The sequence below is a fragment of the Parambassis ranga genome, chromosome 14 (assembly GCF_900634625.1).
Source record: "Parambassis ranga chromosome 14, fParRan2.1, whole genome shotgun sequence".
NCBI classification, from domain to species: domain Eukaryota; kingdom Metazoa; phylum Chordata; class Actinopteri; family Ambassidae; genus Parambassis; species Parambassis ranga.
Window position 1 is genome coordinate 15,230,798 of NC_041034.1, and position 69,852 is coordinate 15,300,649.

The window sequence follows — 69,852 nt, forward strand, 5'->3', positions numbered from 1 at the left end:
CAGTCCGACGGTCACTGAGCGGCTCCACTGGAGCAGTCTGCTTCCTTCATAGCTAGATGTTGAGGGAGTAGATGGCATTATTCATTTATTTTCCAGATACCATCTTGTCAAAGCTACAAGTTCCAGCTGCTGTGTTTTTCATTTAAGAACCAAAGCACAAAAAAGCACAGAAAGTCATCTGAATGGTACCAAACTAAGAGAAACATTCAGTCCCTTTACATAAGGACCATGCAGCATCAGTCATGGAGACCTTAAAGTAAAATAATATAGCAGATGTAGACTGGCAGCACACCGTGTTTCCATTTAGGGCATGCATGAGTCATATATTTATTCCTGCCTCTGTCTCTGAGGTTAGAGGTCATGTGACTGTCAGACCTGCAGACAGGGGGACATCACACCGTCCAGCGTTGACTCTGCAGCGGATATCCCGCGTCCAAGGACAGGAAGGCTGCTCTTCCTCTACCAGCCCTATCAGACACTGACATACACACACAACAGCACACACTGTGGCATTGTTTATGCCAAAACCACACCCAGTCTGTCTTTTTATATACCTATATATATATATTTATATTATTTTCGCCCACAGTCCTAATGCCAGGGGCTCTTTGATCCTTTCTCCTTGTGCCAACTTAAAATGCTTCTAATTCTCCATGGACAGCACAAAATAAACACTGATGCCCGGAGTGAGATGAAAAAATGAGACTTCATATCAAAATACCAATTTCACTCTTTGAACTGAGCCCCTCTGGCTCCTCTTATCAGTCCCATGATAGTCTCTTTCCTCCACCAAATTAGTCAGCGTTCTCCACCGTCCTCATTTCCTTATGTTTTCTGAAAGCTCAGATCTGTTTTTCATCACGAGGTCAAGGGCCAAACTTCTGTCAGTCCTGCTGCTGAAACAAATAGAAAGTGACTCCGGCTTTATTCTTTACCTATATTTCAACACTGTGGTGTATAGTATAATGGAGGGTACAGCACGGCCCGCATCTTATGTAACAGTTTGAAAAAAAAAAAAGTCCTTTTCTTTTCTTTTTTGAAATCCAATTTAAAATTGTTTTGAGTTTTGAAACCCACCTTATCAGGACTTGACAGTGGAGTAGAGAAAGTGAGGGTGTAAAGAGGTGTAGCCTGGGCAGCATATACCCTAACTCCTCTAATCTATCCAAATAAACACTCTTCCTCCCTCCCCCCTGCTTTCCAGGGGTTATCGCAGAAACCCCTCCACCTCCACTGCTCCCCCTCTCCCAGACTCCAGCAGCAGCCTTTAACACAGCACAGCACTGCTCTCTCTGTGCATTCACAGTCCAGGCTGCACAGGATACAGACTCACACACTCAATCATATCTCAAACTGGAGTCAGAGTGAGGAAACAGAATGTCAGGGAAGGAAGCGCTGAAGCTGGTGGGAAAGCACAATTTGCCACAAGTCTGCAGAGCTTATTTTCTGACCCAGGTCTGACTAGCAAATACACATTTGTTCTAGAGAAACAGGCCAGAACACAAGAGAGAGAGAGAGAAGAAAAAGAAGAAAGAAACATTTAAGGAGTAAAAAGTTGAACCTTCAAGATCTGGACTTACATCAGGAGGAAATTCTTGAAATTCTGCTGCCACCAGTGAACTGCAGGAGGGCTGATCATCAGGCTGAGCACACGGTGAGACGACATCATCTGATCAATGTAAAAATACTGAGTAACCAGAGACATCAGCAAAAGTTTAGTTCATGCTATGGACACTGATATGTAAAAGTATTAGTGTGGATCTGGAGACTTGCTGTCATCTGTATTGATGATGTCATCAAAAGTGTTTAACAACATATGGTCTCCTGATGGATTTTATACAGATTTGTTTTTTCACTGTGAAAAATGAATATTTTTTCATGGATCATCTTTACAAAAGCAGCTGGATGGAAATGAATTCTGCCAAAGATTTCACACTCAAAAGCAGAAAAAATGGTGGCACTGTCCTTTAACAAAAATCAAGTGTGCTAATGTGTCATTTGTTAAATGTCTGCAAAGGCATTTTTTAACATTTTAAAATTAAGTTCACCACATAATTGTTCTATCATCACTTAAATCACAGCAGTGCTCTGACTCTTCAGTGACAGTGGGATTTTTCCAGCTGGCTCCTTGCTCTGGGTGGAGCTGCTGCTGCCAGTGTTTGGAGTTTGGAGGTGGAGTCGGAGTGGAGCTCATTTCCTTGCACTTAAGGCCGCGCAGTTATCTGTGTTGACTTTCCACACCTTTCAGCCAATTATTAAAGGAGCCCATTACCTAATGCTGCATCATTTCATGTGTTCAGTGGACAGACTTAGGAGCATGAAGCAAAGACTTTAGTGCAGCGTAATGTTTTACTTTTAAACACTTAAAATTCTTGGGTGTGCTTTCATAAATAATTATAGCATTGCTTATCTTTTTGCAGGATAGAGACAATGAGTCTGTCACGGAACGGGACGCTGGAGAAGACGGTGGCTGAGCAGGCCTGCTCTGAAGCCCCCTCCGCCTCCAGAACGGGGTCAGGGGTTGTGGTGCCGCCTCCATACTCCCTGGGCAGTAGTGAAGGTGCTGAAGCCCCTCTGGAGTTAAGGGGTTCTCTGGACTGCTGGGCATGCTCAGTCCTGGTCACGGCACAGAATCTGATCATTGCACTGATCAACGCCGGGCTGGCCAGCATCATTTTCTGCACCATCCTCACCCCAGCTCTGACCATGATCATATTTGGCTTCCTCTGCCACTCCACGGTGAGGTGTTGGATATTTCAGATCAGTGTGCCGCATTGAGTCAATGAACAGGAAACAATGTGGCCTGTCAATCAAATGATGGACACAGGAAGGAGAATGTTTTTCCAGAGATTTGACCTTGTTTTCTCAGACCTTGCTGACATTGTGGAGCTCAGTTTAAACTCTTTGCAGCTGTGACTGGAATTATTTTATGTGCAATGTGTAGAAAGTGGGGGTGCAGTATAAAGTAACATCGTCCTTCTCCTCCTCCTCTTCTCTAGGTGCAGCCACATGGAACTTCCCCGTTCTGCTCAGACCTGCTGGATGACGGTGGCTGCGTGGCTCTGCTGGTGGTAGGCTTTCTGCTGCTCACCCCTCTGCTGGTCCTGGCTCTCGCCGCTTACTGCCGCCTGGCCCGACACCTGCAGCTTGGGATGTGCTTCATCCCGTACAGCCGGGCCGTCTACAAGAATCTACCAGCCTCACGCCACCGCAGCTCAGGAGGCTGCTGCGGCCAGCGGGGCGCCACGGAGAGGGAGAGGAAGGGCAGTGTGTGGGTGTAGGAATGGAGGAGGGTTGTACATGGTTGTAATTTGTAGTCTGGCTCTTTATTTTTTTAGGCAAATTGTAATTGTAGTGTTTTTAAATCTATTGTAAAAATCCATCATATTTTATCATTTATATAGAACATTTGAAGTCAGTGTAGCTTTTTGTACGCAATGCCTATGTACTGAATGTATTTTATACCTTTTTACAATAAAGTGCCATCGATCCTGAGCTTTGTGTACTTTGTGTTATAGAATATATAAGATATTTTATTAAAGATAATTAAAAATAAAAGAAGAATATCTGACTCCAGTTCAGTTATTTATTCATATGTGGAAGGTGTTCTTTCTGTTTGTATTGTGCAGTATAGATTAATACTGCACAATATACTGAATATACTGAATCTTCATGTCCACCAGGAGGAGCCAGAGACACCTCTCTGATACTAAAGTCTGTCTATGAATACTAAAAGTGCAGCCAGACAGTTTGAAAGAGATATAAAAGCTTTATTCGTACATAAATTACAAACATAAGGTTTTGAAGGTGTTTTGGATAAAACAATGTGGTAACATTTTAAAGGAGTGTATAAAACTGAGGTTATGTCTTACAGTTGCATTGTGCTTTAATAGGTCTGTGTTTCACATTTAAATGTCTTTGTGTGTTGGATATGTTTTCCTGGGCTGTACTGCTGTGTGAGGTTAACAGGGCTGGTTGTTGATGTTCATTAATAGGTTGTGGTGTGGAGCTTTGTACGGTGCTGTAAATGCACCAGGTTCCAGGGTACCGTGTCCCTCTTCATCCACCTGACCCATGATAATGTAGTTGCCACCTAATAAAGAGAGACAGAGAATGACCATGTTCAGAAATATTACCCAGGGTTATGTGTTGAGTGTAATCTGCAGTGCATACCTCTGCGGAGTAACGGGCACTTCTTGCACTGTGACACCAGCTTCACCGACATGGTCTCTCCAACTTGTGTAATGGTCAGACGACCTGCCTTGTAGGCCCTGATGAGGGAGACCTTTATGTTCAGAGTGCCTTTGGGCCCTGGGGTCAGCGAGGTCACCTTCCCAGTCAGCACTGGAAACAAAAGGAGATTCAGTCAGAACATAATATCTGTTTGATGGTAACATAAGTGTAACAAACAGAAAACTCACCGAATTCACTGGAACAGAAACTGGTCTTGATGGTTCCATTTCTTTTGCAGGCTTTGGCACACAGTGGATTTTGAGGGACTACAGAAGACACAAACAATGTGTTAGACTCACTTTAACTCACACATATAATATGCTGTACTTTCACCCACCTGGTCTTTTTCCAGTCACCCGTGTGTTGCCCTGTCCGCGGCCTCTTGTTGGCTTGACCAGTCTGACTCTCTCTGTGGGCTGAGGTGGAGGCGGTGGCACGTATTTGGTGGTGGTGACAGGTGGCTTTGCAGTGGTGGCGGGATGCTCGGGTGCAGCGGGTTTGCCCGCAGGTATTGATGGGATGGACCTTGTACCAGCTCCCTGGTCAACTGTTGGCATTTGAGAACCACGTGGGATGCTGGTGTAGTAGGCGAAGAACCCATCAGAGGTCACGCTGAGGTCAGACACAAACTGGACTAGGAGCACATTGCCGGTGCTGATGATGGGTCTAGACAGGAAATGATTAAAATGTTGAAAATCCAGATTATTTTATTTGACATTATTTTTAAAAAACGCCACTGACTGTGGGGCCTGATCGCCACAGTATCTTCCGATCAGACGTGAATCATCTTTCTCTCCACCATTAAAGAATGCCACGTAGTCAAACCGACAGTAGGTGTCAGCCTCCAGAACAAACTTGTCAAACTTCACCTGGATTACCTGGTGGCCAAACAGAAGCAGAAGCAAGCCTTTAAATATGACAGTGGAAAGCAAGATGCATGCATGCTGGGAGAGAGAGAGAGAGAGAGAGAGAGAGAGAGAGAGAGAGAGAGTGCCACCAACCATGTCCGGCTCCACGGTGATAAGCCAGGAGCAGCTGGTTCCTGGTGGGTACTTCTTGTCAGGCCAGTTGGGCGTCTTGATCTCTCCCTGGGCTTTTGTTATCTTCCCTCCACAGAACTGTTGGTCTGAAACAAGTCAGATGCACTCTATGAAAATGATTAATGACTCAACCTTGTTCACTAACTTAACCAGCTCTCTGTGATTGACTCACACTTTTGGAAGATAAAAGTCGTAGTTGCAAAATGAAGAGTGGACATTTCTAATCTACTCTGTTTCCACATGTTTGAACCCTGTGAGGCCCCCATCCTTATACTCCTATCACATCAGTTCTCATGAATGTAAAAATAACTCCTCTTCCCCTCTTAGCAGAGAAAAGAGCGATGACAGGAAAAGTCTGCAGAGAGATGTTAAAGGTCTTCATTTAAAACAGTCCAAACAAATCCACAAATCCAGGTGTATCAAATGCATTAAATTGCATCTTTGTGAGTATATTTTTTTTTTTATCTCACTCTCTTATTTATTTATTTGAGTGTGTTTTTCACTGAAAATATTAGCGCTGCCTTCAGGGCCCAGCTCTAATTTTGTGGTGTGCTGTATGTTATTGGTTATGCACGTTGAGTATTGTAGACATGGCACAGCAATGTGACCACATTACCATCTACATAGGGTCTGGTTCCGCTGAAATAGGCCACAAAACCTCGACTCTGCGTCTCTGAATCCGTCGCCATCTCCAGCATCATGGTGTTTGTGGTAGAAATAAGAGTGCCCGGCCGGAAAGTTCCACAAAAGCGACCCAGTTTTTGCACCAAGTTGGAATGGCCGTTGTAAACATCCAGATAGTCATAGCGACATTGTGAGTCAGCCTCCAGGTCAAAAATGCGGAAGGAGAGCATGACCACATTCCCCTCTGGGACCTGGAGAGCAGAGAGATCATATGTGTGTATGTGTGTGGAAAACTGAGTCCGTGCTTAGACATGCAGGAGGGATTTGTGACTCACAGTGATGCGCCAGGTGCATTTGCTGTTAGGTTTGTAGAAGCTCGGGAAGCCCTCACTGCCAACGAAGCCTGAGTCTGTCACCAGGTCCCCTCCACAGTGGAACACAGGCCTGTGGATGCAGTGGGGAGAGCAGTGAAAATACCATGGATTATATAAGGGTGTGTAGTCCAGTGAGGCTCCCACATCATTGACTGACTGCCTTTAGCTGCTTTCTCACAGGCTGATCTGTTTTATAGGAAAATAATTAGCACAAGATGATTTATTGTGACAGGCTCATCCAGCTCAGTCATCTTGTTTACACAGTCAAACAGATCTGATGTCACAACTTATTAGACAAATCAAGTGTCCATGCAGAAGTCTGTGTATGAAGCCCCAAAGACTTCAGTGTTTAATGCTGCCTATATAAACAGAAATGAGATGATTGCTGTGTCATGGATAAGATTTGAAGTGAGTGAGCTTCTGCTTTAGAGACACAAAAATGAGGGAAGAAACAAACCAAAGTTTTTACTGAAAAAGCTGACAGGCACATTCTACCAACCTCACACTTATTGAGTCACTAACGTCTGATTCCACCAGGGATACCTACAGTATGACCCATTCGGAAACCTCTGAGCCAAGACGAATTTTAATGAAGTCGTCAATTTACAGTCTGTTAGCGGTATGCAGTTTTTCTTTCCTGTGAAAATGATGTTTAGATTGTCAGACAGCATTTGTCTGTCATCCCTGTCTCTGTAAACAACTTGTTGGAAAAAGAAAACACTAATCCACATGACCAAAATGAGACGTTATGGAAAAATAGTTCCTCCCAACTGCAGACTGCAAAGTCAGTCAGTCTGCTGATTAGAGCCAAAATGTCCAGAGCCAAGTTTGTCTGACTCGACCCCACAGGCAGACCAGAAAGTATTAACATGTGTGGCGGCTCAAGCAGACACAGCCTGCCTCACATCACAAGCCAAAAAACCAAAAAGGACAACTCTGTGCCCGACCAGACAGTGGACTGGAAGGAATGTTCTTACAGAGGCAAGAAGGAATTAGAAAGTGCTAAGAGCTATTTAGCCTGTATGAGCCTTGTTAAAACTGAGAATAGTTTCTTCATCTCAAATATCTACACATGATAATGTATTTTTAGAAACACAACGTAAACTGAAACCTTACCTGCTGTGGTTTGTCTGCTGAGCTCCCGTCCATCCTAAACTCAGAGACAACAACAAGGAGATGCCCCAGATACAGCCCACGTGCATCATGATGCAACATGCAGAAAGCAATGCAGAAAAGAGGGATGGCAACAAGGAGGCAAGAGGTGAAAGACAGAGGGGAGGAGGAGAAGGAGGCCGTACGGTCGGTATGGGCGGAGAGAAGGCCTGTGTGGGGAGGATTTGGTGGTGAGAATGGATAAAGAGACAGACAGAGATGCTGAGAAGACAACAGTGGTGAGAAAGAGTCATGGGGGGGGGGGGGGGGGTGTGAGGAAGGAGGAGAAGTCTTTAATTAGAGCCAGATGTCTCCTCTGGTATGACCCTGCTTTAAATGTAATGGAGGAGAGGCAGAGGGATCTATATCACAAATTCAGAGAGAAGTGCACCTTTTTACAGCAGATGTGTGAATGTTGTGTTTTGGTTTGGATGGCCGTTAATGTGCTGATCTGTGTACAGGCACACAGGTGGAGGCAGAGCCTGAGGCTGCAGCTCTGAACTCCAACAGCCATAAAAGCCACATTCCACGGCCAGCCAGACATGAAACCTTTCATTTACTAAACACAATGTTTTACTTAATAAAATCATTAAGCTCAGCCACAGACACACACAGGAGGGTCCAACAGATCCAATGAGATCTAATATAAAAGCAATGATCTCCAGCACCCAACCGCTGGAGCTCCTCTGGCTCTATGACAGCTGAGTCAGAGGGTGACTGTGTGCCCCAACAATCCACCAAGTCAAGAATAACACTCAAGAGGGGGGGAGTATTTTTTCTCTGTTAAGATTTGGTGATGAGCCAACCCTCTGGCCTACATTACTGAGGCCTGTGGAGGGGGATGCTGTTCCAACGATGCCATTAAATCTGCCACTTTTACAGACTATAAAAGGAAACTCCTTGATCAAAGTGTTCGAGGCTAGCAGGATGGAGAGGTCATAAAAGCACAAAGCCATTTCCAAATGTTTTTTTATTATTCTCATTCAGGCTTTCCTGTTGGCTTGAAATAGTAAGTGAAAGATTTCGGAACTAGGAGTAGAATAGATGAGTGTTCCCTGGTCCTGCTGTGTTGTGTTAACCTGCTGATGATTGATAAGAATCAGCGGGAGCAGGAATGCAATGACGCTCAGTCAGGAGTCTGCAGGGGGGGTTGGGGGTTGGTGTGGGGGTGGTGGCTGAACCATGTCTGACTGTGCAGCCGCTGCAATTATGTGTGGGAGTGAAATGACCTTTACACTTCACAGTAATCCCAGCCCAGAGTTTAGGTTTCTGCAATAACTCCTGACGGATCCTTCCAGCCGGACCTGCATTCCATCAGAAGAGTCAAAGGGAACAGCAGGGTGGGGGAGTGTTGTGTGAGGCGTTCGGGTAAGTCAGAAAAATGGAAACAAACTTAAAAAGATCTGACAGAAAGACAGCTTAACAAAGTGAGAAACTGTTTTTTGAATACTCCCTGGTGTTAGGTCATGTTCATGCCTCTCTGAGCCAACACTCACACACACACACACACACACACACACGTCTTTCTCCACACTCTCCTCTTTCATCCAAGCTTATATCTGTTTGATTTATTATTTAATGTGACACCAAACTGATGATTTCATAACAATCACCAAAGCATCAATCCTCTGTGATTGTAGCTCCTCTCCTCTCTGTCTGGATCAGACTTTCAATTATGCAGTCGGCCAAATAAACAGAAACATGTGCACTGAGGTGAAGATGTGAGTGAAAAAGATGGTATCCTGCTCGGCCTCGCTCAGATTTAAAGAGGGAAGTCTATGATGATGCTAATGGTTTCTTCCTGGATACAACTCCAGGAGTGCAATATGTCAAAAAGCTCAGAGCACCCGATCTGGTTTTAAACTACACTGCAGTCGAATCTTATAATGAGGAGTCTAACGATGGCAGCAAACACAGCATCACACCTCATGCCTTGTCTCGTTACGTGCCACTTCATGGCAGCTGTTCAGGAGACACCTCATCATATTTGCCAGTAAGTCTAAGGCAAGATAATGACGAAATCATAGCTAAAAAAATCATCTGTTTTTAACAGAAACACATCACACAGCACGGGACGTTTTTGAATGTATTTTTAAGAAATGAAAACTTGTATCATTTACACAAAGCTATTCTATTTATCAGTTTGGATGGACGGGAAATTGAATCTGTAGTCACGGCGACATCTGGTGGACAAAAATGTAAACTACACCTTAAGCTTCATTGCTTCGTGACTTTGGTTTGTTGTCCTTTCACTGTTAAAACCAGCTCAGAAATCCTATAATATCAATGTGATGTGTGACATGTCACCAGTTACAATAGCTAATGGCTAACTTTGAAGCTAATACTGTCATTCATTCATTCATTTGTTCGTTCACTCAATCATCTGAGCCATTTACGCTGATCAAGCTGCCGGCTGTCAGCCAAACACGAAGGCTGGCTGCTAATGTGCAAAATTCAATTTTACTTATCGTGCTAATTAGCACAGTGTGGCTAACACGGCTTTGTATGTCAGTTAATATTGTATATACGGAGATAAAATATGAATGAAATATATGCGATAGGACGCAAAAACAACGCGGAACAAGTGCAGGAAATGGGGCCGCCTTCAAAATAAAAGTCACCGGAAGTAAAGACAATATTTCACATCATTTGACTGTGGGGGCATTTTATGAAGTCAACTTTCTTCACAAAATCTGAATGTTTTAACAGCAAATGTGACATATGTGAATGTGTGTGTGTGAGTTAGCGGGGTAATGTGCACAAGTTACTTACAAACAAGACTCTGGACAAATGCTTAAACATGCACTTTTATGGCTCCAGGTCTTCCTGTATTTTTGGCACACTTATGGAGATGTCATAGGGACCACTTAAGGAAAGAGTTTTATCTTTGTATTGGTGATCAATGTGTGTTTTTTTCATACAGCTCGGATTAAGTCCAAGAATTGCAATCAAAAATTGCATCTTCCCATTGCTGCACACCCACAAAACACATGAAGCACACACAGAAGTACAAGTTGTCATAGACACTGTTTTTCCAATATACATATATTTCATGATGTTCATCAATATAATAAGACATTGATAGATTTACACTACAATTATTTTATGTACTTTAGTTTTTCATTCAGTCTCCTCTCCGTTCCGTTGAGTCAACCTTGTTTAGATTCTAATCCCATACCAAATGACAGCACAATAAATCTATCAAAAAATAAAATAAATAAAATTAACACACACACAAAAAAGAAATAAAATAAAACTGAGCACATTGCCCATGATCCTCCAGTCCTGTCCCTCCAGTAAGGCCAGATGAACAGGGGCAATATGGAGCTTCATCCCAGAAACCCCCGCTCCCAAAAAAAAAAAATGAAAATCTTTCCTCAAAAATAAACTGATCTGAACAAAAAATAGATGTTGTAGATACAAACGGCAATCTGATGTAAACTGTAGAATCATTCTAAGCATTCTGGACAATTGAAGGTAAAAATACTTTCTTTTAATCCCCTTTAATTTCCCATTTTCATTACCTTTACCCATCAGTGCTGACACACAAACAATTCAGTGACATCTGGAGTTATTACTAAAAACGGATTCAAAATAAAAACACAATATTTGGTTCAAAAATAAAACATGTGTCAAGTAGAATATTGTAGATTTATATCCACCTAAAGAACATTCAGAGACTCAAAAGGTTCCCTCCTGTTGCTGCGTTCATCCCTTTCGGGGGTGAAAAATGTTTGCACAAAAATTGTTTGAAAAGTTTGGTTTCTGTCGGCCTCTACCTTCCTCTTGATTTCCAATCAAGTTTGCATCTAGAGCTTTTTTTTGTTTTGTTATGATGACCCCTAAATGACCCGAACGCAGTGTTGAGTTCTCTGAACCATTCTGGAGGTTGACCTAAGACAATATTCTCCATCCAATCCCATCCCACCGAAAATGAATGAATCACAACAGAAAGAGTGCCACGCTGTTAAAACATATGCACACCTCTTTTTCATACAGACAATAAAGCAACAGAAAAAAAGAGAGCACTCACTTCATTTTCACTATTGTGACCAAACTGGTTGAGCACTCACAGGACAACAGTTGGATTTTATGATTAGCACAGAAGTCCTACCCCAATCAGTAGTGTTGTTTTGTTTTCCACTTCAGTCCACTGTGTGGTTAACTCCTGCAAGATGGCTGAAAGGCCCACATTTTTAACCCTATTATGATTTTCTATTGCCAAAAAATCAAATTTTACAGTTTGCTGACATAGTTTTTGTCCTCATATATATTTTGGTAAATTGCTAATGCCTTAAACCTGAGGATATAGGACCCCCTACCCCCCAAAACACCCCCATATTACAACACCAAACAATGTAGATTTTTATAACATTTTTTCTCGGTTATATCTAACAGCTATAGTTAGTTTATATGTCTTTTCATTTTAAAAGTTGGCAGCACTATGGAGAAAGAAAAAAAGAAGACTTGTGCTATAATTCGTTATAGAATCATGTGTCTTAAAACTTGTTACAGATTTAAAGAAGCTCCTCAGATGTGGATGCACATAATGACAGGGGAGACTGGATCTGAAGCTCATGTTTTGGTTTAACTTGCATATGTCAGAATGGCACACTCATAAGCCAAAACTAACACACCACATAAAGAGTGTGTCATACTTAAAAGGTCCTATAGAGAGGGTCAGGGGGTAAGCGTTTTAAAACAGACTAGTATAGGTCAGATAACCTGTTTCTCTCCTCTTGTTTTTGATGGCAATTGGCAGCGTAAGCATGGAAATCTGGTCTTTGGTAATTTTCTGTAAGTTTATTTTTTCTCTGAAACACGTAAGGGGAAGCAAGAAGGAGTGGGCTTGTTAAGGTCGTTCCTGGTTATAGGACTGGCCGACAGATCTGTAACCTCTCTGCTTGTGTGGTCAAGGAAACAACGTGCCCTCACTCTGAGATTTAAGCGGCCTAATCTGTCAGGATAAACTGGGGATATTCCCAAGACAGAGCTATTCTAACACACACACACACTGAAGCACCTGCGCACTCACAAACACACACAGACACACTCACACTGTAGGAATCTGAATCAGTGAGTTGAGCAAAAAGGGGGGCAGGCCGGTCTACTCAGCTGGTAGGGAAGTAAAAAAGTCATGTTAAAGGCTACTGAGGCTTTACACACACTTGATTTGACATATTAGTCCTTACTGCCAGATCCAAAAGCCAAATTTATCTTTGTTGTGTGTTAACAATGCAATAGAGGCAGTAAGCTGCATAAGCTAATTAGCTTTCTGTTCAGCAAAGAGATTTGACTGAATAAGGGAATTCAGAGTTTCACCACAACCACATGAAAATCTCCATGAATTCCTCCTGTGGTTGGAAGAAAGTGCATATTGCCTGCTGATGAAGTAGCCAAAAGGGTAGTATACAACAGGACGTAGGTACCAAAAATAACAGGTCAGAGAATAGTTCAGACCAAACCAGTGAGGGCACCACTGAAATAAAAAAACAATAGAAGCCTCTCCCTTTATGCTTGGCAGTGTATAACGCACAGAGCTGAATTACAAAAAACACAGCGGACAGAGGTAAACAGGAGCTGTACTGGTTGCACACTTCCTCTTTACCTGTCCATTTCACACAAAAATATACTATAATAAAAAATAGAATCTATTATATTTAAAAAAAGAAAAAAAAGGCCTTAACTATAGGGAGAAACACTGAGACAGACCCACTGCGCTAGCAAAACACTCTTCTTAGGAATGCTACCATTTTTTTATTAAGAGTTGCTTCTTGTCACTTACTTTTGACTGTACATTTCTGAGCCTACCCCTTAAAGTCGACTATGAATTTAACCATTCACCTCATCAGCCTATGTCTCTGTTCATGAACCTGCAAAGGCTCAGTTGTCCCCTTTTTTAAGTGTGCTCTTTATGTGGAGAGGTTTTGCTGCACCAGGATCTCCTTTGGCCAGGCTTCGGAACGGCCAGACAGCGCCATCAAAAACAAGTTTGTTTGTGCATTTTAAACAGATTCCTTCTTTCCCCTCCTCACAGTTTGCCACTCCCTCTACACAAACAGGAATGTGTTGAGGGTGTGTTTGACTGCAAGTAACCTACAGTAACTAAAAAAGTGACTAAGGCTTTTTAGTGTCCACAGAGGGAATGGGCCAGAGTGAGTCATGGATTACAATTAATGCAATGTAAAGTATCTGGCATTAAAATTGTTTTATCAAGCCCATTTCCACAGTTCAACATGAACACATCTCCACAGTAGATTGTGTGTAAGATAACATCATTAATATCACAAAAAGAAAAGAATTTAGACAGTCTACTCCTCTCTATCCTTACAGCTAATAACTATTTTCCTAAGGGTTGCATGACCGACGTTCCACACAAGTTTCATTGCATGTATTATTGTTTTTTACTTATACTTACACTTATGTGCTACAGTAAGAGCATTTGCACTAGACTGCAATGAAGGAATGTTTTCGAAATAAGACACTACTGTAATATTAAAATTAAAAAAGAACATCTACAGACATTGGTCCAACTGTACTATGGCAGTTTTGAAATTATCAAAAGAAATTGGGGTGTCCAAGCATGCCAGAGGAGGAGTGGGGCGTTAGAGACACTACAGATGAATGTTATTAAAAAGAGAAATGATAAGTGATAGGATCAGGTGGAAAGGGCTGGAAAGGACGATTACAACTAGAGACTCATTTCACAATTCATGCAATTGTTTGTATGTTTGAGATCCGTGAGCATACGCTCTGTGAAAAAGCCGCATAGAAGCTAAACGTTTTAGTTCTCTGGCTTATTTTGGGACAGTCTTGGTGGATGAGGTTAACACAGATAGATGATAATCAACCGGTATGCCAATAGTTAAATGGAGGGCTTCCTCCACTGTGCAAAAATACACCGAAAATAGAGAATAAGCAGGGGTCAGACAGATGATGAGAACATGCAAGATACACACTTCGATTAATAGGCAGTAGTTAACGCTGAAGCATACGTCAAATCAATACAAAAAATAAAAAGTACAAAATGCACACACACACGCGCACACACCTACAAAACAGTATATATCAGAATAAAACTCTACAAAGAACTATATATATATATATCAGTTATGTAACAATTATCGCCAATCGTTGTTTCCTTTTCTGTTGTTGCATCGTCACAAGTGTTTGGTTCTCAGTATGGCAAGTTAGAAAAGCCAAGAGTACCCAGAAAGGAGACAGGGCCACACACTCACAGGACAAATATTGACAGGGGTCCAGAGGCAAGGTGGTGGAAGTGGGGGAGCCATGGGGCCCTGAAGGGTTTAGGGGTGTTATATCGAGGCTAACCAGGGAGATACATATAGAATAAATTAATTATCTGTGGTTAAATTTGTCATCAATTTGAGGGTTGTTTTCTGTAGCAAGGAAGTTGGGTTTAGACTGGGGTAGGAGCAACTCTTCTTAAGTGCTGAAGTACACTGTAAAAAAAGAAAATTATATTCAGAGTTAATATATAAATATGAATCAAATACCAACATATAAGCTATATATTACAAATGAGTAGCTCTACTGAGGAAACAGTGTCAATTCTATTGGCACAAAGGAGTTCAAATGGTTCTTACCAATAATGACGATGAGGACAATCACGCATATCACACCCAGGATAATCATCATCTGTAGTCAGCCATCATTTCCAGAGAAAAAGAGTCATTAGAGAAGCAGTCATTCAAACATTCATAGTGAACAGAGGAGACGTTGATGTAGGCCAAACACATTATTAAATTTTTACCTAATCCTGTCTGAATGTTTGTCACATTTTGCTGAATGCCATTAAGCAGCATAGCCTGACAGATCCTAATGTGGCAACATGCTGCCTGTGTACAGAGCCTATAGCATACATGTACATTGGCCATGCATTCCTGGAGGCTTGCTTTTCTTCTCGTGTTTGTCTGGAGAGTCTAAAGCTGTCTACTTGAGCCTGTCTGCATGTCCTCACCTTGGCATTCTTCCACCAGTATTTATTCTTCAGTTTTGCAGCACTGGTCTCAAACTGAGAGGCTCCAGCCTGCAGGGCGTCAGCCCTATCGTCCAGTTCTGACAGCTTCTGATCACGCTCCAGAACCTTATCCACATTTACACGCATAATATCCACCACCTGGAGGAAAAAACACATGAGGCATAATCAGCTATCAGGACAGGATGATGGCCTTTGTGTGTGAGAGCTCGTCAGGTATGGATTAGGGTTGAGGTTAAAACTGTAAATTGATTGATGGTTTTAAGAACTAATGATTTATGTTTTAGTGTGCAGTCTGTACGGAAACAGAAAACACCAGTGAGAGACCAAGGTGTGACTTTGTGTTTGCAGTATACTCACCTCATCCACCTGTGCCTGCGTCTGCTGCAGACGGCGGTTGCTGGTGAGATTGGGGGGCTGATTCCCTCCCTCTGGTGCGGGGGCTCCAGCAGCTGGGGCAGACCTGAGGACAAACGAAAATATGAAAGTTAGTGGTATATATAAAGCACATCCACCAAGAGGAAACCACAATGCTGGTATTACTGCATATCAGTAAATGAAATATCTGATACATGTATTGTATGTAAAAATTATTCAATCACAGCATATTCTGAATGTGGTTAATCCCATGTTGATTGACATATTTTCAATGTAAAATTATACGTTTGATTTGAATATTTCAACACATTGACAACATCTGTAAAGGATAAATTACATGTGGGATTAAATACTTCAGATGTCGCTCTCTCTTGCTTTGCAAAACATTATATAAATGTTACCAAGAAAACATAAAATGTAATTAAACTGACATTTAGAAGCCATATTATGCATAATCAGTGGTCTGGTATAGAAAAGCCTTGTAAATTCATAAATCAACACAAATAACTAAACTCATTATTTATATATTATTTATATACAGGCTGCATGTGGAGGCATCCTTCTAATAGGAGTCTTTTCAAATAGTGTGAACTATCCACTGCACCTGGATTCTTCAGTTAGCGTGCACAAGTGTGCACAAATATATTATCAATCTCCAACAGATGGACAATAGTTGACTGGAACATTGTCGTCACATAACTCAACTCTAGTACAGTATGCATTAGAAAGATGTAAAGTGGCAACAACTATATATTATCAACAAGATTAAGGACTGAATTAGGTCTAATTTTGAATATTTTTATTTATTTAGTTTAAAATAACATACAACAACACCTACATTTGTTAGCATTAACAGAGTTAGCTTTGGGTTAGCAAATTATTTGTCATATTGTGTTGTATTATGGCCTGCAATGACCCGGATGCACTGTGTGCAGACAACAACTGCAGGGGGAGACAAAGTGACAGTGTCATTTACCACGGAAAAGTAAAAAACTGGTTCACTTTCCTGTTCCTGTTACAAGTACCCTCTGCCTTTTGCGGTTGGGCGTGTTTATCTGGGTTTCATGCTAATTCTACTGCATCTACTGTTGATTGTGCACATCATATGTCAATAGAAAGGGTCCACAATGAAAGCTGCAACATCATTCTCCAGGTTTTACTTGACAATCCTATTTTTTTAAGCACTAGAAATTGGTTTAAATAAAATTTTAAAAAGTTGCAAAGAGGTTTGGACGAGCATCACAGCGTGGGTATCAATAAAAATCTATTCATAAATGTACTATGACTATTTCCAACACAAGCCATGTTTGACTAATATATAATCTTATTCTTGCCTCTGTGAGGACAGGAACCTTTATAATCTCCATTTTTAAATTGTGTTTTCTAAGTTGTGTTTTCTGCACATTTCTTCTAATTTAAGCTTTTTGCATTTGTGGAAAAATGAGTAGAAACTAAATTGGCTAATTTAAAGATAAAGGCTCCTCTAAAGTGAAAACGTTTCATTTGGCAGGAGCTGATGAAGAATGGCCTGCAGGCACAAATACAATCAACAAAGAGAGCACAAAAACAACAACCAATAATCTGAATGTGAAACTGTAGCAACTGTAATCTTTAATATGAGGCCATTTAAAACAGGTATACTTTGTAACTAAGCTACTCTATTAGTGTGAGGCAAAACTCTGTATAAAGGTCACCTCTGCACACTCACACATTACTAATCCACTAACAACAACAAATCCTTTAGAATAGTTGGCCTGGTGGTGCTGGTGGTCCCTGTGAGCAGCCAATCAACCATTAATAATGTTCAGATGTCATGTTTTTGCCACTTACACGGAGAAAAAAATACAGCCACATCCATATTTAACTACATAATACCTATTTAATTATCATGGGTATCTTTTCACTTGCCAGCAAGTATCACCACATATGCATGTATAATGTGTGCTGAGGTTCACACTGCCATCACCTCTGAACTGACACCAGGAAGACTTGCTACTGCACAGACAAGGTTTCTCACCAGCCTTCACATCCTGTGAAAAACCACCCACTGTGTTCGATATAGCCAAGTGGAGCAACGGTTTCTGATCCGTGTCACTTTGTTACACCACCTTGTCTTTTAATTGAAGATGGTACACTGCATATGTCTTTGCATGTTTTACTCATTATAGCACAAGGGATAGTAATATATCCTCCTGCTAAATTGTATTGATTTAACTGATGCAATCAATATCAGAAATTATAAATATAAAATAAGAAATAAAATGTGGTTACCCCTTTACATGCTTTGCCTGCTGATGAATGTCTGTGCCACTATTCCAGTTCCATCCCATTTTACAGCTCCCCATCAAAGAAAACACCACAACAAAAATGCTAACAGCGGCTGGGCTAACATGGTGGGCTGCTGATTTCCCTTATGTTCTTATACAGTCCATAGCTTATGTCAGACTTGCTATGAAACCTAAATATATTTAACCTGCTTTTAAAAATAGTCTTTCTCTGTGGTTTTCCATGGAGGTCTGCTGCAACATTGACGGGTCTATTTAAAGGGTATCAGGGGCACCTGCTGAGATGAGGAAGAGTCTGACTTCAACAATTAAACTTACAGATATATTATATAGTCTAACAGATGTCTGTTTTGGTGATCACTGTTGTGATAAAGGGGCATGCTGTCTGATTTTCAGCACCGGACAGGGACGCTTCAGCACTGGACAGCGCCACAGCAGCTGAGAGCAGAAAGGGATCCCAGCATCCCTGCCTCATTCTGTTTGATGCTCCTAAGCCACATGACTTTCACTTCTGACCACACACTCAGACACACCGGGTTTGCACTGTGTCCTGTGAAACGTCCTGGTTCATGACGGACAGCATGGCAGGCCTGTAAATACACATATAGCGCCTACCACACCGAGGGAAGGGAGGTTCTTTCCTTTCCTTATAGGGGCTGGATTTCAAGCACTCGGATGTACAAATACACCCAAATTTGGCCACAAATGTAACTTATGGTGCACAAAGGAAATGCTAACAGGCACGATGCTGGTCGTGTGTTGGCATCAGCCTATTTAAACAATCTATGTGAAGACAGACAGGCGAGGCAGTCACGGCTACCTTTCCTTAGCCTTATACCCTTTAAATATCTGCCTCATGTGCAGCCAACAACAAAAACACGGACAAAGTACAAAAGAGAAGACATTTTCTCTTCGTGTCTTTAGCCCTGAAGACGCAAATAATCTAAAATATGGTGTGATATATTGCTGTCCGCCCTCGCACGACAATCGACGACATACAGTAGGAGGCCAGGCTACCCCCACCCCCGCTGTAGGTGGCAAATATCACGTAAACTAGGCCCAAGCCTTAATACAGAGCTTAAATATAACGGTGAGAGAACATATCTAAGTGATATTCGTCGAATATTGTCGAAGCTTTAAGTGTTCAACAGGCTAACCGCTCACACAGCCTAGTATGGCTTCATCCACATTATGTCCTTGCTCTTTCTAGAATTAGCTTAATCGTCACCTGCGGTTCAGCGACGCTAAATGTAAGCCCTGCAAATGTTCAGTAAAGGTGTTTTTCACACGACGTTTCATTGACGTGCTGTTAATTAGCCTGTGGCTAATCACACGGACGGTGTCCTTTTCAAATCAAACCAGTCCGAACTGGAAAAATAAAATGCGTGCGTGCGTGCTGCTTTAGTGAAAAGACACCGGACGACAAAATAATAAAAGCGAGCACGGCCGATAAACACGGAGCTCTGTTTACCGTGTAAACGCCGTGAACACGGCTAATAATGTCTTTAATAACGGATAAACCCCGTCCCTCCGTCTGCTCCAAGGTTAGGCCGACGCGTTAGCCTCACGTTTGGGTCACATTATAAGACAGGAATCACTGTGGGGACTTAACACCGATTCATCTTTTTTATCTTTTCTTTTGTTTTCTTTTAACATGACACGGAGAAAATACACATGCTACACGGCTAAAGAACACTACACCGTATTCAGACACCATAAATCCCAAATAGCTGCCAACACCAGTCGTGAAAAGGAAATTGTAATTCATGAATAAATCAGGATTGAAATACAAAACAGTGTTAAAGGCTACTTACATGTTCCTGGTAGTATTAGCTGGACAGCTGTGCTGAAATCCGGACTGGAAATGTTAGAGCGTCCTAAGTGGCTGGCAGATGGATGTGGATTGCCTTCTGCGCTCCTCTCTACCCTCTGGCAGCCTTTGGTTGGTTTATTGTGGCGTTTCCCTGCCTATATAGCCTAGGAGGAGCGCTGGTTTGTGTCTGCCACTGAGCTCTGTCTCCTCGCAGCTGAATATTTTTTTAAACTCTGCCTTTTTCTCAAGCGATGCGGCACCTGCAGGCTATTAAGTGGGAGCCTGGCGCTGTCCGGGCGGTAATGAAGGTGTAATAAACAGCCGCCTGGATTAGCTGGACAAAGATGGCTCGGTGACGTCAATCGCGGCGAGTTTCATGTTGAAATGGGTGGCCGAGGCTTCAAACACGGCGCTTTATCACCAGGGACAGGGCTGTTTTTATCTGCATGTGCTGTTAGTGGGTGTCTGCGCGTGTGTTCTTCACAGACATTACACGCCACGGTCACGCTTGGTGTTAATCTGCTCGAAAACGAGTTTATTTTGGTTCCAAGTCTGTATGTCAACAAAATGGCGTTCCTGGAAAGGGGGTGTGGCGAGCTTCGCAGTTATAGTAAATATGGATGTGGATGTAGTGGGGAGCAAACCCACCTGAAAACCAATGAACAGCCTTCGTAAAGGGGGACAAGGCTTCACCGATTGATCTGGATTACATTAGGTGTGGCACTGTGTAAAGTGAGGAAGGCTGTTTTGGGGCAGATGTTGCTGAGTTTGGCCCCTGGAGAGCCTCTGTGCTACCTGAGGGGGGTCCAGGAGATCCCCAGTCAAAGTCAAACTAAAACCATCTTACTATGAATCACTAAAGCTTTGGCCACAAAGGTGGCTTTATAAATACATACAAGGAGAATTAAACAGCTACTTTACATATTATAATTATTGCTTTGATATTAAAAATAGTGTGTCCCACCAGAACCGGAAGTCTTGGCATCCAAGCTCAAGTCTCTGAGGATGTTGGCATGGCCGGCCTATGACAAAGCCAATAAAGAAATCAATACAAATATTTTTTAATGTTTATTTCCACTTTAAGAGCTGATGGCAGCTGCCCTGAATTTATTATCCTCAGAGATGTTTCCAAAAAAATGAGTAAAATTTAATAAAAAGCTGAATTAATTCACCACAAACCCAAAAGGGTGGGTGCAACTGTCACCAAATGCAGCAGATTATCAGCTATCTGACAATCAATAGGCCTCAGCATTTTATCTTCGGCCATTATAATCATGATTGTGAGCAGAGAAGTAAATACATAAAAATAAACATACTGAACCCTAAGATATAACTTCATTCTTTTTGACACATCTGCTGATTGCTTTCATACTTTGTGCAGACATGAACGTATGTGGAAAGCACAGCTGATGCACAGCTCATTAGTGGTTTCCTCATAAAAATAAATTTCAAGCTGGTTTATGTGGTCAAAACAAAATCATAATAAAACACTTGTGTATGCATTCCATACAGAAACATACACCTCAGTCAAGCCATCTTGTATATTTTCTTTGCCATCATTAGTGGGATAGGTGGTATAAAATCACACACACACCAAAAAGCAGCACTATGTGACCTCTACTGTCTCTATGTGACAGAGTATTAGCATTGTAGCATCAGTTTGTTTTATTCACATTAACTTTATTTGAGTTTACATCTGACAGACAATAACTTACACTGCACATGCTGGAAAAGGTTAATGTTACAGCTGTGCTTGTCAAGACTCAGCCACATGGTGGCAGCAAAGTACCACATGTTAATGTGGGTGCTGCTTTGGTAATGGTCCCTCACTGTGGTGGCTGCTGTTATGATGTGATGTGCATGCAGCTGACACATAACACATAACACCCATTTTAGTGTGCCTATACTATAACACAAGTGGTTGTTATTACATGAATTTGCTTAGTATGAATTTGGTTATGTTTGGACCTGAGAGTATTGAAAATATATTCATATATTCACCCACCATGTTTTGTTTGTTTACAAAAAATCCACTACTTTCAATGGTTAATTGCCTTTAGGATAGTATTGATTATGAAATTAGTGTTACTATCTATATACTTAAAATTCCTAGCCCTAGAGGTCCATCCTCCTGTAGAGTTAATGAAAATGCAGGCCAGATAATTTGTATTCAAACTAATTAACTGAGCTCATTTGTTCATATTGTATATATATATATATACAGATAGATAGATAGATAGATAGATAGATAGATAGATAGATAGATAGATAGATAGATAGATAGATAGATAGATAGATAGATAGATAGATAGATATAGATAGATAGATATATTGATATATAGATATGTGTGTATGTATGTATGTTTATATATCCAGGACACAAAACAAAGCTCTGTTGGACTACATCCATTGTCATGTATGAGCTGTAAGTATTTCTCCCACACTGTGAATGAGGGAAGAATTACAATATGTGGGAGATACAGGTGCATTACTTGAATTGCACAACTCAGACGTGCAGGTCTTGATCTATAATTGATCACAGCCTCGAGCTGTGATGCCCACTGAAAAATTCAGGCAGACGCAAGAACCCCCTGCCCCCACAATGCCTCTGCTGCACAGTCCTTATCTAAAATGTGAGTGCATGTAGTGAGCGTGTAAGTGTGGGCAGTTCTGGCAATCCAGTTTAAGGCAGTGCAAAATAAAATTCAGTTAGATGTTGGCCAGAGTATACGACTATATGCATTTTCCTCCTAGATCTAATGGAAGGAATGTTGCTAAAGATCGTGAGGTGACCACCCAACATTAAGTATGACAAATTTTGTGATACAACGGATCCTTAAAGGGCAAATTTGTTTTTACAGAAAACAATCAAAGAAACAGTAGCTACAGAGCTGGGAAGTTTATTTTGTTGAAAAGTGCCTTTACAGTACCCCATGAGGTATACAATTTAGGAAAGATGAAACAAGTGAGGTTGTCAGTGACAGGTTTTGTGCAGAATTCATTACCGATGCATGGAGTTACACAGACAGCATGAGTACAAAGTTTCTCAATTTCATGGGACGATCAAATGAGAACAGAAAAAAAAATCCATTATTAATATGATGAAATCCTGTCTCTCTACAGTGAGGATTTCATTCACAGTTGTGGTCCTGTTTTGCATTTTGCAAACGTTCCAGCAATCACAAAACGTGTGCGGCACCAAAGCTTAACCCTGAATCCCTCAACAGCTTGAAGCACAAATGTCTAAATAACCAAATAAAACATCCATCGCCGGTGAGGTCCTCCACTTCCTGAAATAAACCTTTCTACATATTGCTTTTTTGATGCATTTGTGCAAATAATCTCTGTGACAATTAACCAAAAAGTAAACCCACACACACACCTGGGATATCTTAAACTCGAGGTTTCATGTAAGGAGTGATATTGCACTGCTTTTCACCATAGGAAAAAAAAAAAAAAAAAAGGTATCATACTGGTGCCTTTCAGTACACCCATGATACAGGCACCCACTGTGGGGTGGAGGTGGCACTCTCCATGGCCTCCTCCACACCTTTAACACTTTCATCCACATCATTGTTGGTGAGAATCACATCAAAGAAGTGTCTGTATGTGGTCAAAATGGCATCCGACTCTTTCTGTATCATCTGCAGGTTCTCCGTCTGGGAGAGAAGGAACAGAAGGTTAGCAGCTGGTGGGGCTCAGTGTTTAAAAATGCTTTAAAGTATTTTTTTAAGATGAAGATGTAGCACCTGGGGAGCTGTGTTGGTCGGAGCGATGAACACCACCAAAGGTGCAAAATCAGCAGTCCGCAAGATTTTCAAGGTCTGCAAGGTGAAATTAGTATCAGATTAATTAACTGCAGTGAAAGAGCTTATAGAAGGATTCTATTAAAGTCCAAACAGGATTCTCCTGTTCATTTATTCCTTGTGCTGTTGCCGTGTGGATGGAAATCAAGAAAGCAGTAGTTTTATGGAAACAAACCCAACAACAACACAGAGGCGGAGATCAGTGCTAACCTGTGGTTCTACATCCAGCAATGCGATTTTCCCCTGCTCGTGGATTTTCTGAACGGTCTCAGTTTTGGTACCAAACATGTATCCCTGGAAGCTGCCATACTCCAGCAGCTCATTCCCAGAGATGCATTTGGTCATGGCTTCGTTGGAGATGAAGTAATATTCCTGTCCATTCTCCTCATCCTTACGCTGGGGTCTGGTGGTGTCTGTGCAGATTGAACATTGACGAATTAGCTCATGCACAGTTCAGCAGACTCAGCTGCTCTATGGGGAGCAAAGAAAGGCTTCGGGTCTACTTACGTGGTGCAGGGTAGGAAAATTTATCTGGGTATTTTGTCAACAGTGCACTTTTGATATGTCTCCTTCCTACCCCAGGCGCACCTTAAAAGAACACAACGTTTAACATTTTTCAGTAAAAGATTAACCTTAATGTCAGTGTTAGAGGAGTAAACATTAACCCAGTACGACAACTCCACAATAAAAGTTTAGTATACGTGTATCAACATTTGTTAAAGTGTAGTTAGCTTACCAATAAGCACAAGAGTTTTCCTTTTAAAAGCTGGGAGCTGAACAACTTCTTCATAAGAAATCACATCCAGCTGGTCAAAAACTACAAGAGAATGGAATCTATTTTTAGGGGAAATCATTGTCAGTATCACCATAAAAGTCATTGACCATAGTTGTACTTACTGGAGCTGTGTTTAGCTAGGTACTTGTCCTTGCACTTCTTTTTCTTTCCAAACGGGCTGCAGGTCTGACTGCCCTCTTTGGCTTTGCTTTTACTGGCCACCCTCCTACAGGGAGAAACAGGTAATTAGGTAAGGCTGAGAACATTCTGCAATGTTCTGAGCTTTTTGGATTAAAGTACAGCTTCATTCTGCAGAATCTAATCATCAGATGTGATATATTTAAATAAGCTGTTAACCATTCTTGGAGCTCAGGGGAGGGTATCAGCCCAGCGAAGTCAGCGGCACTGCTCTCCACTCTGCCCTGCCACCAGTTTGGATCCTGCTTGTTGATGATGTTAATGATGTCACCAGTTTTAAACTTCAGACCTGCCTCTTTGCATGGGATTAGGTCATCCTTGGCAGGGTCATAGTCAAACTGGGCCCTCATATACATCTGTAGAAAGAGAGCATGTACGGTCAGTTTTCCCTTTACAGTATGTTTCTGGTATTCATTAATAGTAGACATTAATGCTGGCCTATGACCTATACCTCCCATCATTTTTCTAATCTCCACATATCTGTTGTTGCTTTGACTTTGAAACATGAATTATTTGTGAAGAAATTGTGCAGGTTTCTCCTGTTTTTTATTAAATCTGGTCTTGGAAATTACATCCTGCTGTGTTTATGGCTTCACTATCCTTTTTTCCAAATGTGAAAAACACTTCATTGTCAAACCTTGAAGTGAAATATCCCACATTCAGTTTTACTGATTCCTTTAAACACGAAACATGGAGCTGGGAAGCTGTTGTTGTAATGGGGGTAATGGGGACAAAAAGACACAAACGATATGCATCGAAACGCTGCCAATATATTGGTGCTGTTGATGCATATGTGCAGGAGAAATCTGCTGATGTTACTGGTAAGTGTTTCCCTTGAGGAGAAAAAAAAACTTTATGATATGATCTTTGACAGTTCTATTCAAATTGAAAACAGAAGAAGAAAAGAAAAAAAGGTTAGGTACAAACATCTTTGTTTACAATTCAACCTTTTTCTTAAACTGTCACAGAGGGATCATCTTCAATTTCTCCTCAGGATAAATTACTACTGCTGTTAGTAGTGTTAATGAATATTTAAGGCTCCCCAAGTCATTCCAGTGATAGATGTACACAGATAAATCTGATACCCACAAAGTGTACAAACAAGGAGCACTGGAGTGGCCTGGGTCACCAAAAATGATGTACTTTGTAAGCAGAGCACATTGACTACATATTAATGGACTACAAGCTTCAAAATGGCCATCTCTGGCCAGAGCAAAGACAGAAGAGCAGAAGAGGAACATCAGTGAAGTGAATATGTTTCTTTCTGATCATTAAAATAAAGCTCATGCTTACGTCACAGGCTATTCTACAGTATGTTCAAGCAGAGCAGCCATTTTTCTACCAGAAGTGGCACATGAATGGCGGGGAGAGAAACATGTGGCCAGTAGATGGCAGAATGAAACACACTACCAAGGTGTTTCACATCAAACTAGCAAAACTAATGTCTTTTAAATTGGTACTAGTTTCATAGTCACCTGGGTTGGTCATTGACTAACAGAGGAAGCACCTAAACGAAATCATTTTAAACAGGTAAGTCGTAAAAGAAAAGACTGGTGGAACAGAAATCAAACTTATCTTTGACTGTACTCTGAATGGTAATTTACAGCTAGTTTGCTTGGAGTAATCATGCAGTCACTCAATACAAACATTACAAGGGCAGACTCTGCTGGTCCATTACCTCACAGGCTAGGGGGCGGCTCTGTGTGTTGGGAATGATCTTCATTGTGACGACTCCAGCGGTTTCTTTCTGCGTGTAAAGAGGAAGTGGTTTTACATATATTTAGTCAAATGAACAGAAGTGTCAAGATGATGTTAAAAATAAGATGTTTACCAGAATCTTTTGTAGCTGATCCACAGTATGGGTTGTCACACTTTTTCCGTTGATTTCAGCTATTTCATCCCCTTCATGTAAGGAGCCTAAAAAAGAAACCAGGAGAAGTAGAGTGAACACAGAGTACACAGTACAGTCTGGCTCAGTTTCTGTTAATATTATAACCCTAATGTGAGTTATACAGTACATTTTAGGTGTAAATTTAAGGACTTTTGGCAGATATAATTACTATACTATTTTACCATTATACTACCAGATGTCCAAAGCCAACAGTGCTATCTGCATCCAGGATGCCATTACATTAACACCAGGGTGCATAGCATGGCAGAGACAAGCAGCCCGGCCGCTGTAGGCTACACCCAGATAACAGGGTGTAATCTGGCTGTAAGCTGAATAGCTGCCATGTGACTTTTCTCCCCCACAGGTGCAAATGACAGGTTTTTTTCTTTTCTTCACAGCCACTTGGCACAATCCCCCACACTACATGTGATTAATTACCTTGTCTGTGGATCATCCCCCCGTGTAATATTCTGGCCACTGTGCACCGCTGTTTGTCGTTTAGTTTCAGAGTGACCCCCTATAAAGAAAATAGCACAGTCAACGGAAAAAAAAAATCGAGAAAATAAACGTAATAATATATAAAACCGACGTGCTGACAGCATACCATCGGCTCTGAGGGATTCTTTTCAAAGGCTACTTCTTTCATCCTGGTCACCTCCATCCCATTCATGTGTCCAGCACTACCATTGGTGTAAACATCAGCCCCCTTATTCTCATAGGTTTGCATAGTTGCCTGTTTAAATCAAGAAAAACCAATATGAATCACACATATGAAATTTACTGAAAACAAATAACATTTAAACATGGCGTTTCATAAGTAACAGAACTCCCTGTGCAATTAAGGCGAATCAGATCTTTACCTCACTATTATTTCCAATATCTGCAGTGAACACTTTCTGCTCATGTGTTTCATTTGCAGTTTCAACATATGTTCAAGGTTGAAAATTAACCCAGTATTAGAACACCTCATTAAACACGTCCGGTCATCTGATCTACTGGGTTTGTGGTCATGGAGACCACCAGTGTCATCAAGTGATCGGAGTGAACAAAACACTAGGAAAACCAGTTCCCCTCTCACAGTGTTAAAAGTTGGTATGAAAGACATGTTGTGCTTTAACACTTAAAAAGAAGACTCTAAAAGCAGCAAATCCTTATCCATGCTACTTTCTACAGTGCCGACAGAGCTCTGAGGAGTCACAGAGGGACCAGATAAGATAATGACTCCTCCAGAGCGAAGCGTTCTCCTGTGGATACTGAAGAACAATGAGTGCACTATTTTAAAAGGTTTTATAAACCGGTCACTAAACTGAGATCAGACACGTTTTCCTGCCTCAGCACAAAGTTTCTGTGTGAAAATGACACATCAGCACTGTCTCAGCCAAAAGTATACTATCTATCTTCCAGCATCAGCACTACAATAAACCAATAAATATCATTATCACCCTCCTCCTCCTCCTCCTCCTCGCCTACAGTATACCCTCAGCTGTACCCTAATGTGCTTAAAGGCAGTTTGGTGAATCTTTGCTGTATCTAATAGTCCTAAATGTATCGAGGCCTGATTCAGGAAATACTGTTTCTATTTCTGTCCTGGTGAGTCAGGAGATGACTGGATGTACAAGTCATGACAGTCCAGCTTTTTTTGTGCAACATGATAGTTATTTACCAGCCTTGTGCCGTTATATGTCAGGAGAGAGGATTTAGACAGTGCCTTTCCACAAACAGATGAAATTACATCTGAACATCACATGCACTGATTTCTTTGAATTTTTTGTATCATTCCCAGAGCAGAGCATTTCAATGTGAAGCTCTAAAACGGAATTCATTTTGTGAATAGTGTTTGACTACTGCGACATTAGTGTGACTGTGTAACCGCTACTTTGAATGACCATTTTAGGCAAACGCTATCACTGCAATAATCTGTTTTGCATGAACAACTAGAGCAATCTAAAGAGTCCTGATGGGTTAGGTAACAGACGTTTTCATGATTAGCACAAAAAAAGGCCTTTTGATTAAACATGTCTCGTCAGGATGTTGACAGTGAGCGCCACTGACACTATCAATCCAAAGAGATGATTAAAGGCATTTCTCTGGTTTATCACAGTGTGCCCCACGCAACATTAAGCAGAGTCAGGAAGTCCTTTCAGAAGCTGGAGTGCTGGTTTTGGGTGTGGAGAAACAACAGGATAAACATCCAAGGAAGAAAGGAGCAGGCCCTTTTCTTTGAGGGTGGATGGTTTTGAAGTAGATAAAACAGAAGGCAACAGACACATGTGGATAAAATGAATGACTAGAGAAATCCATAGTGCTGATACTGCATTTCATCTCATACAACAGATTTCTTCTCCTGTATTTACAGTGAAGACACATTAATTATTAATCCTCCCCCAATGTAAGGAATAGGTATGGATCTCCTTTAGGTACTATTGATCTGTTGAAGGAACACAGCTGGACATCAATATAATATATAGAGGACACACAGTGCAAGTAAAAGGGAACTCCTTCAACAGCAGTAATTTCTCTGAACACTGACTGAAAGAATTTGGATAGATTAGACAGAATCAGCCTGAGGGCTGCTGATGATCAAGTTTCTCTCAGGTCTGCCTGAAGCCTGTCCTGCTCTCTCTGAGTGCTAAGATGTTTCTTGTTAAGGCAGAAGCACTGTATATCTGTGGTTAAACTAGCAGTGAATGCATGAAGGGCAGGGCATTGTTCCACAGGAGCATAACTCACAGCAACAGGCTCTCATTTTACTCAGCTCAAGATAGAGAGGGCATAAGATGCCACTGACAGAAAACAGCATGTGTGACTTTGCCAAAAGATGCTAAAAGAAGATGATTTCACAAATCAGCACTGTGCAGAGGGCCAGATTGGAACTCAGAGCCATTGAACAACAAAGTGCTGATGTCAGATAAAGGAGTTTCCTCCCTCCCCCATTCCCCTCAGTACTCTCAGTGCTGACTTTTCAAATTCAGAGAAAACATTCAGCACAAAGAGTTCCCAATAGTATCGCTGGCTGCCAAATCTGGTCATCCCACCTGACTCCTTCCAAGTGTCTGTCAACTGCTTTGCAGCTATGTTTGTCAGATGTTTGACCTCCTTAAAAGTAAAATGTCATTCAGTGGTTTCACAACATAATCCGGCCTTGAGGTAGAGTAAACAGGTCTGAAGTGTCAGCAGTTGGCTTCAACTGACTGTTGACACCAATTCTTTAACTGAGGCCCTGTAGCAGCTGATAAACAGGCTCACACAGCAATGTATTGTGGATCTATGTTACTTAATATTGTGGCCAAGAAAATGCAGTAGGCCAACTGATGTGACTTGACTTCACTGCCACAGTTTAACATGTTCACAAGAACTACTAAGGGGTTAATATAAGTACCATAGCACTGGCGTACAGGACCATTGTCTCATGATCACTGCTAGAAATAAGGACCTTCCCTCACGTGATGTTTCCCCAAGTGGTCAAATGACTGTGGGGGGGAAATGCAGAAGTGAAATTGCAATGCAATGTCTGCTGGACTCAAAATAACGCTGACTTAACAAGTCAATGCAGAGGCCTCCAACACAGAGCTGCTGGTTCCACATCTATGTTCTTTGTTTAAGTCTACATATTCTGCAGCTGTAAGCTGCAAACTAAGCTGTGCCATGAAAACGTAACTGGTTCTATTTTTAGACATGTTGTTGGAGAACAAACAGCAGTCCCCATGTCTGCTTCCCGGAAGCAAACATTTACGCCGGAATAATTTAGGGTGGGGGGGGGTGGTCGGACAAAATAAGGTAAATTCACGACACCTTACCTTGTCAGACTTTGGTTTGTTTTGCAGCAGCTGCTCCAGGTAGAGATCGGAGAGGGCTGTCCTGACGCTGTTCACAGGCTCCAGTATGACAGCGGCTTCGTTTTTATTGGATTTTAACGTCATCTTTCCCTGTTAGCTATTAAAAAACACACACCGAACCTGACGTGCCCCCGATCAAGGTCCGCAAGAGGTTGGCCACAGAACGCTGCCAGAGAAGAATCTGCTGATAACGCGTCCTAGCGATGTGATAAGTCACTCTCTGAGATAAAAGTCCAAGGTTTTGATCAGCAGCAGGTGAGGTACGAGAGATAACTACTGCGGGGACACCGCTGACAAAGCAAGTAAACATGCGAAGGACTGCTGCTGCGCGTTTAGATGGGCAGGCTCCGGCTGCATTCACGGAACGCCTGAAAGCTCAGAAATCTCAGCACAGTTACATTAACGCTCACTGAGCGGAAAGCCAAATTTAATGAACATCTTGTTTTCTATATTCCAATTTAATTCTTTCTGTTTAGATCCATTTGTATTCACTATCTTATCTATTTTATTAAAAAAAATCTGATCCCAATCTAAACCCAGTGCAGTTTGAGTGAGGGCTAACGAATAGGAACCATGTGAAGTCATTATCTGAACTTGTCCAAGTTTTAATTTAAACTTTATCTTTAAAAACACTACCCTATTGCATGCATGAAAAACAAACCGTTTTCACAGCGCCACACAAAAACCTACAATTCCAACTTGCCGTGAATGCAACATTACCGCAGCGTTTCCAGCAGGGCTGTCATATCTGCAAACGGAAGTAAGTAAAAAGAAACATCCTCATGTGGTTTACAGCAGCTGACACGGAGTTCGTCCGTTACAACGAAACGTAAACAGCTGCAGTGTGAATATATGTGCTTAAAACACACCTCTAACATACAGAGGGACAGTAAACGTAGCTGATTGCATGAACATACGGGTGCTGCAGGCACACAAGGGCCTCCGTGTTGCAACCTGCAGGTATGTGTTTATATAAGATTTAAGGAGGAGCAGCTCTTAAAGAAAACTCTACAAGTCCAGGTGCCTTTCTTCACCCTCCTGAATGAAAATGACCCGGATGACTGAGAATCTTCATCAACAACATCAATAAAGTGCATCATTGTAGATGTTGTGTGCAACTTTTCATTGATTGCACCACTACATTGCTCTGGGGCCACATACAGTTCTGCTGGTGTGTACAGATACTACAATGGAACCATGTAAGCTACTTCGTTATGACAGATAGACCTGAGTGTAGTTTTATTTTAAACCCTGCTCATTTCCCCACAATAACCTGTATATTTTATCTGTTGATCGCTGATATTTGTATTTAATATTTACAGAGGGAATCCATGCTGGCTGCTCTGCTGACACATACAGTGGGGAAAAAAAGTATTTAGTCAGCCACCAATTGTGCAAGTTCTCCTATTTAAAAAGATGAGAGAGCCCTGTAATTTTCATCACAGGTATACCTCAACTATGAGAGACAAAATGAGAAACAAAAATCCAGAAAATCACATTGTAGGATTTTTAAAGAATTTATTTGCAAATTATGGTGGAAAATAAGTATTTGGTCAATAACAAAATGTCATCTTAATACTTTGTTATATACCCTTTGTTGGCAATGACAGAGGTCAAACGTTTTCTGTAAGTCTTCACAAGGTTTTCACACACTTTTGCTGGTATTTTGGCCCATTCCTCCATGCAGATCTCCTCTAGAGCAGTAATGTTTTGGGGCTGACGCTGGGTAACATGGACTTTCAACTCCCTCCAAAGATTTTCTATGGGGTTGAGATCTGGAGACTGGCTAGGCCACTCCAGGACCTTGCAATGCTTCTTACGAAGCCACTCCTTTGTTGCCCGGGCGGTGTGTTTGGGATCATTGTCATGTTGAAAGACCCAGCCACGTTTCATCTTCAATGCCCTTGCTGATGGAAGGAGGTTTTCACTCAAAATCTCACGATACATGGCCCCATTCATTCTTTCATTTACACGGATCAGTCGTCCAGGTCCCTTTGCAGAAAAACAGCCCCAAAGCATGATGTTTCCACCCCCATGCTTCACAGTAGGTATGGTGTTCTTCGGATGCAACTCAGCATTCTTTCTCCTCCAAACACGACAAGTTGAGTTTTTACCAAAAAGTTCTATTTTGGTTTCATCTGACCATATGACATTCTCCCAATCCTCTTCTGGATCATCCAAATGCTCTCTAGCAAACTTCAAACGGGCCTGGATATGTACTGGTTTAAGCAGGGGGACACGTCTGGCACTGCAGGATTTGAGTCCCTGGCGGCGCAGTGTGTTACTGATGGTAGCTTTTGTTACTTTGGTCCCAGCTCTCCGGAGGTCATTCACTAGGTCCCCCAGTGTGGTTCTGGGATTTTTGCTCACAGTTCTGGTGATCATTTTGACCCCACGGGGTGAGATCTTGCGTGGAGCCCCAGATCGAGGGAGATTATCAGTGGTCTTGTATGTCTTCCATTTTCTAATAATTGCTCCCACAGTTGATTTCTTCACACCAAGCTGCTTACCTATTGCAGATTCAGTCTTCCCAGCCTGGTGCAGGTCTACAATTTTGTTTCTGGTGTCCTTTGACAGCTCTTTGGTCTTGGCCATAGTGGAGTTTGGAGTGTGACTGTTTGAGGTTGTGGACAGGTGTCTTTTATACTGATAACGACTCCAAACAGATGCCATTAATACAGGTAACGAGTGGAGGACAGAGGAGCCTCTTAAAGAAAAAGTTACAGGTCTGTGAGAGCCAGAAATCTTGCTTGTTTGTAGGTGACCAAATACTTCTTTTACTGAGGAATTTACCAATTAATTCATTAAAAATCCTACAATGTGATTTTCTACATTTTCTTTTCTTATTTTGTCTCTCATAGTTCAGGTATACATATGATGAAAATTACAGGCCTCTCTCATCTTTTTAAGTGGGAGAACTTGCACAATTGGTGGCTGACTAAATACTTTTTTTCCCCACTGTATAAGGACATTGTCTTCCTGGAATTTGTGTAATCTACAATGCACACTTGTGTACAACCCCTTTGATGGCAGATAACAGCTCAGACGAGTGAGCAGTGACTTTGTGTGTATGTTTCTATCGCTGCTCTCCATTTTTGCAGTGCTCCACCAGGAGAAGCCAGAGTAATTGCTGCCTCTTTTTGACGATCATGTGCCTTTTGTGTGTCTTGCTGCATCAAACATCCTCTGCAATATCAGCATCTCAGTATTTCTCAGGTTGACCTCAGAGGTTTCTGTTATAAAACATCATAGACTTGTGTGCTAAGTTATCCAACTTTGAGGAAGTTGATCACAAGTAGGCTTCACATCTGTTCCTCTCCAGTCTTCTTAATGCTCTTATTAACTGATTCACGAATATAGTATAATATTGAGTAGGCCAAACTCATTCAGAAAATGCTCACTGGGTAATGAATCAACCTGAGCAGAGGCGTTTTCTGAAAGGCTTGCTATCAGGTTATACAGTTCTCTGCACCTAGTGGAGCTGCCCCCTGCTGGTCTTTACACAGAATGCATATTTAAGGCACTTCCGCCTTGAAACCTCCTCCCACACCCCGAGGCCACTTCAGTCTTTTATACAACAGAGCGCGTCCAGAGGAAAGAACTGTAAAAACATAGTGTCCATTATTGATCTGTCACATATTTAGACAATCAGATGTTATTTTAAGAATCAGCCACTTACCATCTGTGTTAAATTAAAACTAACAAAAAATATGAAAAAATTGAAGGTTCATTATAGTTATTAAAAGAGTAAAACAATAAGGCCGTGTGTTGCATTCTGATCAGTGTAGGCCTGATTATATACAGCCTCTTTGACCAATTCAATGTTTCGGTCACACAGCGTCTTTAAAACTTAAAAAAAAGAGACGAGATCTGAAGCTTTAAAATGGTAAAACTTAAACGTATAAAGCGCCAAACCCTTGAGCAATAATTAGACCAATGAGTTGTTAGATCCAGAGTCAGGCGTCGTCATGCCCAGAGGCATGATGGGAAATCTATGGCGTGCACACACGGCGCGTGACCCCATGTTTGCATGGCAGACATAGTAGGGAACGAGTACAGAGAAGAAAACTCTGTGTCTGTGGCTCTGAACAAGTCGAACCAAATGTAAACTGCGTGCGTTGCGCCCGCGGCTGTTGGTGATCGATTCAGCGCAGATCTATTTTCCGAACAAATGAACAAATCTGTGGATTTGATCTATGGAGGGTTTAATAATTAATCCCTGACTGTCACAGAACTTTTACGAGATTAAAAAAAGTTCGCTGTGAAGCACTAGAGGGAGGGACACGCCAGCGCCTTTACCCACCTCAACCTCTAAGTTAAAATGTTGTCACGTTAACGATCAGTTAATCGGTCTTTGTCGAACAGCAGGTTACTTCTGTTGTCTGCACCTCAGGATGTTCGGCACGCTGAGGAGGACAGTGCGCCCCGCGCTGGAACAGGCTCAGCTGCTGTCTGGACTCAGAAAGGCGCAGATACCATGGAGACACAAGACGCACATCCGCGCCTGTGCTGCGGCTTCTTCTGCAACATTCCGCTTACATGAGGATTGTCTGGGTGAGTTTACTTTTTAATACAATGCATCTGTGCAAATCCTGGCGTTAATACACCCACACACTCCCTGTGTGTGCAGAGCTGAGCTGTGGAGGGACGTCGATGCGTTTTAACTACGTGTGGCTGCGGGATCACTGCCGCTCTGCCTCCTCATACAACTCCTCAACTAACCAGAGAAACCTGGACACTGGCAGCATAGACCTCACTATCCGTCCAGAGAGGACAACAGTGGAAGATGGTCAGCTCGTCCTTACATGTAAGTAATGGTAGTAATCTTGCACAGCCTACATTGTGTTTAATTTAATTAAATTACATTAAATCAAGATGACACTCAAGCACCAGACAATAGTGAGCACTGGCTGCAAAAGACATGAACTTCTGTTTGCAGGCTGGTTTACTTTATCAGAACTTAACATCATGTCAATCATTATACATCTGAAGTTTCCTTCAAGGCAAAAGTGTTAACCTTTGTCCCGGGTTACATTTTTTTGTGCATAAAGACTCACAGTTGTATGGCATTGCTTTGGGTGTAGTCAAATACAGGAAGAAAACTCTGGACTGTTTAATGTATACCATAAAAAGGCATGTTGTGTAACCTGGATTTAGATATCACCTTCTGTTAGCATTTGCTGGATTACAAACTTTTTAACAGCCTGGATGAGTTGACTATCCATCTGTTTGCACCTCACAGCTGTGTCTAAGTGCTGGTGGCTGATTTGGCTGCACCTGATGTCACTCTGGTATAAGAGGGTAAAACATCTTGACTTGTTTGTATTTTTTAAACCAGTCACAATCATCATAAGTGCAGCTGAGCTCAGGATGCAGGGATGGTGCGTTTGCAAAGAAAAAAATTGTGCCTGAGGAGAGATGAGGTTTACCGTCTGCTGCACGACCCAACACAAGAAGAAGGATCATACATCCTCACTGCCCAGACACACCTTTAACATCCCCTCCTAACTCCTCATCCTCCAACTAACCACCCAAGATGAAGCAAATGCTCATAAGTCCTGCTCCCTGTGCTATTCCCCAGAGAGGCCTCAGCAGGTGTAGGTGAGCTAAATTAAACAGCACAAAACACCAGCCAGCTGGAGCCCTCCCTTATCCTCTCTGTCTTATGCTGCTCCTGGGAGAAAGCCATGTGGGATGTAGTTGCCTCCTTTCTGAGTAAACAGTCTCACAGCAGCCAGGTGTGGGAATGATAACATCCACCTCCTTCACCTTGTTACCCCACCACAGTTTTAATCTCTTTGACATGAGCAGGAAGATACATAGATATTTTTAGTACTGGATTATGTTCATGACCAGGGAGCTCAATATAAAAGCGAGATCTGTGGAAGCTTTTAATATCACAGTGGTAGCAGTGAGATGTCCATGACCCCCCCCCCCCCATCTGTGGGTGTCTGTCCACATAGATGGCATCTCCCCTGGGTTGCTGGGCTTCACAGTTTCTGTTCAGAAGCTGGTCTGTCACTGTGCTTTTATGCACACACACAAGAGTGGCAGTGCATCTTACATAGTGTGACAAATGTGGATCTGCCAGCCCAGAGACAGATGATGATGCACATGTTCCTGCAGGCCAAGTGGCAAGTGTGCCTCTTGCTGTTAGCAGAGCTGAGTCAAGGCCAGCTGAGTCTGGGAGAGGATGTTCCATCCATGAATGCGGGGCCTCATAGACATGTTTTTTTTCTAATCTGTGTGGCCATGGACCTTCCTGTGGCATGAAGATCTGAGTTCTAGCAACATTTTATTGCTGTTTTGTTTTTTAATAATATTTTTTAACATTTTGGACTGAAATTTCTGTTCAAAGGCACTGAAAATCTCACATAATTGAGATAAAATTCTATACAATGCTAGCCAACACTTAGCTTATACTAATTAGTAGGTGCACTGTATCCATTAACGATATGATCTGCTTGTATTCCAGGGTCTGGCGGCCACATATCCAAGTACAGCCTCAGCTGGCTAGCTGAGAACTGCTATGAAGTAAAGAAGCAGAGCACCGAGCAGCAGCGCATCCTTTGGAACTCGGACATCTACAAAAATGCAAACATCACAGCAGCCAAGTGGGACAAGTTTATGAGCTGCGACGATGAGCTGAAGAAGTTTCTACAGAACTATCTTCTGTATGGGATTGCGTTCGTCGATGATGTCCCAGCTACAGTGGAGGCCACGGAGGCAGTTACTCAGAGAGTCAGTCTAATCAGGTATCAAGTGCTCCTCCTTGGTCTAATTTAATTTATAGTACAGCAGTGTCTGCATTGTAATCATTTATCATTCTTGGTGTTAATCACAAGGGAGACTACATATGGAAGAATGTGGTGCTTTACCTCAGATTTTTCCAGAGGAGACACTGCCTACAGCCAGCTGGCCCTGGACCGTCATACTGACACATCATACTTTCAGGAACCATGTGGGTAGGTGCAGAAGAAATGGGATCATATGATATTTTCAAAACCGTTTAATCAATACTGCTGATTGCTTTTGCAGAATTCAGGTTTTCCACTGTCTGAGGCATGAAGGAACAGGAGGAAAGACCCTCCTCGTTGATGGGTTCTACGCTGCAGAAAAGTTGCGGCAGGAGTCGCCTGAAAACTTTGAGCTGCTTACACGTGTTCCCATCAGACATGAGTACCTTGAAAACACAGACAGCCACCAAAACCGCATGACGGGCATCGGCCCCGTGCTCAATGTCTATCCATGGAACAATGAAGTTTACCTGATCCGGTATGTAGGTGCTTCAATTCAACCTAGTGTACATGTACAGTATGCAGTCAGAAAGATCACTTATACCTGTTTTTATGGTTTAACTTGAATCTGTAATTGTTGTATGCTTTATTCTACAGATACAACAACTATGACCGTTCAGTGATAAACACCATCCCCCATGACACTGTCCGACGGTGGTATGTAGCACACCGAGAGCTGACTACAGAACTAAGGCGCCCAGAGAACGAGCTGTGGATCAAGCTAACTCCAGGGAAGGTAAGAAAGTTACCCTCCAATAAAGTGCTGTACATCTTTGCATTGGCCCAGGTTAGAAAATAAAAATGTTCTTCTCTTCCTCAGGTGATATTTATTGACAACTGGCGAGTGTTACATGGGAGAGACTCTTTCACTGGCCTGAGGCAGCTCTGTGGATGCTATCTGACCAGAGACGACGTCCTCAGCACCGCACATCGCCTCGGACTGTAAGGGTCAGTTATGAACAAGGTTCCTTTACTCCTATGCCAGTCTGCCCATTATACAGTGTTTATATAATTAATTACAGGTTAAATATGAAAATGAATGAATCAACCATGCTGATCGCAACAATTACTCAGAGGTCCTTGATAGCAAGTTTTAAATTCAGCTTTGTGTTTTTTTTAGCATGTTTATAGATTTTGTATTACATTGCACTGTGATGATAAGCATGTGTAAGTGTCCTTACATATGGCCAAGCAAACACTTCCGTGCATCTGTTTGAGTTCTGCTGTTGTGGCTGTTATATTGGTAGCAGTATTGGTGTGAAACCTTGCAGGATCACTGTCTGGCTCCATAAAGTTGCCCAGCGGCCCCTCAATATTTCTCAGTTAAAGTAAATATATGGTGGCTCTCTGTGCTGCCTTCAGACTTATACCAAATGACCATAAATTTAGAGTTAATGGCTGTGGCATTGGTAGAGGGGAGTAGGTTGTGTTGCATTAGATTTATTGTTGAGTCACAGAAGGAGCTGTTTAATATTTGCTTTACCTAATAGAGATATAAATAATGTGCAAAATTATTACCATAATTCACATGCAGAAGGTGAAGGAAAGAGGTGATCTGATTTCTCACTTTGGATGTCTTAGTCAATAATCATATTTGATGCCACGTGGCCCCCTTCCAATAGTGATTTTTTTTAAATAAAAAAAGCTGACAACCATTATTTAAATTTTAATCTGTTTTTTTTATTGAACAAAAATGTTATTATGCTATTACCTGGCAATTGATCAACAAGTTACATTTGAGCACAGGATATTTCTTTAAGTCAAAATAAAGCATAAAAAACAGAATCATGCTATGTATACAATCAGTATAACACTAATCATTTGTATGATGCACATGTATGGTCATAAAAGTATGAATAAAAAAAGATAAAAAAGCTGTCAAATTATCAATTTAAGGAAAAAAAATCCAGCTTCAATCATGAAGGTGCTCTTCTTCATATTGTTTTTGTCTGTGAATGACGTATGTTAAAGCCCGAACATCCTGTTATTCAGATTAGTGACGCAGCTCCAGTTGTTTGCAGCAGGCTTTTTTTAGGCTTGTGGCTCATCTCCCTCCGCATGAAGCGTGCCTGCTGTAGTTGCCATAGCAACGTTACCTGGGGCCTCTTGGGCCTGAGGAGAGTTCCTCCTAGTGGAGAAAGTGAGTTAATGTTGCGTGTTAACCACATGATCAAATGTAAAATGTATTGAATACATAAAAGACTTACTTCATCTCATTGGACTCTTGTGCCTTCACGGCTTTGTATTTGTGTTTCTTCACCTTATGAGCAATAAACCACACAACCAGGGCTATCAGCACACACCCAAGCAGCGCTCCAATCACTGCTCCAGCTACCACTCCATCTCCCGCCTCTAAACAAACATTATTAATATTTGTTAATGGGTCTTTTTTTTAAGCATTATACCGACATTTATGCACAGTCATACCAGGACTCAGCTCAATGGTGCAAGTAGAAAATCCCACTGGGTTTGTAGCCTGGCACTGGTACTCCCCAAACTCAAACTGGGATATGTTTCTGAATTCCAGTATTCCAGTTGTAGTTGCTGAAATTAAAAAAAACACACACACATGTTAATAAAACCATGATAAACAAATGCACACACTGTACTTGCAGGACTCACTCCTTCCAAGCACAGGTCTCCTTGTCCTTGTCTGATCCAGTCTGATCCAGGTGTATGTTGGGTTCGGGCTCCCGCGCTCGCTGTGGCAGGTCAGAGTGACCTTGTGACCTGATTCCACATCACCGTGGACAGCACAGAAAGGAACAGACGGCTTCTCTGACAGACCACAGGGACGACAAAAGACAGCACAGGTTCAAATGTGTCTGATCAGCATCCAGGAGAGAGCAAATTATTACATAAACTTTTGCTGTATTTTATTGTGAAAGTTTTGTCATTTTGAATTTTTACTTTTCACGTCATTCAGCCACTCAGATAAATGACTGAATCTGATGAATAATTGTTGTGGAACAAAGAGCATTTCCTCCAAACAGAAATAACTAAAGAACCTATTTTCACCTGCTAGATGAGACCTGCTATATTCAGTCAGAGGCAGTGCTGTGTTTCTGTGTGTATATTTTATTTCCTGTTTCTCTCTTAAGGTCCACCACAGAATGTCTGCTCAACATCTCTCTGGCTGAATATATAAGTCTCTAAAAGAGCAGATCTCAGGCATAAGGGTCCTCTGTCTTCTTTCCAGAGCCCTCTGTTTGAGCTGTCGTCCCCGTGCTGGCACTTTAGAGACACTTATAGTATATAGGGAGGAACCTGTGGGTGTTTAAGGGCTTAAGGACACACTGGATTTATTGGTTCCCCTAGACAGGCTAGCTAGTATTTTAAAAGTAACATTGTTGCATCTTGTAAGAGATTAAAGCGGAGAAATATCACCTGTATAAATCTTAGACTACAGTCACTTTACAGACTTGAGCTTGTTTAAATCTTATTATTAAACACACAGCACACACAGCACATCACGTGTCCCCCCGTTAGTCATCGTGATTCAGGAAATCTTGGGAGCGGCCTTACAGCTCTGCTCCTGAGCTCAGACTCAGAATATTTACTGTATAATTCACAGTGGATGCCCTCTCGGCATTGAACCTTTCAGTATAATGATTCACAGTTTTTCTAAAAATATCTTTTAAAATTGCATGCTAACTTTATATTTAAGACCTCATGTGGCTTCACATTATTGATCATGCTGCAGGGTGTACATTTCACATGCCTGCTTGTAATTAAAATGATGCTATACTGCTCACATTATAATTGTATGCAAAAGCATGATGATGGAAATCATCCTGGATCCCATGTTAATCAACATGAGAGCAGCCATACATATTCATGTTATCCCCCCCAGCATTTTTCATAGGTTAGTCAATATGTGTGGTTAGCATGCAGCAGATGTTTGTGTATATTCTGTATGCAGTACAAGGATGCAGTCACAGTCCTCTAATTTAAAATACTGACAATGAGGAGACTGCTGCAGTAACCATGGAAACTGCTGAGGATACTGAGGCTTGCAAGGTTGTCCTGGTAACTCAGTGAATGAAAGGATTCAAACTGAATGTAATTCCCTATTCACACAATTCAAGGCCACTATTTTAATAGGTTTGTTAATAGTATGACAGTATGTGGAGGGATCACTGAAATATTTTCCTCAAGTCACAATTCCAAATCAAACATTTCCTGTTATGTCTGTTGTCAGACACCAGAAGCTTCTCTTCAGGCAGTCACTCCCTTACTTTTGAGCAGGAGGATGATGGATGGAGCACAGACACAGGGGTCATATTATGTCTCCCTTTCCTCATTTAAGTCATTATGGATGCTAACACAACACCAGCAGTTCAGGCCACACCTCAGAATACTCTCAGGCCCCACCGTGGGACATAAAAACAATACGTTGATTTCTCCCATAGTACAACCATTCAACCAATGGGTGTGGTCAAGACTGAAATCTGCACACCCTGTTTACTCAGTCTGAGGTCTGTTTGAATGTGTACAGATTATGATTCATTGACAAAGTAAAAAAGTGTTCTCTCTTTGACCCAGTTAATAGTTTTGTTCATGACCAAGAAAACAATGTCATTATATTATAAAAACCTGTGATTGAAACTTAGCATCAACTACAAGCATTCCTTTCTAACACTGACTAAACTCACCAAGGACATTCACTATGATATTGGACTGAGACTGTCCGTCCACATCGGGAAAGTTGTGAACTTCACAGGTGTAGACTCCGGCATCTGATGGCTGCATGTTGCTTATTGTGATTGAGGCATTTTTGGTGGTGTCAGGAGCAGACGGAGGCTGAATCCTGCCCTCATAGGGTTTAGTAATGGCGACCTTTCCCGACTGATAGTAACAGATCTGAAAGCAAATGCAGCAAATCAGACACACACCGCACTGTCCTCAGAATAATCCGTGTCTCTAGTTCTCCAGTGTATACTAACTATAGTTATTCATATTGTAGATATACTGTAGTGGTGAATTCCAACTATTAGGCACAAGCTTTGTTATCACAGTGAGGTGTATCAGTGTAGAAAATGCAGCATACTGGAAACAAGCAGCTGAGCTAAGCTGTGTGCATGTGTTTTAGGTGACTGAAGTTGATAAAATGTGATGTTTAGCATCTAAGACGTTGGTTGCTGCTAAGAGAAACCATGAACGCATCATGTCTTTGCAGTATCATTCAGAGTCTTAGTGCCAGAGAAATGTTGCCACTCATTTTGAGAAATTACTGTGACGCTTTTTACCTTAGAAGGAAACCACTAAGCATAAAGCTAAGAGTATTCTATCATCACAGTTGGTGCAATCGGAGCTGGTGTGTGTGTGTGTGTACCTGCTGTGGAGTCATAGAGGACGATGAAATAAATTCCCACTGGATGGTGAGGCTGGTAGTTGTGTCCGCAGTAGAAACAAACATACAGTTGAGCAGGATGCTTTCGCCCATTGTAACATTGACATATTTCTCCGGGGTTGTTACTGTGATCAGTTCAACATATCCTGCAAAAAATATTGGTTTCAAGTAAGTTTCAAAAATAATAATGACAAAAACCATGAGATAAATGAGGAAGGAAGTTACCTATTAGGGTTATAAGCACCAGCAGATGCTGCACTGAGCACATCTTCATCGACACACTTGCAGGGCTCCTTCAAAAGCTAAAGTTTTCTCTTTCCTGTCCCACCACTCCTGACTCCTGTTAGCTGCACAGGGGAGAGAATAAGTGCATTACAGTATCGTAGGCAAGGTTACAGTATTCGTGTTAATGGACTGGCTGATAATGTGCATGTTTGCATACCCATGTTTGCCAGATGGGGTGTGTATATTGGGTGTGTGTGGACTGTTGATTTAGCAGTTAACGATTCTTTCTGGGTGCAAAAACAGTCACTGTGGTCACACACTGTGTGTGTGTATCAGATTGTTGACCGTACATGGCAGGTTAGGACCACATTGTGATGGTTAATTCATTTTTCAGGACTTTGGCAGTAGTTTCACTGCAGCTCATCCTTCTTGTCTTGTAAGTCATTCTGGGTCAGGGCTTCTGGCGAAGGAATTAATGTAATTTAATCTCCACCTGGCCTTTATCGCCCGCCTCAAGGAAGTGTAAGCCAAAGCACTGCAACATGCTGCTTATCACTGGGGAGTGCACTCCCCGGTGCTGCTGCTGCTGCTGCTGCTGCCTACTTAATATAGGCAGATTCACCTTCGCTGCTTTCACTCACACAGCGTAGAGCACATTCCTGATGGAGAGAGACAGTGAATCACATGTGATTAATTGTCTATAATTACCAGAAGCTGACATAAGTGATTAACAATGTGAAAAATGTTGATCAGGGGTGACTGGAGGGGTGAGGGAGGAGGCGGTGGGATCATGTGGGGAGTGGAGGGAGGCGTGTAGACCTCATTATGTAGAAGACACTTACGTGATAGGTTGGGAAGTGGGACTATCTCAGTGTCCTTAGGATTTTTGTCTTTGTACGAAAACAACATATTGCAAGCTCAAGGTCAAGGGCCCAACGTTTAAATAAAAGGGATTATGATCAACTGATGAGAAGTCACAAAAAAACATGCCAGTCTCGAACCAAACTCTTCCTGTAAGAAAATAAAAATGGAACAAATCGCAGTAGTTTTAAGGCTAAATGCTAACACTAGCAATTGTTTTATTTAAATCATGTATTCACCTACTGAACACTGATCTGATTTCGATCCAATATCAGTTAATATATGTTGAAATATTTCACTATAATAGAAGAAGTTAACATCATGTGATGTATCCTCTGGGGACAATGAAAACCACTAAACTTACTTTAAGGTACAAGCTGTACATTCTGTGTTTGATTCACCTCTCAGCACACTTCACTATACCCTTAATTATACTCCAGTCAGAGTAATGACTGAGTGAAGGGCCGATGATGACGAATCCGCCCACCTGCATGCACCAAACTGCAGAGATGTCTCGCACGGTGAGATGAAGGTTAGTGTGTCCTACTCGAAGCTCCAACAGGTTTCAGTGCAATACCTCCACACACTTATTCATCCACCCACCATGACCAGAGTTTCCCTGTCGGCAGACTGCGAGGGGGCGTGAGTCAAAACCCAGATAGAGCGAGTACACATTCGAGGTGTGGTGTGTGTGTTTTTCTTTTTTTTTGAAGAATGATTGTAGATTACACCGACTGGTTGTTGTATATTTTTTAAGAGTGTATAATGTTGAGACACTACTATGAAAGGAAGGAAGGGGTGCAGTTCAGACATTGGCCAGCAGATGACAGGCCAGTCTGATAGATGCTTCTGTGTGTGTGTGTGTGTGTGTGTGTGTCTGTGTGTGTGTGTCAGTGTGTGTGTGTACATGTATCAGTGATGATCAGAAGGATTCTGCTGATTCATCCAGAGGAATCTTTCCTCGGACGTCCTGGATGAAAAAGGCCTCTGAGCTTATTGAAGGAAGTGAAGATGGACTCACCAGAAACACGGTGCTCCAGACCGCCGAGCAGAACTCCAGCCCCGGACCAGTGCTAGAAGATGGATGATGATAAATCATTACATGTCAACCCTTGAAAGTAACTAGTACTCTGAGTACTTTTTGGGGAGAGTATTCTGTACTTTTACTGAAGTACTTTTTAACATCAGTACCTGCACATGTGTGTTTTTTACAAAGATATCTGCACGCTCTGAATGTCCGAGCTCTGACAACAACACATGAACCTTCAACACTGACAGCACTTCACCCTCTGTACACAGACCTGCACATCAGCTCATTTTGCTTATTGGATTTCTTGGTTTATTCTTATTTGTGTTGATTCTTGCTCTGTTTTCTTTGATCTTAGTTATGTTGTGGACAAAGTCATGTGAAGGGAGCTGGCACAGTCAGAGGGTCAGTGCTCTGCGTGACCTCTGCTGTGCATTTGACAATGAACGTCTTGGATCTTGAATCTTGAATGGATCCACACTAGCAAAGGAGGTCGGTGCTGGATAAGCGCGGTCCGTCCGTCTTCTCTGCTGATAAAGAGGGAACTAGTGGCTGAGCAAGTTATGGGGCGGAGATCATTAGAACATTAGAAAACGCCGTATGGCGTATGACCAAGCGGCAACCTTCGGGGCTCAGACCTGAAGCCCATGCGGAAGTGTCAAAACCTGTAGTCCACGCTGCAACCACTGGGGGCTGGCTCCAGCAGGGGGTGAATTTTTTTACAACTCACTGGTTTCAGTTGTATTCTGACTTAAAATTACGCAATAATTATGGGCGTTGCCGCTTGAGTGACAGACAGTTTGTAGCACCCTCCGGTAGTATAATCAAAGAGTCCGAGATCATAGTTGAATACAAGGTTTATTCCATAAAGAAGACCCGTGAGAACTGAGAACAGGACAAAAATAAAGGAAATAAGTAAAAAATAAAATAAAAACCGCTGCACAATGCATGAATGTCCCCACATTGTTAGCAAAGGTAGGACTCAAACACACACACACACCTCAACAGCGTTACACTGTGGGCCGTTAGCTCGTGAAACTCTAACGCACAACATATATTGCACAATCATACTCATAACACGATGTCACCTCAGTTTAGCATTCAATACATTAGACCACACATACCTCGTAGGCTGCATAAACACTACGGAGGGGGGCTAATCCTGGACTCTTCTTTCTTCTTGTTTAGAAATTAAACCTTAACTTTTAGCTGGTTGGGGGAGCTCACAGTGGCAAAACAAAGTTACAAAAGGTTATTACAAAAAACAGTTACAAAAAAGCTGTGTATTGTTGTGACCTAATCTGGTCACCCCGGATTCCCAGACTCCGTCCCCGATGCACAGAACATTGAATGAAAACCAGTACTGATCAGTTTCAGTTTCGCCTTTATAAAGGGAGAATGCACAGCTCAATACAGACCCCTCGATCTGCTCCAGCAGCTGACCATTTGCATTCTGTCTGTCCCATGCATTAGGCTCGTTTTATTAATCTGACAACAAGGTGTGGTTACATTTACATAGAAAGGCATAAAAGGTAATGTTTTTCAGTGAATAATGCATATTCAATAATCACAAGGTGGAGGGCGTATACGAAACTAAAAGACATTGAAGTTCTCCCACTCACATCTTTGATGTGAGTGTGTGTGTGTATTCTCACAGGTCCTCCTGTTACGACCTTGAGTATATCTTATCTCTTTGGCAAGCTTGTGTTTTCATCTCTGGGTCAACTAAGGGGTTTGCAGTTCGAATTTCTAAACTAACCATTAAACATCAGAATACTTTATGGCCTCAGTCAGAGGTCTCGATCTATGAGCAACCATACACTTGTACCATATGTGCAAACAAACATATATTTTGACCAAGTTTGACCATATATTTCCACAGTATGTCTGTGAATATTCCACACATGCCGACTCTTTGAGGCCTTTCTTTCTTTTTTCTCTCTCTCTCTGGCGCGATTGCAGGTGAGGTGCGCGTGTAATTAGAAACACTATGGAACACTAGGCCAGCACATTAGTTCCGCTTACAGGACAATTAATAATACACAGAACAACTAACTATAACAACAATAAATCACAAAACTAACTGACAGGCAGTTACACTCCCACCAAATCACAATAAGGGATTTCCTGTAACTTAAATGTACTGATCATACCTGTAATGCTAAATTTAGATGCTAATCAGCTAACTATAAGATAAATAAAGATGGCATGGATGTTGAGCTCTTCAGTTAGCTTCCAGCAGTGTTACTATCTTCTGAATAGGCCTCTCCAGGTAAACAGGTTTGGATGTACGCTTTCCAGTTTCATTCAGAGTTCCATCTCCGACGAGCAACTTAAGCTTTCTTACTCGTCCATCCTTTCCAGGGTACACCTCAACCACCTTTCCTAGCCTCCATTGGTTTCTAGGTGTGGTATCATCCTTCAGAAGAACTATGTCATCAACTCTTGAGTTTCTGCGATCCTTTGTCCATTTCTGTCTGTTCTGGAGATTTAGAAGATATTCCTTCTTCCACCGTGACCAGAAGTTGTTCGCTAAGAGTTGGACACGACGCCACCTCTTGCGGAGGTAAAGATCTTCCTTGACAAACTTTCCTGGGGGTGGGGGAATAATAGCAGACTTCATGGTTAAAATGTGGTTTGGTGTTAAAGGCTCTACACCGGATGGATCATTCAGGTGTTCAGTTGTCAGAGGTCTGCTATTCACAATAGCCATGACTTCATATAGGAATGTTCGTAGCGAAGAGCAGTCCAGCTGTTTGGCGGAATGATCTAGAATGGATGTCAAGATGTTTCTTACAGTGCGAATTTGTCTTTCCCAAACTCCACCCATATGGCTTGAAGCTGGAACATTCATGATGAACTCACAACCCAGCTTTTTCATTTCCTCTTGATCCATCTCCTTCCATGCTGCTGCAAGTTCTCGTCTTGCACCTACAAAGTTTGTTCCTTGGTCACATCTTATCTGACGCACTGCTCCACGAATTGCGATGAAAGAACGCAGAGAGTTAATGAAGGCATCTGAGGTTAAGTCATCAATCACTTCAATATGTACTGCTCTGGAACACATGCAGGTGAGTAGCAGCCCGTAGCGCTTTAGCTCCTTTCGTCCTTCCTTGACACAAAATGGTCCAAAGCAGTCCATTCCACAATAGGTGAATGGTGGGGTCGTCTCCATTCGCTCTTCCGGAAGGTCTGCCATTCTTTGTTGTTCTGTAGACCTTCTGAACTTTCTACATTTTATGCACTTGTGAATATGAGATGAAACTGCAGAGCTGCATCCCAAGATCCATATTCCATTTGAACGGATCTCATTTATAGTCATTCCTCGACCCTGATGGTGTACTCTCTCATGATAGTGTTTAATCAGTAAGGTGGACACGTGACTGTCCTTTGGTAGAATGGCTGGGTGCCTTACATGTGAATGCAGAGCAGCATGACTTAACCTACCTCCCACCCTGATGATTCCCTGGTCATCCAGGAATGGATTTAGTTTGTGTAATCTGCCCTTTAGCTGTCCGTTCTTGATATGCTGGAGACACTGCATTTCTTGAGACAGTGCTGCTTCTTGAACCATTCTAATAATGGTCAGCTCTGCTTCTCTCCTTTCTTCTAAACTGGTCGCTTCACCGGATCTTGGCACAAGGCCTTTGATCTCCCTTGCATGGCGTTGGAGCTTGGCAATAGCTTTCACAAGTCTTGACCAATCAGAGAATTTCTGTAAGCGAACCAAGAGTGACCTGACTTCTCTTGCCTGAGTGTCATGCACCACAACCTTCTTAAGCTCTGGGTCACTACTTAAGATCTCTCCCACCTTGACATCTTCGATTGGTAGTTCTTTTTGCCACAGAAAGTTGGGACCGGTGAACCAGTTGGATGCTACAAGCTGCTCTGCTGTGACACCTCGTGAGGCATGGTCTGCTGGATTCTCACCTGATGTCACATACCGCCATTGTGTTGATTCTGTGCTTTGTTTAATGCGCTCCACACGGTTCGCAACAAAAACATGAAACCTTCTGGCTTCATTACTGATGTATCCAAGCACGACCCTTGAGTCAGTCCAGAACATTTCTTGAGTGCATTCTACTTGCAATTCCTTCTTGAGCAAGTCGCTGGTGCGTACTGCCACCACTGCTGCTGACAGTTCAAGTCGGGGTATGGTTGTAACCTTAGTAGGGGTGACTCTAGACTTCCCCATGACTAAGGAGCAGAAGACTTCCTTTGATGTACTGACTGCTCTGAGATACGAGCACACTCCATAACCTGATGTACTAGCATCTGAGAAATGGTGAATCTCAAAGTGATGGACCTCAAAGCCTGGTGGAATGAAACATCTTTGAACCTTTACATTGGCTAGGTTTTTCAGATCTTGGAGCCAGAATTCCCACAAGGGTCGGAGATCATCAGGTAAAGTGTCATCCCAACTGAGCTTGTCACAACACATTTGTTGAAGGATCTGCTTTCCTACCAAGATGAAGGGAGCCACAAATCCAAGTGGATCATACACTAAAGCAACCGTTGACAAAACTCCCCTTCGGGTGAGTGGATTTTCTTTGACAACCACTCTGAACTGAAACTCATCAGAAGCTACGCACCATTGTACACCGAGAGCTCTTTCCACACGTGGTTCGCCCAATGCCATGCTCAAATCTTTGGTCGCGTCAGCGCATTCTTCCTTAGGAATTGTGGCTAAGACCCTTTTGCTGTTTGAGATGAACTTGTGTAGCCGGAGTTTGCCAGTGCTACAAAGCTCTCTTGCTTCCTTGACTAGCTGTATAGCCTGGTCATCAGATGCTAAACTGGTCAAGCCATCATCCACGTAAAAGTTCTTCTGGAAGAATTGGATGGTGTCTTCACTGAAATGTCCCTTTCCTGTAGCAGCAAGGTGCTTGAGCCCATAATTGGCACAGCCGGGTGAGGAGGCTGCGCCAAACAGGTGGACTTTCATCCGGTAGACTGAAGGTTGGGCTTCAAGATTTCCATTTTCCCACCACAAGAATCGCAGGTAATCTCTGTCCTCTGCCTTGACGTGGAACTGGTGAAACATGCGTTCTATGTCACACATGATTGCCACAGGGCCTCTGCGAAACCGGCAAAGTACTCCCACTAAGGTGTTGGTCATCTCGGGGCCTGTCAACAGATAATCATTTAAACATGTCCCTTTGAACCTTGCAGAGCAGTCAAATACGATGCGGATCTTCCCCGGCTTCTGGGGATGATAGATTCCATGGTGAGGAATGTACCATGCTAGTGTCTGAGTGATGTTTTCTTCTGGAACCTTTTCTGCGTCTCCACGAGCCATGGTCTCTTCCATAAAGGTCTTATAGTCATTGTAGTATTGCTGGTTTCTTTCCAGTTTTCTTTTCAAGCACTTGAGACGATGCATGGCACACACCTTGTTGTCCGGTAAGTTGGGTCTGTCCTTCTTAAACGGCAGAGGCATCTCGAGGTGACCGTCCTCATTGACTCTAATGCCTCTTTCCATCTTTGACAGGAATCTGAAATCTTCTTGAGATACGTTGGCATCTTCCAAGGCTCGTTCTACAAAGTCTGATTCCAGCACCTTAATGATTTCTGTGGGTGTGACTACTTCCTTGACCTGCGTTCTACAGACATAGTGCACTTCTCTTGTGAGGTTTGAAGAGACCTGAAGACTTGGTGTGACCTGTTTCACAATGATATGGTGACTTACTCCAATTGCATCACCACCATCCAGACATGGGTTGCCATGGCCAACTACACTCCAGCCCAAGTCTGTTTTCAGTGCAAAGGGCTCATTTTCTTTGCCAGGCACGACTTGTTTTGGGACGAGGGCTTGAGGACAGTTGTAGCCGATTAACAGTCCCACATCACAGCTTTGGTGAGGAGCTATCTCATCTGCAATGTGTTCAAGATGAGGCCATTTCCTTGCAGTATCTGGTGTGGGAATATGATCCCTGTTTGCAGGTATGAATGCTCTTGTGTAGGTGACTGGCAAGTGAATCCTTTTGTCTGAGTAGAAACCCCTAACCTGTAAACCTGTTAGCCTCTTACATGGCACCACTGTGTTCTTTGATGTCATTGTGGAGAGCTTTAAATGAACTGGTTCGTTTTCTGCATGTAGTGTCTTGGCTGTTTCTTCTAAGATAAAGGTTGTATCACTCTGTGTATCCAATAGGGCATACACAAGAACTTCGCAGTCAGGCTCGTTTAGGGCTGACACCCACACTGGAATGATTGCTGAAGTACGAGTGTCTCTGACATTCTGAATGACTCTGTTTGATGTTGCCTCGTGTAATGTTTTCAGCACCTTGTTCTGTGGACAATCCATCTTAGCTTCTCTTGACCTTGCGCCATCTCTGTCTCCATCAGACCGCCTTGACATCCTTCCATCCTTGTTGCGATCATCGTGGAGGCATGTTGGATGTCTCTTCTCACACGTATCACAGATCATTCTACTCTCACAGTCTCTTGAGCGATGGCCAGACTTCAGGCAGCCAAAGCATAACTTGTTCTCTTGGACGAACTTGACTCTCTCAGAAACTCTCTCATCCATAAATCTACGGCACTTCTGTAGATTGTGACCTGACACTTCACAGAAACCACAGACAATAACACCAGACCTTTCTTCTGAGTCTGTGACTAGAACTCTTGCTCCAGGCTCTCTGTTCTTGGTGACTCTGACCTTCTCACCTTCACTTGGTTTCAGAGCATGAAGAGATGTGATGGGGTTACAAGCAATTTTTGCTTCACGGTTAAGGAACTCCACAAAATGGCTGAAGGTTGGGAACTTGTGACTTTGTTCCTCCTCTTCTATAACCCTTCTGTTCCATCTCGAGATTAACCAGTCTGGAAGCTTGACAAGCAGTTTCTGATTCTCGTTGCAGTCGTTAAGCACCTCTAGCCCTTTAATCTGCGACATAGCAGCTTCGCAACTACGAAGGAAGTCAGCAAATTCTTGGAGTTCAACACTGTCTCTTGAGCTTATTTTGGGCCAAGCATTGAGTTTATCTCTAAATGCTTTGCAAATGAGAAATGGATTGCCATATCTTTCTTCTAAGATGGTCCACGCTGCATGGTAGGCTGACTCTGTGCCTAGTAAGAAATAGCTTTCAATGGCCTTCTTTGCTGGTCCAGCAATGTACTTTCGTAGATAATATATTCTTTCTTCGGCTGGTATGTTTTTCCTTTCGATGAGCGTTTGAAAGGAAACCTTCCAATCATTGAACCTCAGTGGGTCACCGTTAAATATCATAGGTTCAGGTACAGGAAGGCGACTTGCACCGATAACAAGAGCTACTGCGTTATCTTCTTGTCTTGGTTGTGTGCTGACTTGCACTGGGGGTTTTAAGTGCCGTGGACTTTCAGGCATGACCTCCTCCTTAACCTTCCAGGATGCACATTGATGGAGCATTGAGTCTATGTCTTCATCTGAGCATTCACTTTGCTCATACACCTTCTGTCGTGCCTTAGCAGCCTTTATCCGTTTGATTGTTTCCAAACGTTCCACTTGTCTGCGCTTAGCTTCTAGCATTCTTTTTCTCTCTGCATTTTCAGCCTCCTGTTTAACTCTTAACTGGGAAGCTTCAGCTTCAAGCTTTTCCAGTTCTTCAATATGTCGCTCTTGCTCAAGAAGCACTTCCAAGGCTGCTTCATTGGCAGCAACATCAGCAGCCGCATCTTGTCTGTTTGCAGACAAGTGGCTTGAACGTCTAGATGTGTTCCTTGAGCTGGTTTGTGAATGAGTGGACTTAGTAGACTGTGTGTGGTGAGATTTGATACTCATCCTCTCTGAAGCCACAGACTTCAATGCAGCTCCCATCTCCATTGCATGTTGCTCATCCTTTCTTTGACCTTCTACTCTTTCAGTGTTGAGACGCTCCTTGGCTGAGTGAAGGATTTTTTCTGTCACTGCTCCACAGGTGTCTACCTTGCGACGTGTGTCATGATCTGGATTATCAATGCGTCTCAGTTCTTCATAGACAACATTCAGCTTTCTTGAGGCATTGTTTACTCTTGTGATGTGTTCATGGATCTCTTCATCTGAGCAGTTATCACTCAGGGCTCCTCTGGCATCCTTAATGATAGTTTTCCACTTCTCATAACTCAGGTTGAAACGGTGCATAATTTTCTTTACCTGCTCATCTTGTAGCATTTGGCCCTTGTCTGTTAACTTGCGGGCTCTTTGGCTTCCTTGTGGTCCTTGAGAAGATGCACATTTATCCTCACCTGAGCCTTTGGATGCCTGAGGCAGCATATCATCGTCATTCTCCTGTGCTTCCTTGAAACCTTCTCTGCCATCGTCTGACAGGAACTCAAACACTGACATTTTACTTACTCCTGACTTTAGCTGTGTAGATAATTTACTGAGATCAGAAAAGCCAAATTGGAAGAACTGAATTAATTTGGCCAATAATGTGTATGGTTGTTAGACTAGTATTGCAAAAGAAAAACAGTTTAGCTTATTTGTAACAATTTTTCAGCCTATATTTAACTAGTCTAAATTGGACCGTTATATGAGGATTACACAACAAATCACACTCTAATTAGGAGACTTACACATGTTTCAACACTACTTAATGCTCTGTATCTTGCTTGCTCTTAATGTTTTAACCCCTTTCCCTTTATGGCATAACAGCAATTAACACAATATAATAACTGAATCAGAATTCAACTTCAACTTAAATGAACTTCAGGTAGAAGGGGCACACTATTCATTAGATGAATGTAGTTATATGTCTTTTATCCAATGTAAACAGTCTCTGAGTTGCTGCTACCTTCCTCTTCTTCACCTTAATCTTGCTGTGTCAATGTTTGTCCTAGACGCTGCAAGTAGACATCTGTTGATGCTGTAGATCGCCGCTCCTTGGCACAGTTATTCCTCGTGACAGCAACGGAGCAGACGAGTTCTCACTGTAGCACCCTCCGGTAGTATAATCACAGAGTCCGAGATCATAGTTGAATACAAGGTTTATTCCATAAAGAAGACCCGTGAGAACTGAGAACAGGACAAAAATAAAGGAAATAAGTAAAAAATAAAATAAAAACCGCTGCACAATGCATGAATGTCCCCACATTGTTAGCAAAGGTAGGACTCAAACACACACACACACCTCAACAGCATTACACTGTGGGCCGTTAGCTCGTGAAACTCTAACGCACAACATATATTGCACAATCATACTCATAACACGATGTCACCTCAGTTTAGCATTCAATACATTAGACCACACATACCTCGTAGGCTGCATAAACACTACGGAGGGGGGCTAATCCTGGACTCTTCTTTCTTCTTGTTTAGAAATTAAACCTTAACTTTTAGCTGGTTGGGGGAGCTCACAGTGGCAAAACAAAGTTATGTGGAAATATATGGTCAAACCTGGTCAAAATATATGTTTGTTTGCACATATGGTAAAAGTGTATGGTTGCTCATAGATCGAGACCTCTGACTGAGGCCATAAAGTATTCTGATGTTTAATGGTTAGTCTAGAAATTCGAACTGCAAACCCCTTAGTTGACCCCAAAGATGAAAACACAAGCTTGCCAAAGAGACAAGATATACTCAAGGTCGTGTAGCAGGAGGACCTGTGAGAATACATACCTTTTATACCTTTTATGCCTTTCTATGTAAATGTAACCACACCTTGTTGTAAGATTAATAAAACGAGCCTAATGCATGGGACGGACAGAATGCAAATGGTCAGCTGCTGGAGCAGATCGAGGGGTCTGTATTGAGCTGTGCATTCTCCCTTTATAAAGGCGAAACTGAAACTGATCAGTACTGGTTTTCATTCAATGTTCTGTGCATCGGGGACGGAGTCTGGGAATCCGGGGTGACCAGATCAGGTCACAACAGTTACAAAAGGTTATTACAAAAAACAGTTACAAAAAAGCTGTGTATGTCTGTGAATATTCCACACATGCCGACTCTTTGAGGCCTTTCTTTCTTTTTTCTCTCTCTCTCTGGCGCGATTGCAGGTGAGGTGCGCGTGTAATTAGAAACACTATGGAACACTAGGCCAGCACATTAGTTCCGCTTACATGACAATTAATAATACACAGAACAACTAACTATAACAACAAAAAATCACAAAACTAACTGACAGGCAGTTACACAGTTGATGTATCACAACGTGAGTTTCCTGCTTCCACGATCGCCCGCCCCCCTAAACCCCGCTCGTGCCCCCCCCCCCCTTTTTGTCCATATTTGGAGTTTTGGCGGACGTGACGCTGCCAACATGGCGGCGGTCATCAACGTCCTGGAGCCTCCCACCGAGCCTCAGAACGGCTCTTCAGAAACAAAAGGGTGACGTCACAAAGCTCTGTCCATAGTTTTTACTGTCAATGTGTATGACGTAAAAAACAACGTTTTAAGTGCTGGCGAAATGTGACATGAATGGCTTGCGATACTAATTCAACAAGTTCCGTGACGTCTCCACCTCCCTCTGTTCCTCCACAGGCTCCGAACCGTTTCCGCCGTGCGTTTGATTTCTTCTTCGTCTTCTGCACAAACGTAGTGTAGTAACATGTAGCGCCCCCTTTTGGTGTGGAGTTTGAGTTGCAGTATTTGATCTGGGGTTAGAGCTTCAGTATATTTAAATAAGCATATTAAACAATGAATAAATGGCAATATATATATATTGGAAGTATATCATAAATAAATAATACAGTCATAGTCAAACGTGTGTTTAAGATGATAACTTCACTTTGTGAATAACAATAACTTGGCAGCTGTTTGTGCACCTTTGTAAGCGCCTCCCATTAACACACTCATTGACACTGCAGCTATTAAAAGCCGTACACAAGCATGATGCAGCCTGCACATTCAAATGGTTGTTACAGTGTTTCCAGAAAGAAATCTATGACACTGTACTGTAAGTATAACACTTTGTATTTTTTTACAAACACATATTTTAACATCTCACTTTGTACAAATGAAGATGTGTTCTTGAATGGTTTGGTTCTGTAAATTTGAAAGTGAGTAACAAAAAGATCAGGTCAAGTAAACAAGGTCAAGTCAAGTTTATTTATAAAGCACATTTAAAAAACAACAAAGTGCTGCAGACAGGAGTCAGTCATGTATGAATAACATCAAAGTAAAATAATCAAAGTACAGGAAACAAGATAAAACCAGCATAAAAGTGGTAAAAGCCAAGGTGAACAATGTGAACTAACAGTATGGCTATAAACTGACATGACAGACCCACAATGACCAGAACAGAACATGAGTGGGGACTGTAGCTGCAAACATAGACCCTGATATGAAAGAGTGGAACTGAAAGAATGAAGCAAACACATGGAGAGTGGAGCGGCTCACAGTGAATGAAGAAGTATTCCAGAGCAGGAGAACAGTGCTGGGAGATCACAGCCACATCAACACAACTAAAGCACGATTCTGTCAGAAAACAGGGTCAATTCAGAGACTTAGGTCTACTTCAGTGTCTTCTGCCTGTCTTCTTCTTCTTTTTCTTCTTTCCTCCTTTCTGTCTGTTGCCTGTCTCCTTTCCACAACTATCCCTACTCTTCGGGTTGCCCAGGCTGTGTTGGTCAGCCTCTACACTCTCGTTGTTGTCCTGGCTGTCCTGGTGGTCTACACTCTCGTTGTTGTCCTGGCTGTCCTGGTGGTCTACACTCTCCTTGTTGTCCTGGCTGTCCTGGTGGCCTACACTCTCGTTGTTGTCCTGGCTGTCCTGGTGATCTACACTCTCCTTGTAGTCCCGGTCAGCCTGGTGGTCTACACTCTCCCGGCCGTCCTGGTGGTCAATACTCTCCTTGTAGTCCCGGTCAGCCTGGTGGTCTACACTCTCCCGGCCGTCCTGGTGGTCAATACTCTCCTTGTAGTCCCGGCCGCCCTGGTAGTCTACACTTTCCTTGTAGTCCCGGCCGCCCTGGTGGTCTACAATCTCCTTGTAGTCCCGGCTGCCCTTGTAGCCCCAGCTGCCCTTGTAGTCACGGGTGCCCTGGTGGTCCCGGCTGCCCTGGTAGTCCCGGCTGTCCTGGTAGTCCCGGCTGCCCTGGTAATTCCGGTTGCCCTTGTAGTCCTGGCTGTCCTGGTAATCCCGGCTGCCTTGGTAGTCCCGGCTGTCCTGGTAATCCCGGCTGCCCTGGTAATCCCGGCTGCCTTGGTAGTCCCGGCTGCCTTGGTAGTCCTGGCTGCCCTGGTAATTCCGGTTGCCCTTGTAGTGCCAGTTGCCCTTGTAGTCCCGGCTGTCCTGATAATCCCGGCTGCCCTGGTAATACCGGCTGCCTTGGTAGTCCCGGCTGCTTTGGTAGTCCTGGCTGCCCTGGTAATTCCGGTTGCCCTTGTAGTCCCGGTTGCCCTTGTAGTCCCGGCTTCCCTGGTAGTCCCGGCTGCCCTGGTAGTCCCGGCTGTCCCGGCTGCCCTGGTAGTCCCGGCTGTCCCGGCTGCCCTGGTAGTCCCGGCTGCCCTTGTAGTCCCAGCTGCCCTGGTAGTCCCGGCTGTCCTGGTAGTCCCAGCTGCCCTGGTAGTCCTGGCTGTCCTGGTGTGTTGAACTTTCTCGCTCAGCCTGGTGGAACTGGTAGTACCAGCTTTTCCGGTACTTCTCATCGTCATGGTAGTACCAGATGTCTGAATGGATCCTTGCAAAGAGGCTGTCCATCTCACTGTCCTCCGAATGTGTGACCTTGGCCTTGCTCTTTTCTGGTGTCTCTGCGACACATTCTTCCTTCGGTGGTTCCTGTGATTCCTCCTTGGCCTTGCTCTTTTCTGGTGTCTCTGCGACACATTCTCTCTTCGGTGGTTCCTGTGAATCTTTCCATGCTGGCTCAGAGATGTTTACCTGCTGTTTGCGGTCCAACGGTCTGAACTTGGCCTTGCTCTTGGACAGTTGGTTGCAGGGATCCTTGCTCTCAGCAATCAGGTCGCTGTCACATTGCTTGAGCTCCTCTGGTTCTTTTGCCTCCTGCTCACGTTTCAGCTGATCTTCAAAGGAGGACCTGTCCTTTGACAGTTGGTTTATCTCACTGTCTTTTTCCTGGATGGTCCAGTTGGCCTTCTGTAGGTCACTCCTCAGAGTGCAGACCTCGTTGGCCAGCTCCTCACACTTGGAAGAACACTGGGTAAGTTCTTCCGCAGCCTTTCTGAGGTTTTCGTTTTCTTTTGTGAGCTGTTCACACTTTACCCCTAACTCTAGAGTCTCCTTTTGCTGCTGCGTCAGAGACTGGTGTAAACTTTTCTGTGTTTGCTCAAACTCCAGCTCCTTTTTCTCCAACTGTCCGACCTTGGCCTTGCTCTTGGCCAGTTGGTTGCAGACATCAATGTGTTCAACAGACAGGTCAGTGATTAAATTCACCTGACGAACCACCTCTGAATGAAAATCGCTTTTACGTTTCTCGACCACATCAAGGTCTATCTGAATGCTTTCTCTTGCTTCCTGCTCTTGTTTCAGCTGATCTTGTAAGGAGGACCTGTCCTCTGACAGTTGGTTTATCTCACTGTCTTTTTCCTGGATGGTCTTGTTGGCCTTCTGTAGGTCACTCCTCAGAGTGCAGACCTCGTTGGCCAGCTCCTCACACTTGGAAGAACACTGGGTAAGTTCTTCGGCAGCCTTTCTGAGGTTTTCGTTTTCTTTTGTGAGCTGTTCACACTTTACCCCTAACTCTAGAGTCTCCTTTTGCTGCTGCGTCAGAGGCTGGTGTAAACTTTTCTGTGTTTGCTCAGATTCCCCAATAAACTGCTTCAACGTTTGTCCTTTCTTCTCGCGCTTGTCTCGTTCTTGGCACTCTTTCTTGTCACGCTTCTCTCGTTCTTGGCGCTCTTTCTTGTCACGCTTGTCTTGTTCTTGGCGCTCTTTCTTGTCACGCTTCTCTCGTTCTTGGCGCTCTTTCTTGTCACGCTTCTCTTGTTCTTGGCGCTCTTTCTTGTCACGCTTGTCTTGTTCTTGGCGCTCTTTCTGGTCACGCTTCTCTCGTTCTTGGCGCTCTTTCTTCTGGCGCTTGTCTTGTTCTTGGCACTCTTTCTTCTCAGGCTTCTCTTCGTGTTTTCTGTCTGAAGGCTTCGGTTTGGACAAAAACAGCAGTTTCCATCCATCCATCTTCTGTTAACCCTCTTGTCCTGCAGTGCAGGGTCACGGGGGGCTGGAGGCGGAGGAGGTGAGAGGCGGGGTATACCCTGTGGGGACACGACACACCCTGCATGGAAACATTGGAAATGCATTAGGAGGGGGACAGAGAGAGCTATACAGTTGATAACCATTCAGGTTGCCATGGATACAGGCAGGCAGGCAGGGCTGTTACCATGGTGACAGGCTGACACACAGGAAGCACACAAAGCAGCCATGTTTGTAGTCTTTATCAGACTTTAAGCATCTGTCATATTGATCGTCCTTCAGCTGTATACTACTTTTCCACATTCACATCACGCAGCCTGAGCTTCTTATAAATTTATGGTATTATTCCAGCCTCAGACCTTTCATATGGTATATTCACAGGCTGGTTTTTAATTAGTTTGATTGCCGTTGCTAGGCGATTCCTCTGATTCTCCAGCAATTCAGAGCAATCCTTCACATCAGTATTCAAAGCAACAATTCAGCTGCAGCAATCAAACTGTCATGAGCCAGGGTTTTGGCTCCTTGTCTGGTTATTATATTGTTTATTTTGTTATGTAGTTTTCAGTGTACTTCGTCTTTCTCTGCTCCTCCTCAGTCCTTCCCTCTCTCCTTCTGTTCCTCCTCCCTCCTGTTCTCTGCTCCTCAGTCCTTCCCTCTCTCCTTCTGTTCCTCCTCCCTGATTGCCAGCTCCTCCCTAATTGTCTTCACCTGTGCTGTCTCTTCCCTATTTAAGTCTTGTGCTCCCCTTTGTCTTGATCAGTTCATTGTGTGTGTTTGTCACTCCCCATGCCGTGTTCGTCTTCTCCCCGGGCTCCTTCCGTCCTGCCTTTCTCCCGTGCTCCCATGGACTTCTTCTCCCTGGTTTGTTGTATTGCTTGTATTTTTAGTTGCTCAGTCGTAGTTTAGTTTAGTCTTTCTTGTACCCTGGACTGTGTTTTTGGCTTTATTAAAGCTCACCTTTTGTTTTACTCACCATTGTCTGCATTTGGGTCCAATTTCTGCACGGCACATAACACAAACTTGCATTTTCTTCAGGAAAAGCCCTTTTCTAGTTCCAGCCTGTAACCCTTCTCCTCATGGCCATCGCAGATATGGCAAAGAACAGATCACCAGCCAAATAAAACCATCTACTGTAACTTTGAGTAGACAACAGCTTCCTCCCAGCGTTTTCTTTAAGTTAAGTCTAACATCAATGTAACGTCACAGAGAGCTCCACCATCTCTACAGTCCCTGGGTTTACACTCTCTGGTCTCTCTATCACACAGAATGGAGTTCACCCCAATATGCACAGACACACACACACACGGCATGTACATAAATGCGCACGACTCTCTCTCCCTCTCTCTCTTTGAATAAACGCGATGAAGTTGCACTTATCGCTCACTACTGTTGGTACTCACCACGAATCTGACTGTATGAAGAAACCTGTTGCTAAGATGTTAGCCTCCTCTGCAGCTGTTTCTCCTTCTTCCTCTCTAAATCCTTCTGTTCTACGCGTTTAGTCCAGTAATCAGATTGAGATTATTCTCCGTTAGGACGCCTATTGCTTTGCACTTCAGGCAGGTTTGTTTCCACAGAGCTCCCCAAAATATCCTGCTGTGTCTGTCTTTGAAACACCTTTATTGCAAAAAGGTGTACCTTTATATACCTTTGGTATGCCTTTGACCTTTGAATCAGAGGTTTACCTTTGATCCTGTGTCAGCCTGTCACCATGGTAACAGCCCTGCCCACCTGCCTGTATCCATGGCAACCTTAATGTTTATCAACTGCCCCCAACTGCAGCTCTCTCTGTCCCCCTCCTAATAATGAGTTTCCAATGTAAAAACACCCTCTAAACAACCTCTCTTTTTGTTCAAACCGAAGCCTTCAGACATAAAATATGGACACAGTCAGAATCACAAGATGTTGCTCTACAACACAGTATATGCGATGTGGACATGTAGCAAACAGCTCCATAGCGATGAATATGGCAGATATCATGTGTAATGATGGATAAAGAAGTAGCCGAATACTATACAGCTGAAGGATGATCAATATGACAGATATAATGCTTAAAGTCTGATAAAGACTACAAACATGGCTGCTTTGTATGCTTCTTGTCAGTCACCATGGTAACAGCTCTGCCTGCCTAATTAGCCTAATTAATGTTGGAGAGAGAGGTGTGTCAGCCTCCTGTTACTCGTCTCAGGGCAGATCATGTAATTTAATGGGGGTTGCACCCTCTGAACAGCTGCTTGGTGTGTCCAAACCAAAGCACTCAGACAAAAAATGTAAAAACCGTGAGTATCACAAGTGCTTGCTCTACAAATGTCTGCAATTTCATGTTGATCCTGTAAAAGATGTGGAAATGGCGGCGAGTTAGAAAATAGGTTTGCTCTGGTCCAGTCACTTCACCGTTTATATGGGCTGTTAATGAGGAAAAGGCCGGCACTCTCCCCGAACAGCTGGCTCTACAGGCAAAACGGTTTGGTCCTCAATTTTAAGAGTGACACCGTCAGAAAGCTAAGAAGTTTTCCTTCGAACTGGTGGCAAAGTTATCCCTGTTAGATAAAAGGTGCAGACGTGACAGTAGGATAGAACCGCAGAAACTGTACAGAAGAAAATATAATAATACACAGTACATATTGAGGAGGACAGGAGCCTCAGTGTGGGAGTGTACAGGAAACCCACACACACGGGACCAGGGCCTGCTGTTTGGTTCACACCACCCACTGGAACACAAACTGGGAGTCATCAGGACCCTGCAGCACAGAGCACAGACTGTAGCCACCAGCTCAGAGGGGAAGAAGAAGGAGCAACACCACATCAGGAAGGCCCTGCAGACCTGTGGCTACCTGGACTCATCAAAGCCACAAAAACAAGACCCCCCAACAACAAGAAGGACAACAACCAGCGGAGAAAGAACATCTCCATTCCATATGTGTCAGGAGTATCAGAGAGACTCCGCAGGATCTTCAACAACCATCACATCCCGGTCCATTTCAAACCTATGACAACACTGAGACAGAGACTGGTTCACCTGAAGGACCAGACTCCCAGGGAGAAACACAGCATTGCAGTCCAGTGCAGTGAGGAATGCTCTGATCTGTACATTGGAGAAACTAAACAACCACTCCACAGAAGAATGGCTCAGCACAGGAGAGCCACCTCCTCAGGACAAGACTCAGCTGTTCACCTCCACCTCAGAGACAGAGGACAGTCCTTTGAGGACAACAATGTCCACATCCTAGACAGAGAGGACAGATGGTCAAAAGAGGAGTCAGGAAGCATCTATGTGAAGCTGGAAGAACCTTCCCTTAACAGAGGTGGAGGCCTCAGACATCATCTTTCTACCACATACAATGCAGTGATTCCATCCATCCCAGGAGGTCTGCACAGACTCACAGTAAGAACAAAGAGCTGTCCCCCAGTCCACCTCCGGCAGTCTCATAGTCGTTAGACACACCTGGCCCAGTCAGCCACACCATCACAGGTAACCATGGAAACATTTAGTGCTATTGTTTGTTTGTTGTATTGTTTGACCCAGACCCACCCACTGAGGTCTGTGACCACATATAAACCATGTTTCCCACCAAACAGAACTGATGAAGCTGCTTGGATGAGCAGAGAAACGTCTTCAAGAAAACTCTACAAGTCCAGACGCCTCGCTTCAACCTGCTCTACGTATGATGACCTGGATGACTGAGAAGCTTTATCAACATATAATAATACAAGTTTGCTCTCCAATCAGACTAAAGAGGGTGAAGAACAATAGTTTGATAGCCTAGCAATGGCAATCAAACTACTTTGAGTAATAAGAAGCTCAGGCTGTGTGATGTGAATGTGGAAAAGTAGCACACAGCTGAAGGACGATCAATATGACAGATACAATGCTTAAAGTCTGACAAAGACTACAAACATGGCTGCTTTGTATGCTTCCTGTGTGTCAGCCTGTCACCATGGTAACGGCCCTGCCTTCCTGTATCCATGGCAACCTGAATGTTTACTTGTATCCGCTCTCTCTGTCCCCTCCTAATGCATTTCCAATGTAAAAACACCCTCTAAAAATCAGCCATTCAACTTTCACCGTGTTCATCTCACAGAGCACGTTCAGGCTCACCTTCAGGTTTTTTTTAAAAAAAAACGATGAAGTTGCACTTATCACTCTCTACTGTTGGTACTCACCACGAATCTGACTGTATGAAGAAACCTGTTGCTGAGATGTTAGCCTCCTCTGCAGCTGTGTCTTCTTCCTGTCTGATCCTTCTGTTCTGTGTTTAGTCCAGTAATCAGCTTGAGATTATTCTCCGTTAGGACGCCTATTGCTTTCCACTTCAGGTAGGTTCGTTTCCACGGAACTCCCCAAAATATCCTGCTGTGTCTGAAACTGTTCACAAACACCTTTATTGCTCAGAGTCAAACCACAACTAAAGCTCTGAGCTGCGCTCTCACTCCTACAACGGCCTGAGTAGGACCTGCCTTTGATCCGGTTGCCATGGATTTTCAAAGGTCAAAGGTTGATCTTTGAATAACCATGGCAACCTGAATGTTTACCTGTATCCGCTCTCTCTGTCCCCTCCTAATGCATTTCCAATGTAAAAACACCCTCTAAAAATCAGCCATTCAACTTTCACCGTGTTCATCTCACAGAGCACGTTCCTGCTCAACTTATAGTTTTTTTCAAAAAATTATAGTTTTTCAAATATTAAGCAGTTTCTGCATCATTTCTAACATGGGAGTCTCTAGGAGCCCTTCAACGAGGCTCATGTGCCAAATGTATCTGCTCCTACAGACTCCAGTTCAGTCTTAAAACGCTCATCACATGCTGCTCTATCAAACTTGTATTCAGAAGTTTATAATTCCGGATCGTCTCCGCGCGCCAGGCTCTCAAAGTTGGAGTGGTGTTTGAGGTCTCCTCTGCTGTTACCATGGTGACAGGCTGACACACAGAGGCACGCACAGCTCTGAACCGCTCTGATTCTCCATCAGTTCAGATCAATCCTTCACATCAGCAGTAAAGCAGCGCTTCAGCTGCAGCACTCAGACTTTTTCTACTTATGACCCCGGTTTATACCGACGTGAACGCGCAGCGTGGAATCTCTGCTCGTACATGTCTGTTTCTCCGCCGGTAGCGATGTGAAATCAGCGAGTTTTATTCTGGTGACTGACTTCCTGTCTGCTCGATGTAGTCGGTGCAAACAGACGCAGATGTACATGTACGAGCAGAGATTCCGTTTGAAAAGTAGAGAAGCAGCTTTAATCTGACAGAACATGCGCACAGCGCCGCGCCGCGCTCTCCGTGCGGAATGAATCCGGGCCAAGAGCTTCACCTTTCTAAGTTCTTACCTGTGTTTCAGCAAATGAAGTTCAGAGCGCAGATTCTCCAGCAACTCAGAGAATCCTTCACATCAGCCTTCAGACTCTTTCTGCGTCTTCTTCTGAATAAAATCCTGAAAGTCCTGGAACTTGTCCTGAATCTGGAAACTGTCTCTCTGTAGTCAGGGGCGCCCAATAAACATTCAGGGGGACACTTCATGACATGAGGGTGACTTTCAAAGGCATCACAATTCGTGCTGTCATATTTTCAAAAGGCCACGCCCCCTTTCAAAACAATACATAAACCTCATGTAATCTTATGATATATTGTTCATGTTCAGGTTCTCAATCAATCAATCAAGATGGCGCCGGGTACGGACGCCCTGGTGTTTTGGTGTGCTCTGTTTTGTTTGTTTTTGTGCACAAACTGTGTGTCTGCATGCTCTTACACCAGAGAAGAGCTCATGAACATCAGATTTACCATACCTGTGGAGTTATCACCAGTTTTTTTAGCATCTGCTGCCGATTTACTACACGTTTTAGTTAAAAAGGTGAGACGCCGGCGCAGAGGGAAGAGAGCTGGTGTGCCTCCGGAGACGTGGGACGCGCACACTGTTACCTGGGATTTTTCTCTCTAACGTCCGCTCACTTAGCAACAAAATGGACGAGCTGACACTGTTGATGGGAAGGAACAGGGACTTCTCTTCATCTTGTGTGTTGTGCTTCACGGAGACCTGGCTTTGTGAACAGATACAGGACTGCGCGCTGCAGCTGGAGGGATTCCAACTCCTCCGAGCGGATCGCCACAGGGAACTCTCCGGTAAAACCAAAGGTGGAGGTGTCTGTTTCTATATCAACAGTGGTTGGTGTACTGATGTGACTGTGATGTCCCAGCACTGCTCTCCTGCTCTGGAATACTTATTCATTCACTGTAAGCCATTTTACTCTCCACGTGAGTTTGCTTCATTCATTCTGGCCGCTGTTTACATCTCGCCCGGTGCGGACGTGCACGAGGCTCAGCGTGCACTCGCGGATCAGATCCTGTGTTTGGAGCAAACATATCCGGACTCCTTAATTATTGTCCTGGTGACTTTAATAAAGGAAACCTGAGCAAAGAACTCCTGAAGTACAAACAGCTGATCAAATGCCCGACCAGAGAGGAGAACACACTGGATCACTGTTACACCACAATAAGCGAGGCATATCGCGCAGTGCCCCGTGCTGCTCTTGGACTATCTGACCACGTGATGGTCCATCTGATTCCTGCGTACAGACAGAGGCTGAAGCTCTCCAAACCTGTGGTGAGGACATCTAAAAAGTGGACCAGCCAGGCTGTGGAGGAGCTTCGCTCCTGTTTTGAGACAACGGACTGGGAGGTGTTCAGGGCTGCCACTGATAGTCTTGATGTACACAGACACTGTGACGTCATATATACAGTACTGTGAGGACAGCATTGTGCCAACACGCACCAGGGTGAGTTATAACAATGACAAACCCTGGTTCACAGCTAAACTCAGACAGCTGAGGCAGAAGGAGGCTGCTTTCAGAAGTGGGGACAGAGACTGCTACAAACAGGCCAAGTACAGGTTTAGCAAGGAGGTGAGAAGTGCTAAATCACTGTACTCTGAAAAATCCAGCAGCAGTTCTCTGCTAACGACTCTGCCTCTGTGTGGAAAGGACTGAGGCAGATCACCAACTACAAGCCCAAAGCCCCCCACTCAGCTGACGACCTGCAATTAGCCAACAGTCTGAACGAGTTCTACTGCCGCTTTGATGGACTATCAGCCAGCCCTGACACCTCTCCACACACCTCTCCACACCCCATCAACACGGACATCCACATCAAAGATACCCCATCAGAGTCCTCCTTGCCCCCCTCCTCCTCCCCCTCAGCTGCCCTCTCAATCCTGGAGGAGGATGTTAACAGGCTGTTCAGGAGACTGAACCCCCGCAAGGCTCCTGGACCTGATGGTGTGTCCCCCTCCTCCCTAAGACACTGTGCAGACGAGCTGACTCCAGTGCTCACAGACATCTTTAACACCTCTCTGGAGTCATGCTATGTGCCAGCCTGCTTCAAATCCTCCACCATTGTTCCAGTTCCCAAGAAGCCAAGGATCACTGGACTTCAGGACTACAGACCTGTGGCACTGACGTCTGTAGTCATGAAGTCCTTTGAGCGCCTGGTACTGTCCCACCTCAAGACCATCACAGCCCCCCTCCTGGACCCCCTGCAGTTCGCCTACAGAGCCAACAGATCTGTGGACGACCTGTCAACCTGGCTCTTCACTACATCCTGCAGCATCTGGACTCCCCAGGAACCTATGCTAGGATCCTGTTTGTGGACTTCAGCTCTGCTTTCAACACAATCCGCCCAGCTCTCCTCCAAGACAAGCTGTCCCTGCTGCATGTTCCAGACTCCATCTGCCGGTGGATCACTGACCTCCTGACAGACAGGAGACAGCATGTGAGGCTGGGGACGAATGTCTCGGACACAAGGACCATCAGCACCGGTACCCCCCAAGGCTGTGTACTTTCCCCTCTGCTCTTCTCCCTGTACACCAACTGCTGCACCTCCAGCCACCAGTCTGTCAAGCTGATTAAGTTTGCTGACGACACCACCCTCATTGGACTCATCTCAGACGGGGATGAGTCTGCCTACAGGATGGAGGTGGACCGTCTGGTGTCCTGGTGTGCTGACAACAACCTGGAGCTGAATGCCCAGAAGACAGTGGAGATGACAGTAGACCTTCGGAAAGTGCCAGCTCCATCACCCCCCCTCACCCTGACAGACACCCCCATCTCCACAGTGGACTCTTTCCGCTTCCTGGGTACCACCATCACCCAGGACCTCAAGTGGGAGCTCACCATCAGCTCCCTCATCAAAAAGGCCCAGCAGAGGATGTACTTCCTGCGGCAGCTGAGGAAACTCAAGGTGCCAGCCAGGATGATGGTTCAGTTCTACACGGCCATCATTGAGTCCATCCTCACCTCCTCCATCACAGTGTGGTACGCTGGGGCCACTGCCAGGGACAGGCACAGACTGCAGCGTGTTGTGCGCTCTGCTGAGAAGGTGATCGGCTGCAGCCTGCCATCTATCGAGGACCTGTACGTCTCCAGGACTCTGAGGCGTGCAGGTCAGATCACAGCTGACCCTTCTCACCCTGGACACGGACTCTTTGAGCCACTCCCCTCAGGCAGGAGGTTACGGTCCATTCGGACCAGAACCTCACGCCACAAGAACAGCTTCTTCCCCTCTGCTGTTGGACTGTTAAACTGTAATTAATGCACTGCTCTGCACTGTCTTCAGAAGGTCACTTTAGTATAGTCACTGCACAATGACGACTATTTGCACTGTTTACTCCATCTTGCACTACTTGCACACGAGTACCACCTCACCGATCCATGTGGTACCTGTTACATTATTACATTATTACACTGTTCCATTCGATCATATAAGGGTCTATGTTTAGAGCTTCAGTATATTTAAATAAGCATATTAAACAATGAATAAATGGCAATATATATATATTGGAAGTATATCATAAATAAATAATACAGTCATAGTCAAACGTGTGTTTAAGATGATAACTTCACTTTGTGAATAACAATACCTTGGCAGCTGTTTGTGCACCTTTGTAAGCGCCTCCCATTAACACACTCATTGACACTGCAGCTATTAAAAGCCGTACACAAGCATGATGCAGCCTGCACATTCAAATGGTTGTTACAGTGTTTCCAGAAAGAAATCTATGACACTGTACTGTAAGTATAACACTTTGTATTTTTTTACAAACACATATTTTAACATCTCACTTTGTACAAATGAAGATGTGTTCTTGAATGGTTTGGTTCTGTAAATTTGAAAGTGAGTAACAAAAAGATCAGGTCAAGTAAACAAGGTCAAGTCAAGTTTATTTATAAAGCACATTTAAAAAACAACAAAGTGCTGCAGACAGGAGTCAGTCATGTATGAATAACATCAAAGTAAAATAATCAAAGTACAGGAAACAAGATAAAACCAGCATAAAAGTGGTAAAAGCCAAGGTGAACAATGTGAACTAACAGTATGGCTATAAACTGACATGACAGACCCACAATGACCAGAACAGAACATGAGTGGGGACTGTAGCTGCAAACATAGACCCTGATATGAAAGAGTGGAACTGAAAGAATGAAGCAAACACATGGAGAGTGGAGCGGCTCACAGTGAATGAAGAAGTATTCCAGAGCAGGAGAACAGTGCTGGGAGATCACAGCCACATCAACACAACTAAAGCACGATTCTGTCAGAAAACAGGGTCAATTCAGAGACTTAGGTCTACTTCAGTGTCTTCTGCCTGTCTTCTTCTTCTTTTTCTTCAGTTGCCCTTGTAGTCCCGGCTGTCCTGATAATCCCGGCTGCCCTGGTAATCCCGGCTGCCTTGGTAGTCCCGGCTGCCTTGGTAGTCCTGGCTGCCCTGGTAATTCCGGTTGCCCTTGTAGTCCCGGTTGCCCTTGTAGTCCCGGCTTCCCTGGTAGTCCCGGCTGCCCTGGTAGTCCCGGCTGTCCCGGCTGCCCTGGTAGTCCCGGCTGTCCCGGCTGCCCTGGTAGTCCCGGCTGCCTTTGTAGTCCCAGCTGCCCTGGTAGTCCCGGCTGTCCTGGTAGTCCCAGCTGCCCTGGTAGTCCTGGCTGTCCTGGTGTGTTGAACTTTCTCGCTCAGCCTGGTGGAACTGGTAGTACCAGCTTTTCCGGTACTTCTCATCGTCATGGTAGTACCAGATGTCTGAATGGATCCTTGCAAAGAGGCTGTCCATCTCACTGTCCTCCGAATGTGTGACCTTGGCCTTGCTCTTTTCTGGTGTCTCTGCGACACATTCTTCCTTCGGTGGTTCCTGTGATTCCTCCTTGGCCTTGCTCTTTTCTGGTGTCTCTGCGACACATTCTCTCTTCGGTGGTTCCTGTGAATCTTTCCATGCTGGCTCAGAGATGTTTACCTGCTGTTTGCGGTCCAACGGTCTGAACTTGGCCTTGCTCTTGGACAGTTGGTTGCAGGGATCCTTGCTCTCAGCAATCAGGTCGCTGTCACATTGCTTGAGCTCCTCTGGTTCTTTTGCCTCCTGCTCACGTTTCAGCTGATCTTCAAAGGAGGACCTGTCCTTTGACAGTTGGTTTATCTCACTGTCTTTTTCCTGGATGGTCCAGTTGGCCTTCTGTAGGTCACTCCTCAGAGTGCAGACCTCGTTGGCCAGCTCCTCACACTTGGAAGAACACTGGGTAAGTTCTTCCGCAGCCTTTCTGAGGTTTTCGTTTTCTTTTGTGAGCTGTTCACACTTTACCCCTAACTCTAGAGTCTCCTTTTGCTGCTGCGTCAGAGACTGGTGTAAACTTTTCTGTGTTTGCTCAAACTCCAGCTCCTTTTTCTCCAACTGTCCGACCTTGGCCTTGCTCTTGGCCAGTTGGTTGCAGACATCAATGTGTTCAACAGACAGGTCAGTGATTAAATTCACCTGACGAACCACCTCTGAATGAAAATCGCTTTTACGTTTCTCGACCACATCAAGGTCTATCTGAATGCTTTCTCTTGCTTCCTGCTCTTGTTTCAGCTGATCTTGTAAGGAGGACCTGTCCTCTGACAGTTGGTTTATCTCACTGTCTTTTTCCTGGATGGTCTTGTTGGCCTTCTGTAGGTCACTCCTCAGAGTGCAGACCTCGTTGGCCAGCTCCTCACACTTGGAAGAACACTGGGTAAGTTCTTCGGCAGCCTTTCTGAGGTTTTCGTTTTCTTTTGTGAGCTGTTCACACTTTACCCCTAACTCTAGAGTCTCCTTTTGCTGCTGCGTCAGAGGCTGGTGTAAACTTTTCTGTG

The 69,852-nt window shown here is 43.5% G+C and overlaps 6 protein-coding genes and 1 long non-coding RNA gene across 8 annotated transcripts; 3 read left to right on the forward strand and 4 right to left on the reverse strand.

Moving 5' to 3' along the window:
* The first annotated feature begins 1,311 nt into the window (after positions 1–1,311).
* Positions 1,312–3,481, forward strand: tmem88a (transmembrane protein 88 a). The gene is made up of 3 exons (XM_028421734.1): positions 1,312–1,654; positions 2,421–2,739; positions 3,000–3,481. The coding sequence occupies exons 2-3, from the start codon at positions 2,431–2,433 to the stop codon at positions 3,279–3,281; spliced, it is 591 nt and encodes a 196-aa protein (XP_028277535.1). The 5' UTR covers positions 1,312–1,654; positions 2,421–2,430; the 3' UTR covers positions 3,282–3,481.
* Positions 3,482–3,749: 268 nt separating this feature from the next.
* Positions 3,750–7,544, reverse strand: pcolcea (procollagen C-endopeptidase enhancer a). The gene is made up of 9 exons (XM_028421262.1): positions 7,388–7,544; positions 6,233–6,341; positions 5,890–6,148; positions 5,235–5,359; positions 4,975–5,111; positions 4,571–4,899; positions 4,422–4,499; positions 4,174–4,344; positions 3,750–4,093 (listed from the first exon to the last, which is right to left on the reverse strand). The coding sequence occupies exons 1-9, from the start codon at positions 7,474–7,476 to the stop codon at positions 3,963–3,965; spliced, it is 1,428 nt and encodes a 475-aa protein (XP_028277063.1). The 5' UTR covers positions 7,477–7,544; the 3' UTR covers positions 3,750–3,962.
* A 1,148-nt stretch (positions 7,545–8,692) lies between these two features.
* On the forward strand, positions 8,693–15,903 carry LOC114446349 (uncharacterized). The gene is made up of 3 exons (XR_003671751.1): positions 8,693–8,791; positions 15,438–15,638; positions 15,774–15,903. It is a non-coding gene; the product is annotated as an uncharacterized LOC114446349 (long non-coding RNA).
* Positions 10,453–20,256, reverse strand: vamp2 (vesicle-associated membrane protein 2). Its single transcript, XM_028421897.1, has 5 exons — positions 19,900–20,256; positions 15,783–15,885; positions 15,405–15,563; positions 15,031–15,082; positions 10,453–14,886 (listed from the first exon to the last, which is right to left on the reverse strand). Coding segments are annotated over exons 1-5 (333 nt in total). The 5' UTR covers positions 19,902–20,256; the 3' UTR covers positions 10,453–14,869.
* Positions 20,257–22,782: 2,526 nt separating this feature from the next.
* mpp1 (MAGUK p55 scaffold protein 1) lies at positions 22,783–30,750 on the reverse strand. The gene is made up of 12 exons (XM_028421373.1): positions 30,366–30,750; positions 27,173–27,301; positions 27,007–27,085; positions 26,509–26,594; positions 26,356–26,424; positions 24,837–25,033; positions 24,602–24,705; positions 24,441–24,521; positions 24,212–24,292; positions 23,915–24,117; positions 23,648–23,722; positions 22,783–23,557 (listed from the first exon to the last, which is right to left on the reverse strand). Exons 1-12 carry the CDS (start codon positions 30,486–30,488, stop codon positions 23,381–23,383), a joined length of 1,404 nt encoding a protein of 467 aa, XP_028277174.1. The 5' UTR covers positions 30,489–30,750; the 3' UTR covers positions 22,783–23,380.
* Positions 30,751–34,395: 3,645 nt separating this feature from the next.
* Positions 34,396–38,859, forward strand: tmlhe (trimethyllysine hydroxylase, epsilon). Of its 2 annotated transcripts, none has more exons than XM_028422204.1 (8): positions 34,396–34,727; positions 34,798–34,958; positions 35,035–35,211; positions 36,880–37,159; positions 37,250–37,369; positions 37,443–37,679; positions 37,799–37,937; positions 38,022–38,859. In XM_028422204.1, coding segments are annotated over exons 1-8 (1,242 nt in total). In that variant the 5' UTR covers positions 34,396–34,725; the 3' UTR covers positions 38,148–38,859. The 2 variants fall into 2 exon arrangements, with proteins under 2 accessions (XP_028278005.1, XP_028278006.1); XM_028422205.1 differs by having other exon boundaries at positions 34,396–34,719.
* A 361-nt stretch (positions 38,860–39,220) lies between these two features.
* LOC114446557 (V-set and immunoglobulin domain-containing protein 1-like) lies at positions 39,221–42,966 on the reverse strand. The gene is made up of 7 exons (XM_028422207.1): positions 42,780–42,966; positions 42,537–42,700; positions 41,857–42,064; positions 39,824–39,979; positions 39,629–39,745; positions 39,409–39,553; positions 39,221–39,329 (listed from the first exon to the last, which is right to left on the reverse strand). The coding sequence occupies exons 1-7, from the start codon at positions 42,826–42,828 to the stop codon at positions 39,233–39,235; spliced, it is 936 nt and encodes a 311-aa protein (XP_028278008.1). The 5' UTR covers positions 42,829–42,966; the 3' UTR covers positions 39,221–39,232.
* Positions 42,967–69,852: the final 26,886 nt, after the last annotated feature.

Excerpts from the sequence above, each read along its gene's own strand:
- tmem88a (XM_028421734.1), top strand. The coding sequence starts at position 2,431 with ATGAGTCTGTCACGGAACGGGACGCTGGAGAAGACGGTGGCTGAGCAG. Across the intron at positions 2,740-2,999 it reads GCTTCCTCTGCCACTCCACG|GTGCAGCCACATGGAACTTC; the intron begins GTGAGGTGTTGG and ends CCTCTTCTCTAG.
- pcolcea (XM_028421262.1), bottom strand. The coding sequence starts at position 7,476 with ATGATGCACGTGGGCTGTATCTGGGGCATCTCCTTGTTGTTGTCTCTG. Across the intron at positions 6,342-7,387 it reads CAGCAGACAAACCACAGCAG|GCCTGTGTTCCACTGTGGAG; the intron begins GTAAGGTTTCAG and ends CTGCATCCACAG. Across the intron at positions 5,360-5,889 it reads AACCAGACCCTATGTAGATG|ACCAACAGTTCTGTGGAGGG; the intron begins GTAATGTGGTCA and ends GACTTGTTTCAG.
- vamp2 (XM_028421897.1), bottom strand. Across the intron at positions 15,564-15,782 it reads CGCAGGCACAGGTGGATGAG|GTGGTGGATATTATGCGTGT; the intron begins GTGAGTATACTG and ends TTTTTCCTCCAG. Across the intron at positions 15,083-15,404 it reads ACTGGTGGAAGAATGCCAAG|ATGATGATTATCCTGGGTGT; the intron begins GTGAGGACATGC and ends GGCTGACTACAG.
- mpp1 (XM_028421373.1), bottom strand. The coding sequence starts at position 30,488 with ATGACGTTAAAATCCAATAAAAACGAAGCCGCTGTCATACTGGAGCCT. Across the intron at positions 27,302-30,365 it reads ACAAACCAAAGTCTGACAAG|GCAACTATGCAAACCTATGA; the intron begins GTAAGGTGTCGT and ends TGATTTAAACAG. Across the intron at positions 23,723-23,914 it reads TGCTGGATGTAGAACCACAG|ACCTTGAAAATCTTGCGGAC; the intron begins GTTAGCACTGAT and ends TTCACCTTGCAG.
- tmlhe (XM_028422204.1), top strand. Across the intron at positions 34,959-35,034 it reads CTTACATGAGGATTGTCTGG|AGCTGAGCTGTGGAGGGACG; the intron begins GTGAGTTTACTT and ends CTGTGTGTGCAG. Across the intron at positions 37,938-38,021 it reads TCAAGCTAACTCCAGGGAAG|GTGATATTTATTGACAACTG; the intron begins GTAAGAAAGTTA and ends TCTCTTCCTCAG.
- LOC114446557 (XM_028422207.1), bottom strand. The coding sequence starts at position 42,828 with ATGAAGATGTGCTCAGTGCAGCATCTGCTGGTGCTTATAACCCTAATA. Across the intron at positions 42,701-42,779 it reads GGTGCTTATAACCCTAATAG|GATATGTTGAACTGATCACA; the intron begins GTAACTTCCTTC and ends TATTTTTTGCAG. Across the intron at positions 42,065-42,536 it reads CCTCTATGACTCCACAGCAG|ATCTGTTACTATCAGTCGGG; the intron begins GTACACACACAC and ends ATTTGCTTTCAG.